Source organism: Varanus komodoensis, unplaced genomic scaffold (genome assembly GCF_004798865.1).
Source record: "Varanus komodoensis strain SLA01 unplaced genomic scaffold, ASM479886v1 scaffold3, whole genome shotgun sequence".
Taxonomy (NCBI): Eukaryota; Metazoa; Chordata; class Lepidosauria; order Squamata; family Varanidae; genus Varanus; species Varanus komodoensis.
In genome coordinates, this window is record NW_025335761.1 from 32,511,128 (window position 1) to 32,583,216 (window position 72,089).

Here is a 72,089-nt window from a genome sequence, read left to right on the forward strand (position 1 = left end):
TGCAACCGAAAATATCAGCATCGTTTTGCTTAAAGCTCTTACTGCCATAACCAAGGTTTAGGAAAGGCATTGGAACCTTTCAGAATGTGAAGAAAAGTGCACAAAAGCTGGGAAACTACCAGCTATGCTGAATTCAGATGCTCTGCTCTACCAACCAGCCAGCCACCAGCTGAAGCCAATAATGCATGGCTGTTAGCACAGGTATTTTTTTGTGAGTGTGGCATTCATTGTGTTCCTGCCCATGAAGGCTTCCAGTGGCACACTTAGACGGCAGACCTGCAGCCTCTGGAAGATCTGTTAGGACAAATATGTCCCCCTTCAAGGGCAGAAAAAGGTGCTCCACCTTCAGAGGGGGAGATTGAGCTCAGCTCTGCCTCCCAAGGCCCTGAGACTGCCGCTGTAACATCTGGAATAGTAAACAGGGCAGGTCAGGGGGGAGGCGTGGGAAGAGTGACATCTCCGTGTCTCTGACACGGGGATAAATTACCCTGGAGCTGGTGCAACTAATCCTCAGCCCAGAACTGAAAAGAAGGGATAGGATCGATGCTCCTCCCTCACATCCATCCTGAGTGATGCACTGAACATGAGTCAGCTGTGTGGTATTTATTTATTTAAAACATTTGTATGCCGCCTATTGTGCCATAGCGCCTTTATGCAGCTCACAATCAGAATTAAAAACCATTATAAAATTGGTTTTTCACTAAAAACAACAGCAACAATAAAAATACAGATAAGGCTCTGTGGTTTTGGATATTAATTTTTTTTTTAAGGTAGGTCTTTGCCTGGCATTGAAATGAATATAAGGACAGTGCCAGGCGAATCTGACCACAACATAGTAATTAAGAGTATTTTCTTCAGATTGCATTAATCAGATCATGGTTGCCAAGTCATGGCAAGAAGTAACACTACCATGGCATGCCCGATTCTGGGAGCTGCACTTTAACAAGGACATACATAGACTAGAACAGGCTCAGGGGAAGGTAAATCACTAGATCCTTGCTGTGGAAAATGGGCCCTGTGAGGAGCTGGGTATGTTTAGGCAGAAGAAGAGAAGACTCGGTTGAGGGAGGAGCATGAAAGTCCACATGGATGTTCTGTCTCTGCTGTCCCCCTGGCAGGGCAGGATCAGAGCAGGCAGAATTAAGTGACAGAAAAGTAGATCGAGGTTGAACATTAGGGGAACCATCTGGATGGTGAGAACACTTGAATAATGGATCCAATTTGTTAGTAGGGTGGGGGAGTTCCCGCTTGCTGGCAGTGGTGCAGCTACGGCTGGGCATCAAAGCCAAAGTCCAGCACTACTGAGCCTCCTCCACTGCAATGACCAGCTTCAGTGTAGCAGATACAGGAACAAGTTCTGTTTAACTTCTGTAGACTTGATTTCTGTAGTCATGAACAGGGGATTAGATTAGATGGCCTAGAAGACACCTTCAAATTCTCCCACACTAGAGACATTCAAAAAGAAACTGGGCAGCCATCTGAGTGGGATGGTGTAACTTGGTGCCCTGCAACATCAGGGTGTTGGATCCAATGGCCTTCATGACTCCTTCCAACTGTACTATTCCATGATTCTACAATATTCCAGGGATGTACAGTTGTTGATGATTCTGTTTCGTGGATGGTCAACCATCTTTGTTCCATTGTTTGATCATTCACAGAATCAGTTTCTTCTCCATTTCCTGAACTTCCATTTGCATTGGAAAGTGCTCACTTCTGCAAATGAGGTGGTCTGAAGCACACAAAGCCCCCCAAAATGTGCATTTTCCTGTTTTAGCCTAAAGGGGAACTGTTCATTTTTTATTGTTGTTGTTTTCCATATTTTTGTACAAGTAAATTCACACACTGTTCTGAAATGTAAAAAAATAAAACAAAATTGCCCACAAGCCCATATCACTCAGAAAAAGCAAGGGTGCTACAAAATTCATGGGTTAGATCCATAAAACGTCAATCTCATTTGAATCCATTGTCGATATATATACTGCTTTTTGAGGGAAACTTGTTTCATGCTCTTATTTGTATGAAATACTTTTGCTTTCAAAATAGTTCCATAAGTAGAAGGCATCTTTGACATCACCTCTATGAAGTAAGAATTCGCTACCTGAGGGTGTATGTGCCAACGAGCAACATGACAGGTGATACAAAACCTGAACTAAGCCCGCCACATCTCAACATGGCTCTTCGTTTAGCAATGGAGTGCCATGGTTTGCATAGATAGGGTAGAATGAGTTACTCACCATTCCTTATGTTCTGCAACAGATTATTACTGGGGGGTTTTAGCACACCCTCCGGCTTTCCTTGTTATTAAATATAGAATGTTTATGTAGCTTGTAGAAAAACAGCCAAGCTTTTTAATCTAAAAGCTTCACTTTTCCTGAAGTGAATTTTAGAAATTTTAAACATTTTAGGAATGTCTCTTTCAGCTGAGACACTTAAGAGCGCCCTGTTGCTGTCACTGTTCAAAGATTCCCAGACTCTACTGTATAAGTAGTTCATTTGTACAACATCGTTGCACTTTGCCAGAGATGAGAGCTCAGCAGGAGACTTGTCAGTGCGGCGAACAAGTGCACTGCTCTTTTAAAGCAGAGATGTGATACCCAACTTCTTGTACAGCTCTCAGAGCAGCCAAGAAAAATAAACAAAGACTTGGAGTAATCAGCTAAAATGGCCTATTTCTTTATAGCCAGCACAGCTCGACAATGAAAACATTAAGCCACCATTGGTACATTCACCAGGAGTGTAAAAGAGCCCAGGGCAGGAGTGGTGTGAATCCTTTCCTTCCACCATGCTGAAAACATCCATGCCAGCCACACTAACAGCTGATGGCAGAGAAGCCCAGTTCGCAGGATTCTTTCCTGCTCTTTCGAATGGTGATCACACAAAAAGAATGGTTTTCCACCAGACCCGTGGAAATTCATGTGCAGACTAAAGCTCACACGGCAACCTACCTGCTTTTGGAAAAGATCTTGGCACCACATGCTGCACTTTTCCATAACATTACTTCAGCCTCCCCCAATTTGGTGCCTCCCAGGGATTTGGTCCTCAAACTCCATCAGACCCAGTCAGCATGACCAATGTCCAAAACTTCTGGAGGGCACCAGTTTGAAGTAAGTTGTAAGACTGACCTGGCTAAGCACATACACCGTGAAGTTGCTTTGAGGAGGGTTGCACACTGCAATTCTCAGCTTCTTAAGCTGGACCACTGCCCAAAGTTGATTTAAGGCACTCCATGAGCCTCAAGTGGCAGAGATGGATCAAGAAGAACCCCCAAGCTATGATCCTGCTATTCTCAGCACAGAGAAAATTGTACTGAACTTATTTAAGGTTTTTGTATGCCATCCCAATTACTAAAAAAGTCTCTGGGTGGCTTACAAAGAGCAAACCAAAAAACAGAACCCAGGGCAACAACCCGCCCCCACAAAACAAAAACAAAAACTTACCTACTCTGTAACTGTTAAAAATGAGGAGCCTATCAGAAAAAAAAAATGGAGCATGCCAATTTCCATTTCTCTGTTTTGCATTCTACTGATCTTAAATTCAATTTATCCTGAAGTTTGATAATGTTTAAGCTTACATGTTTGTGTGCATTTCTCCTAATTCACGTGTTCCTACATGCAATTTGTTTACAATACAATAAATTCCCATCCCTGTTTGATATACACATTTCGGGATATTTGATAACTTGAGAATTCCTTTGCAAAATTCAGAGAAGTGCAAATTTTGAAGGATGACAGTTTTGATTTATGGAATGGTTTAGATTGGTTTGGTGAAACTGGGTCAGTTTCCAATACAGTTTGCATGTTATCATAGAATCTTAAACTAGTATAGTTGGAAGGGGCCATGAAGGCCATCGAGTCCAACCCCCTACAGTTGCAGGACACCATGTTACACCATCCCACTCAGATGGCTGTCCAGTTTCTTTTTGAATGTCTCTGGTGTGGGAGAGCCCACCACCTCTCTAGGCAGCTGGTTCCACTGTTGTATTGCTCTGACAGTGAGGAAGCTTTTCCTGATGTCCAGCCTGAATCTGGGTTGTCACAGCTTGAATTGATTTTTCCGTGTCCTGCACTCTGGTATTAATGAGAAGAGATCTTGACCTTCCTCTTTGTGACAGCCTTTGAGGTACTTATAGGGGAGTATCATGTCCCTGCTCAGTCTTCTCTTCTCAAGGCTGAACATGCCCAGGGTGATGGCCAGAAAGCACAGACTTTGCTTTAGACATGCATGCTTTAAGCAAAATCATCACTTTTTGGCCAACACTGAAGCAACTTTGGCAGCAGTGAGTATGGGCGGCTGGCGTGGGAGACACAAAAGGCCGGAGGGGCAGATGTGGTCTGTAGGCTGTGTGCTGCTGCCCACTCCTGGTGTACATGAATGCACAGCATGATTAATAGATGCCCATCTCATTCCTGTCGTTCCTGGATGTTTGTCATGATCTCTTTGTTGTTGTTGCTTCGTTCTTATTTTAACATCAGATGTTGACTTACAAAACTGCTTTGGCTGCCTTCCTAAGACTGAGTCATTTCCTATATTTGAAAAATGATAGTCAAACATTTTAATATCAACCCTTCTCTGGAAATTTCTTTGCCATGGGATATTGACAGATTATTTATGGAGCTCTAAAACACTCTGCCAAGGACTTTTTCTTCTATTAAATGGCAACTCAAAAAGTAAGCCTTTGCTGAACACAATGAGACAAGCACACAAGGGTTAAATTCTGACTTCAGCTGCAGTCACAGAAAGAGACTGAAAACTGGAGCGGTGAGGCTGCAGAGTGAGGTGCTGGCCTCCTCCATCCAGGGGCTGCCTCCAGAACTACAGCAGGGGCTCTGGAGAGCCCCACTGGCTGCTTTCCTGCTGTGGCACTTGTGCAGCCGGAACGTGACTGGCAGTGCCCCCCCCCTTCTTCCCTCACTGTGCATGGCCAGAAGAAACAGCTGGGGGGGGGGGGCGGTCCTGTGAGTTTTTGCAAGATTTGCACAAACTCACACAAGAGCTCCCCAGCTTCTTACTGTGCTACATAGAGCTGAAATGGCAGCCGCAGCAAACGGAAAGGTAAGGTGGGATGCAGGCTGGATGAGGATTGCCGCCATGATGCAGCAGTGGATCTTCTCTCTCCTTAGGTGGCGTCAGGCCTCTTCCCTGAACTAGTTTTACTTCGTACAGCAGGAAACTTAAAATTTCCCACCAGTGACCCTCCCAAGTCATTGTGTGAAACCTGAGCTGATGAATACCTCGCAGGCTCTGCTTCTGACCGTGCTTCTGCTGCTGCCCGCCCGGGGAAGTTCGCTGGGGTGGTGCAAAGGGGAGCACCCTCCAGGCAAAGGGAAGGCTCAGCTGCACTGGTACCTCAGGCTGTGACATTCATCTTGAACGCTGATCTTGTCTGTTTCCCGGGGCGGGGGCAGTTCAGCATGATTGGACATAATAGTTTTCTGTTGGTTCCTATGCTGATATCCCAGCTAGTGCAACAAAGACTGCATCTAGACATCTAGCCTATGCATTCAACAAATTCAATTCAAGCCAGTTTTATTGTGTATAATCCTTGGTCATCATGATATAGCAAGGAGAAAATATTACAAAATCAAAAAGTGAAAGATTAAACATAGATTAAAGAAAAGAGCAGATATTTCATGACTAAGGTATTTAAATCAGTGTTAACTTCATAATACTGATTTCCATCTTCTATAAAAAAAAAAAAATCTGTGAATGTAATGACCTAGAGATACAGGCAATAAAATTGGCTCAAACTAATTGATTTCTTTACATCCCATAAATTTAATAATTCTCTCTCACATGAATCCATGTGAATTGTGGCCTATAGGTTTGCTCATATTTTGAGGTATATCCTGACATAACCATATCTGGGTTAATTGGGACAATTTTGCAGTAACAGATACACTAAACTTACAAACTGCTACTAGTGGTGTTACGAATTTGATATTGATCTTCGTTCTAAATGAAATCAGAAACTTTATGTAGGGAAATCTATTTTATCTTAAATATCAAACTATCTGAGCTGTTGTAGCACAAATGTCTATTCACATGGCTCATATAAGGCCTGAAATGAATGATGACTTTTCCAGGTCTTATATGAGCCATGTGTTTCTGTGGATCAGGAATGGGCAGAAAATTGATTCCAGATGTTTGTGACTTCAGCTCCCACCTCTGGTGATGCTGGCAGGAGCTTCTGGAAGCTGAAATTCAAAACATTCTGTCTGCCCCTAGCAGAGATGTCTTGAGTACTGGATAGTGCAAGCAGGACTATTTTGGCCCTGGCACCTCCAACATACGCTCTGTCAGTGAGTTCTGGCCCTTCCCTTCTGATTGCAACTCTTCATGCTCTATGGGACAGTCACCCTCTAGACTCTGCCAACTTGCAACATACCCCCTTGGATCCTGCCTCCTAACTAAGCTCAGCCACTATTTTGCTCACCATCACTGGTAGCAATCCAGTTTCCAAATGCTCAGATGAAGCATTGATCAACCTGATGATGGGAAATAGGTCATTATCTATTGAGATCCAAAGCTGTGTTCACATACATACATGGGGATCTGGAAAAGCAGTTTAATCTGAGAACAGAGGGAAGGGTAGATCAGATAGCCTCTACTTTTCCTGTGGCTTCTCCTTTTCACAGAGGAATTTGGCAGGGTTGTGTCAGCATGCCAGGAATAGGGAGGATTTGGGGCAATTCATTTGCCAAAAGAGGAAATACATTACCCAAGAAGAGGACAAAAGAGGACATCAATTTGCATAAAATGCACATGTACTAATTTATGTGTATAAATGCAAATATAGAAATAGCTATTGTTATGTAAATAGAAATACAGTATATTTCACCACAGTGTAGAAGATCTGTTTAGCCTAGCATCCAGGTGCTTGCTGTTTATGAACAGTGGTTCTTATGGTTCTTTACCTATAAACTAAAATTAAGCTGGGCAGTGCTTCAGATAAAGAACAGCTTCAAATGCAGGGTGGCTCTCTGACAGTACTTCAGATAGAGGACTGTCAAATTCAAATTCTTTATTACAATCAGAGACCAGCATAATGGAGGACTGTCTTTAGTAAAAGGCGACACAAAGCTACCTTAACCAGGACAAGTTGCTGCCGCTGAGGTCTTTGCTCATTAGCAATTCCAGGCACAGGAGTTTTGTCAGGGAAAAAAGGTTGGCATGTTATTAGAAGGGGTACTTTATATTTCCTGTCCTTCAGAAGAAAGTGGCCATTAAATGTTGCCTTGGACTGCTACAACCCACAGAATGCAAAGCGTGAGGCAGAGACCTCATACTGCAGGAGATGTACGCGTTGTATGCAAGAAGACAGCCACTGAGATCACCTTCTGATAGAATTGTGTTGAAAAGAATATGTATGCAGCTGGCTCATTTCCTAGTGTCCTTTTGTTGACTTGAACCCACGGTTTCAAAAAGCAGTATCTAGAAATGTTGATGAAGTTTGGGAGCCGGTTTTGGCACCTAATGCAGGTGAAAAGCCACGTATTGATTACTTACAGAAAGTTAAAATAAAAGCAGTTTCTTTCCCCATTTCTACACATTGCAGCTTTTGGCCTATCCACTCATAGCTAAAAAGCATTCTTTCCTGATAATCAAGCTTCAGCTGCCTGAATTGCAGGCCGGGCCTCTCATCTTGAGCTCTGCTGAAGAGCTTCTTTAATTAACCATTATACCACAGATGTTATTGATTTTTTTTTCCAAATCTGGTTGAAACATCATTGTGCTGGATCATCGCCAAGGCTAAGGCCTCAATTTTTTGTGTGCTGCTTTTTACTCCTTCTGCATACCTTATTAGTCTCTATGTCTGTTAAGTGCAAGCCATAGTATTAACTCAGAAAATATGAAATTGATTTTTAGCCTTGCAGCCCTGATCGAAGGGTTTCTAATTTGGAATCTGAAAACCTTGAGCTGTTCAGAGGCCGTCGGACTACATGCTTTGTAGAAGTCGGATCATGGACTCTTCCTGTTTGTTTCATGGTCTGCAGGATAAAATTTCTTGCAAATAAGAATAGCCTGTACAGACAATGCACTATGGCACATTTCTGCAACATGGCTAACAAGCTGAACCTCAGCCCTCACAAGACTGAGGTGCTGTTGGTGGGTGGCTCCTCTGACTGGATGGAGGTGTACAACATGTTCCAGATGGGATTGCACTCCCCATGAAAGGGAGAAACCTACACTCCAGTAATGTCTAAGCTGGACTGCTGCAATGCACACTGCATGGTGCTCTCCTTGAAGATGGTTCAGAAGTTGCAGCCTGAGCCAGAATAATAACTGGGAAGTGTTGGTCCAACCATGTAAGACCAGTTCTGCCCTGCTTGCATTGGCTGCCTGTATGCTTCTGGGCCTAATCCAAGATGCTGGCTTTAACCTATAAAGCCTTTCATGGCTCAGAACCACAGTGCCTGTCATAGCTCTTCGCTAAACTACAGTCCACCTGGACACTACGTTCAACCTCCGGGGCCTTCCTCTGAGTGCTGAGCGAGGCTCAGAGGATACTGGCAAGTGGGAGAACTTCTCGGTGGTGGCCCCCATGGAATGGCCTGCCCACTGTGGCTGGTCTGTCACCAACCTTGCCATCTTTGTGATGCCAGGTTAAGAGGGCCCTTTAAGCCAAGGCTTTTAATGATATACTTGGTTATCCAGGGGCTCGAAGGGATTGCACATCTTAAGCATTGCTCTTTTACAGCACCATGCTTCACTAGGCGTCTTAGACAGTTCTTAATGTTTCTTAGACAAGATTTTGTGGTGTTTAACCGTATTTTATTGTTATGTACTGTTGTTATGTACTGTTATGTACTGTTGTTCATGCAAGTTAATATTTATATCATACCTTTCTATTAAAATAATAAGCAATGTAACTTGCAATAAAGGTAATATAAAAGTTGACAATAAAATTATGTATTGTTAAAAAAGCAAAACCAACATTCCATGCTGTAGTTCAATTTTCTGGTTTTGAGCAGATTTCCAATGAAAATTATTTACCAATTTAAGTATTAGTGGGAAGGTGTTGGAGGTTTTTTAAATTTTATCAATTTAAATCAGCTTTAGAATCCAAGTGGTTTTAAAATTAAAATCATTAGTTTTATCAAGTGATTTATCACTGTGTATCAAACGATGTTTAAAACCGTTCAAGGAGGGACTGCAGTAACAGAACATATGAGCAGCATGCAGGTGGTCCCCAGTTCAACACTTGGCATCTCCAAGGAGGGTGACGAAGAAATCTTGCCTGGAACACCAAAGAGATGCAGGCAGTGCTGACAATACTAGACTTGATGGACCTGATTCTGCATGCAGGAGCTTCCTCTGTTGAAATAGGCATATCAAAGCCACAGAACGAACAAGTTACAAAACATCTGAGTATTTCAGTCACAATCATACTGCATTGTGGGCCTTTTGTGGCTGGTTAAACCATCACCATCACGACACATCCAAAGCCAGCACTTAAAGCCACTTTCGTTAGCAGTACAATGGAATTCCCATGTATGTAGATGTCACCCCACACACACACACCTCCACAATGCGGGACAATCATGCCCTGTTTAAAGACTGGCTCTCTTTTACTTGGTGCGCAGGCATAGAAGCTGTTTATTCAGCAGCACCTAAATGACATGGGTGCAGAATGGAAGACGCCTTTGAACCTCTACCACTTCTGCGAAGAAAGTGAGCCAAGAGCAGTAGGGGAGGGTTAATTGCAGAAAAATTGGCCAGGTTGAGGCAACTCACCCACAGAAGCAGGGAAACTTGCAATCTCTCAGCCAAACAACTGTCTGATTAGTTCCCCAGTGTAGAAGAAATGATCAGGGCCGTGCTCATTCATGGGAAAGTCAGTCCTGCAAGATGATGCTAAATGTGTGGTGGGAACACCAGCATAATTCACCCTTGCAGCAGACCAGAAATGGCTCATTTAGGAACACGATCCTCCAAAGAATCTGAGGCACAATCCTATCAAAGCATATTCAACAGAAACTGCATCTCTGATTGCCTGCCTTGCTCAGCTAGCTCAGACTCTGAGCCAAGATAAGGTGGCAAGCAGCAGAAGCCTGAATGTAATGTGCATCTTTGCTGAAAGGCAACTGCTGCAAACATGTTGCAAAAGCAATGTGATTTAACTGCACTGGGATGAGACATTCTGCCTTTTCAGTTCTTCCATTTTTGTTTTAATCTTGGTACCTACTTTATTCTGCTTTAAACTTTCAGGTTTGTATTATGGTTTCCTATGGTATTGCATTTTATAGTTTTCTTATATACTACCCAGAAAACTTCAGCTAACAGGTGGCATAGAAATGTAACTTGGAAGTAAAGCATGGCTGAAGAAGAGCCCTGTAAGCAACAGGAGTAAAAGGGGATAAAGATGAAGATGGGAAAGCCAATCAGGCCAAGGCAAAAGACAAGGAAGGGAGCAACAGCAAGTGCTTGGAAGAACAGACTTTGGGAAGCAGAATGAAAACAATGGCCATTCAGCAAAGGTAGTAGTCAGGAGAAGGAGATTATGCTTGGGCCAAGAGACCTGTGATGAATCATGCATAAGGAGAATGGGGCAAGGCAATGGAGCATTGAATCTGTCAATGGAAAAGTAGAGTGTGATCACAAAGCAAGTATCACCAAGCAAAGGACACAAATGGACACGAAATTTTCTTAAAACTGAAGTGTGGTTATTAAAACACATTTAGAACAAGTTACAATAAAATACAGCTTACCATAGTGGAGACACTGAAGAGGTGACCTGCATGTCCACACAGGTGTTCAGTGCTGATGAGCAGCTTCAAAACACCTTCCTCTTCTCCCTTAGGGAAACTCTCTTTATCCTTCAACAAGATCTGGGCTGGAAAGCCCTTCAGACAGAGGACTGTGCTTTGTCAAGAAGGTCACCTGGGCATTCTAGGAAGAAGAAGGGATGGTGGAGTGAGCAGGCCTTTTTGTTTCCAGATAGTGATGTCATCATGGTAGTAACTGGGGCAGCTGTTCAGTGCCCGCTCAGCAAAATGAGCAAGAAGGGCCCAAATGCAGCAGGGCAAGGCTACCACATTTTGAAGCAAGTCTGTTAGTGAACAGGTAATAATAAAGATTAAAAGACCATTAACTAAAGTGCTTTTTCCCAGAAGGGGGAGATATGCCAACATGTCAATGCAGGAAAAGAATACCCATTCTTTAGCATTCTTAGGTCCAATTTAGTTTAAAATTAATTAATATTCATTTGTTCATTTACAATGGTGTTAGCTCACTGGGTTACTAGTTTTGTAGGTGCTTGAAAATGCAGGCATATTAGTCATAGTATCATTCTAATTGTCAACTCAGCTGCTATTAGACACTGCAAAGAGTGGACGTCTGTGCATCAACAGTGAGGTTACAGCATACCTGTGGAAACCCCAGGGTTTTTTTGTGGGGGGGCCAGAAAAAGCCCATAGGAAGGAACCTCAAAAACAGCCAAAGGAAGCATACACATATGCAGTGGTTATAGAATTATAACTATAAAAGTGGTTATAGTCTCTGTTGTGTGCCTGGGTGGAGGTGGGATGTGTGTATGTGTGATGAGGTATCCTGAAAGAACCCATGCCTGGCTGCTTGGTTAGTTAGAATATCGAATAAGTCTAGTCCACACTACAATGTTTTGTTGCAGGTCCCACCTGTAACGCTCTCAAATTCCAAACATTGACCCCAGGATGCACTGATGAACTGAATTTAATTTTTAAACCTGCTGAATCAACAGTTCATTTGAGCAGCGGGAAGCATGGATGCAGCCAACCTTGCAAGTCTGACATCACGAATCTAAAGACAGTTAGTTGCCTGGATGTAAGTCCAACTGATTGCTACACAAATGCACGGTTATGTTATGTTCTTTTTTCTGGAAAAAGTACATGTAAGATTGCAGGTTTTATTACGATAACATCCTCTCTCTGCACTCCAGTTCAGATATGTTTGTGCACAGGTGTTTAATTCAAGGACTGAGGCTGCGATCCTGCGCAGACTGACTGGGGAGTAAGCCCCATTGAACTTAGCAGAACCTTCTTCTAAGTACCGTGCATAGGATTACACTGATGATCACCGTGAATCTTAACATTTCTGATCAGATTCCTGTGAGTTTAGCAATATGTCATTTCAACATAATTTGAGGGTTTAAAAATATGGCAATAGTGCCTCTCGACCTTTAGGGGGGAAATCACATGGAGAAAACAGTGCAGAAAAATGTTTATTTACTCTACTCAATCCCTGTTCCTTCCTAGACCCAGTCGTTCTTACAACAGGGAACTCGTGCATGTCGCTTTCATTCTTCAAACAAGAGCCAGACAGGGCTACTTGAGCGGAAGAAACAATGACCTCCAGTCTATCCTATGCTTGAGTGATAAACAACAACGAAGCCCTCTTGACAAACTCTGACATGAAGAGTGGAATCTTGCTGCTCAATATGTCTGCCGAACATAAGTTAGAAAAAGAAAAGATCATCTTGTAAACAATTAATTAATGTTTGCCATGAATTATCATTTTTTACTTCCTCCTCGAGAGGCTCAAAGGGAATAAAAAACGCATTTTTGCAGGTGGTGGCATTCAAACGAAGGGCAATCAAATGTTTGAGAGCAGGGCGCAGCGCTTTGAGTCTCTAACAGTGAATGATGCTAGGATTAGAGCGCAGCAGGGGGTTGAGGGCTTCAGGTGTGAAGCTTAATGTTTGTGATCAGCAAAAAAAAAAGTCTTGAATTTATCTAAACTGCTCTTCTGCTAACAGTACTTCTAGCACATAAATGTTCTGAAAGTGGCAAGTGTTCTCATTGCTCTTCTAAGGCAAACATGATCTGCATTTGAAAGGCGCATCCCTCTTGCCTAATTTAGAATGTGCATCACAAAGAGTTAGATGATGACCCCAAAACAGATCTCTCCCTCTCTCTCCCGCTCTCCCCACCCCTCTGTACAGGCATATAATTCATAATAGTTCGTATTGGGTAGATGATAGATACAGACAGATATATAAATAGATATTGTTATACGATCAGAGCTGAACACTTCCAAGTCTCGGTATGCTACTCTTCCCTGATTTCTACAGAGCACACTTATGTACTTCCCACTTTCTGCAGTTACCAGAAATAACTGATTATAATCTGGGATCTTTTGACTTTACATGTTATTCATGAGTCTTCATTTTAACAACTCAGGTCCTGCTCATGGAACATTTGCACCATTTCGAACTCATTTAATGTCCCCGGTGCATATGTGTACCCACACTTCTCCATTTTTTACTTAGTTAATTAATAAGAAATTCTTAGTTGAGAAGTGTAGCAGAACATTTCTAAATATATGATATGCTCTACACATTTACTACTAATATTTGAATGTCCTGCCAGCCAAGAAGGACAAGAGATTCCCCATTCATTCCAATGGAGGGACAGCTCTGTGCATACATCCTTTTGTGCAAGTGGAAGTGCTCCCATCATTGAAGTTAATGGTAGTCTCCACTTTGTATGCAGACCAGAAAATATATTATTGGGCTCTTGATCAAGAACTTTGGCTGTAATCCATGAAACAATTAGACCAGAGTACTTGCACACTCTTCAGTCTAATTTAAGTGTAAGAGAACTGGCCTGTTAGATGGAACAAGCAGGGAAATGAAAAGCATACATTTCAGCCCTCTGCTGGATGATAACCAGGGAAAAATATTGTGAGGACTCTGGACTCTTAATGTTGTAGCATTACTCAGGAATTTCACTTGCTTCAGCTGCAGTACATTGAAATAAATTGCACTGATTTTATTTGGATTGAAATTCATATTGATGTATTTGTGGTGATAGCCTGAATGCATTTGGAAATGGGTACTGCCCTGCTAACCTAAACCTTTATCCACATGGTTCAACCATTCATAGTACCATTAAAACATCCTTGAGTGCCAATTTATCTTGTTTTGTAGTGCTATGCAGAGGTAGTTCTTCATTTGTGCCGTATTTAAACTCATACACTCTAGCAAGGTAGGAGACTTACCATCAAGCAGCAGTCCTAAGCTTCTAGCAATGTTTGGACTGTTTGTCATGGTCTGATAGGACCTAATGAGCCAGACTTCATGGTAACTGACTGTGATACTAACCATGTGGATTTCTGTGCATTGTGTCAACTGGAAATCAGGGTTCTTGCTTTTCTAAGAAGGAAATGATATTTGCATGCTGCTCTTCAGGTAATTTCTTTGCAAGTCATTATATCTGACAGCAGTGGAATTTACATTAGAAGGGCATAAAGTGCTACACCCACTTACCTGAGAGTGAGCTTTATTGACCTCAGTGGGTCTTGTCTTTGAGTGCAATTCCATACATTTTCAGACAGTGAAATGTCCTACAACTCCCAGCATTCCATCTTCATCCATGATGTTGGAGAAGGCTAGGAGTTGTAGAACTTTTTTCTACCTATATAGGATAGCATTACTTAGCATTGCAGCCAAAGGTAATTTCTTAGATGTTCAAACTCTCAACAGTTCTCTAAGGACAAATCATTGAAAATATTAAGGATGCTTGAGCAATCTGATCTTTGCAAATTCCTATATGAAATGACTTGATTCAGACCTTTCGGTCTAATGTGTAGAGGAAAATTTATCAATTCTCTGGTTTTTTCACTTCTACAAACATTGTTTTTATTTATTCCATGTCTGTACTGCCAAATAGCCAAAGCTTCCTGGACAGTTCACAAAAAATCAAAACATCACAGAATAGAATAGAATACTTTTAAAAGTGACCAAAACACAGTTCTCAATAGTCAGTTTTAAACATAACAAAATATGCCCCGAAATACCAATTTGAAGGAACCTGCATATTTAAACATGTATTCAACTACTTATTTACATATTTTGAAAAGATTGTTTAAGCAGTTGATAAATAAGATAAAGTAAAGAATAGAATCACTGGGGAAAATGCAAAAGTCATGTGGTGTGGAAATAAACACAGAATCATACTAGTTTGCCCTTCCATAGTAAACATGTATCATTGAATGCTTTTACACACTGGGATCTCAGTCATGAACAGAACGCTCTCCTGCATGTCCTCTCAGAAGGAAGCCCCATGGGGCTCCCCTTCCAGGTACCTGTAGGATTACAGCCTTAAAATGCTTTAGTAATTATATCCGGTCCAGTAATGTCTGGATGCTCAATGCGACATTTTCACTATTTCCAGAAGTAGAACAGCTATCTATCTAGCAACAAATGGAAGGGCTCTGTCCTCTCTTCTCTGATGTTCCAGTTGCTAATACTCCTTTCTCTCCTCCGATAATGGGGCCCATTCAGTAGAAGACCCCACAATGATTTGGTTTCCTCTGAGAATGGCAGGCAGCTTTCTCCACAAGCCGCCATCCTGTGGCCATGCTGCAGCCCAAGAGAGACACCGTGCTGGGCCCTGGGACTTGCCCTTGCCAGTCAGCTGCTGTTTGAACTCAGTCCTGACTGCAAAATCAAAAGTGGGCCCAAGGAAAGTGGTAAACAGTGTGCACTGAGGCTTCTGAAGGCAGCTGATGCCTCATTTGGGGTGACATGTTGTGGCTGATGAGTGTGGATGATGTGGGGTTTTCGATAAGTGCCTCATCAGTATCCTCATCATGATCGTGTTGCTCAGCCACGGTGTGTGCCCTGACTTGATTGTAATTGCTTGAATCTGCTCCTGCTGCTCAGGAGCGCTCAGTAATATGCAATAAAACAGCAAGAAGCGAATGTTAACCATCTGAGTTCTGACACGGCTGCTTGGCAGCTCAGGCGCTCCAGGGAGAGAGAGCGATGGTTGGGTAGGTCTCACCTACGTACATTGTTAGAAGCCTCTCTCTGCAGTGCCTGCACTGTATGCATATAACGTGCATGCATTTGAAAATATTGAATGCATTCACACAGCCCCAAGCATTTAAAAAGGCTGAAAACAGCATCAAGGTTCTTTCCTGGGAGCTTTCTGTGTCAAGTCAAGCCAGATTCTTAGAACAGTTATCTTCAAATCGATTGCATTTTCTTAAGTTTGCCTGTTCAACTATTAGTTACCATACAACTGCCTCAGGATGCAATAGACTATGGGTTAAATCCAGTGTGGGTTCCATTTCGAGTAAACCCATTGAAATGAATGGGACTTTCGTTAGGTTTGACTAACTTCAGATCTGGGCAAATAGTGGTTAGAGGGCTGAACTCAGGATGAGTAGGTTCTTGTTCCTCCTCAGCCATGAATCTCCCTGGGCATCTTTGGTCCAATCATTGATGCTCAGTCTAACTTCATAGTGAAGGGAGTCTTATTGGCTAATGTGGAGAGATAGAAATCAATCAATCAATCAGTCAAACAATCAAACAAACAAGATAAAATACAGGGTGAGGAGCATATAAGCCAGTCATGCAAGGGCAAGCAAGGTGGGATATAAATGTAATAATAAATAACTTAAGCCCCATTCATTTCTATGGAGCGACACTAAGTAGTACAGAACTTTGAAGGAGTTGAATTTTAAAGGAGCTTCCCATTTTGCTGAAGGCTATCACCAAGTTGGGTTCAGCACCGTCAACAGCACCTTAAAAGATCCGAGGCAAGCCCAGGTGGATACACGGCTTCCCTGCCCTTGGAATCAGCATGGGCAGTCCCCGTGGTCCTGAACCCACTCGCCCTCTGTGCTCGCTATTCAGGGTGGGTGGTGGGTAGCAGGGATCAGCCATGCAACATATGGATAATGTCACAGGTGTAGTACAAAGAAGGCTCTTTCCCTTCGCACCATTGTGAGCAATGATGCCCAAGGAAGACCTTCTGAAGATGACAGTGGCAATTGGGGTGAAACTTAGGAGAAATGGGTTGCCTTCAGATAAACAGATCCTCTTCAGGGCTTTAAGGGCTGATACCAATGCACAACACTCTCATTTCTGGCTCTAATTCTGTTTGCTGCTTCATTATCTTGGCATTTGTTAGTTGGTTTTAGCATTATTGAAAATATACTTGAATGCCCCTGTTAGGGCCAAAATGTTCTTACAAATAAATACATATACACTTCCTTAGCATCCACATTGGGATCTATCTAGGTACCTGACAGAAGGTCAGTTTTTGTCACCTGATACCAATAATTTGCTTGAAGGGCCAGGTCCCTGGATGCAGCCCTGTCTCCTCCACAGTGCGGGTTCATGTGTGTACTTTAATTTATTTATCTATGTCTGCAAGTCTGCTCCATGGTGCCAGCCATAACCTATAAACCCTTATGCAGCCAGGGACCACAATACCTGACCAAGCATCTTTCCCAGCCTGAACTTAGCAGGCACTGTGATCTGCATCATGCTCCTTCCACTGAATGCTTCCCCTGATGACCTTCCCAGGAGTGGCTCCCGGATTATGGAATGCTGGCTGGAGGGTGCTAACACTGTCATCTTTCTGCTGCCAGGATAAGACTGTCTTCCAGTCCCAGGTATTTAGCTAGATATTTTATCTCTAATATAGATATATATTTACCTTTTATTGTGATGTGGACTTCTTTCCCTCTCCCTCTCCCTCTCCCTCTCCCTCTCCCTCTCCCTCTTCCTTTTAGTGAGACATTTTTGCCCGGCAGCTTCTGCAGTTGGGAAAAAATGAGAAGGGAGACAAGTCCAAAACCAAAACCAAGATATGTATTGTTAGGTATGTATATGTATATGTATATGTATTGTTAGGTATTTAAAACATCAGACCTCTTTGGATGTTTTAATGTAAAATGATACAAATCTTTCTACAGATCAGGGCCATTCCATGGGGGTGGGGGTGGGGGTAGGGGAAGAGGCCTATTCCACATGCCACAAATTCTGCATATAGAAGCCTGAATGCTGGATTCAAGCCAATAATGGTGCCACTTGGGAGACCAGGCTGCTTTGAGGACTAGGTAGGTATTTCTGTCAAAACCTGGCAGAGCTGCTGAGTAAGTGAAATAAAAGTAGGACAACATGTCACTCTCAGAATCACCAAGATTTTTATTTTTTTTAGATTAGGTTCATTGCATTCTGCTTTTGCATGAATTTCAGATACATTTTAATAACTTAGGCATTGATATCCCCAGCATCATCCACCCCACTGTTTTAAAGTATGCATTTTTGATACCTATTGACAATATTTATTTATTTTTATTTATTTTATTAAAACATTTATATGCCGCCCCATTCGCCGAAGCCTCGGGGTGGCTTACAACATAATAAAAATTACAATAATAACAATATAAAATATAAAATAACAATATAAAATAAATAACAATATAAAAGAAGCCCGTTCGAGAGTATTTTGGAAATGTATGCCCTCTTTTGCTTTTGGGGGAAGTTATTATCCCTATTCAGGTGTTCCAAACCTACACAGGGAAAATGCCTAAGAAGGACAAGCGCTTCAGCTCCATCCGTCATCCTTGTCCCATCCATTGCCTGTTGTGCATAGAGGCTGGCTGTACGAGAGGAAACCCTCATGTATCCCAGGAGGCTCCCTATGTGCGATAGGACATGATTTTTTCAGCATTTTGGGTCAACTGGAGGACCTCCCCAGCCTTCCTCCAGACCATCACCATCCATGAACAGAGGGCAACAGATGCAGTGAGGGATTGAAATGAGGCTGGGGCACTGCTCCTCTTCAGTTTCAGGATGTCTCAGAAAAGTATGGCTTTCTGTCTGTTGATTGCTTTTAGGTCCACATTTGGGTCTTGGTGATGTACATTAAAGAAAACCATTAAAAAAGCAGCTTAATGGATTGATTTTCTCTTCCATCCCTAGCAGCAGTATCTTGGAGTAGCAGTCAGCCATTCTGCTTTCAAGGGATCTTTCTGACAGTGGGTTGGATCCCATGAATGGAAGACTTCTGATCCAGTCAAGGAATTCTGCAGGCAGAATCGATATGGCAGTGATCTTCAGGGATCTCCCATCCCCCAACAGTCCAACAGTCCTCCAGCCCCCAAAACTGTTTCCCAACACTGGGGAATTGAACCAGTGGGGCAGATGATTTTGGGGACAACCAAACGTATCCTCTTCTGCCCACAGGGGTGTTCTGAGTAGAATAGCACTTGGGAAATGTCCGCACTGGTGGGAAAGAAGCTGAACTCATTTGCAGAGGAAATCCAGTACACTACATAGGATCTTGGAAGCATGGTTGAGGACACACATTATGTTCATGTATGGCAGTAACACCAGGACTAGTAGGCCTTTCAGTGTCCCATGTCATCTAAGAAAGTGATCCAGAACACACGCTATTGCTTGCGAACAGCAGTTCTCTTGCTGGAGTCTCCTCGTAACTATAGACACTCTATATCCAATATAAAAATATTCCACAGTTTAGCAAATATGTACCTTTGAGAACATTTGCAAGTTTATAAAGAGAGCACATTGGATAAGTTCATGGCTGAAATTCTGAACCCACAATTGAATGCACATATATCATACCTATAAAATGGACCTGTTGGATTTCTTCCAAGTAAATATGTTTTTTTTTTAAACCAAGTTAAAGGTTGAATTATTGTTTCTTACTATCTTGTTTGTTACTATCTTGTATAATGTAGATTTAGAATTGGTTGTTAATGAAATAGTTTCTTAATTCTGACAGAGGTACCCAGTGAGGGGAAATAAATCAGCAGAAGTTTGGTCAGATATTTGAGGAACAAAAACTGCCTTCTCTCTGAGCCCAATTTAAAAGTAGAGGCCAAAAAAAAAAAAAAAAAGGCAGCCACATCATGTTTCACAGCTATATCTAAATTTGAACTAAACCTCCATCAATACAGACTATCTATCTAAAGCAAAGGGAGAGGGGGTAATAGAAAGCAGGGTAAGGAAACTGGAAAAGTATCTCCAGGAGGACAAAGCGGATGCAAAATTAAATTCTTGATGTGAAAAGTGGAACAATGAGGCTTTCTGTCTGAGATACCTTTAGAGAGGAATTCAATTTCTCTGCTTTCTTTCTCTCTTGCTTTATTTTTTATAGAGCGCTACTGAAAAAGCCTGAAAGCCTTTTATTATTTCTTATTTTCTTTTTCTTTTTAATATGTGGTATAAGTTCTATTTTTTATTACTATTTTCCTTCCAATGTTAAAGCAGTTCCCATTTTTCTGTTTGTTTCGGACACCTACCTGCAACCAACAATGCCTCCCATTGAATCAGTTCTTTCATCTATTCAGCTTCTTTTATTCCCTTCATCTCATCTCACCCTTCACCAGCTTACCTCTCATTAACCCTCAGGGTTCCAAACACATTGTATCTCTCTTAAAGATACATATTTTTTATTCAGGCATAAGCCATTTCTGCTTGGTGGATTCAGTTTCCATAATTCTCTAACACAATAGTTAAGTGCACAGTACAGACTCTTTGCATTGCAATGAACAATAAGCCAAGATACTAATTTATACTGCCACATTGTATACTGCTCAATTGTATACCCCTTTTTCCTTCAGGTTAGGTAGTGCAAAGAAAACCTTTTCTTCTTCCAGCATAAAATATATTTGAGTCCATGTGTAGAAATATGCTCACCAATCAGTTTTGGCTGGCATACAAAACCCATTGTTTTCAGTATGTCACCATGGAGAGTGATACAGCTAAAGGTGAAAAATACCATTATGCAATCATTTTAAATTCCAAGAATTGGATTCATGCATTTTTATGTTTGCTCTAGGGAAACCTTGATTTTCTAAAAGTGTCCCTGCTTGCGTAAACTTCAAACTTTAATTTATTAATTAGATAGTTCATACCTTTAAAATTCACTTTAAAAGCATCCTTAGTGAAGTAGGGTATGCATTTTTAGAGTTACTTCTTAAAGATGCTGCAAGTATTAAATGGGCACCGTCTTAGAAGAGGGTTTTCCTTTCATCTCACACTTGAAAAGGTGTCTCTTCCAAAATGGCAGTTGCTATGGCATACATCAGTACTATCAAGTGTGACTTTTTCTTCAAAATTACTGCATTAAGAAGATCCAAACTTATGTAAATTTAAATGGCTGATGAATCTGTGGATGAGTAAACTCACCCCCTCTAATGGCCATCCTGGTTGGTGAATGCCAACATACAAGAAACCAAAATCATGCATTGTGAAATGAGCAGCATGTTCAAGAGAACTCGGAGAGTTCCAGAAATACAGTATAACCTCTAAAGCTGCAGAACCTCAGCTGGACGCCACTTCCGTGTGCGTGTGTGCAGATGGAAAGACCCCCGGCTTCCAAAGTGGCTTGCCATGAGATGGAGACTCATGCGCACCATATGCCCTAAATGAGGCACGGTAGGAGCAATCTTTGCTTCTGCCGCACCTTGCACCGTTATTTTTATCTAGATAGCTATTTTCATCCGTCTAGCTAAAGCAGTAGGGAGGGATGGGGAAGGAGGCTGGGACACTGATAGGAACTGCTCTAAGTGCTCAGCCCCAGCACCCTCCTGTCCCTGCCCTGGCACACCCCCTTTGCTCCGCTCCCAGGTGCATTTGTGGCCTTGGGGAAGGGGGCTAGCTGTGAGGGGCATGGGATGGAGCTTAAACTCCAGAGTCTGATCCCCAAGACAGCAGGATCTGAAAGCTGCAAGTCTGGACAGCCATGTGCCTCTGCTAAGTCTTATTTGTTTCATTCTTTAGAATTGGACTTAGTTGTCATTAACTTTTGCTGGATTGTCTTCCATATTCAGCTCTTACAGACTCACCTCTCAGTGGGCTTTCTTTCTAACATTTGCAAACTGCAAAAACGAAAGGAAAATACTATATATATCAAAATCAATATATTAGAAACCATGTAACAGTAAAACTAAATTGATTAGGAATAGACACAGAATATGTAATATATATTCATTATGTGTGTGTATAAAGTTCTAGAAATATATTATCAACAAGCAGGTAACTCATTAAAACTAGATCAAGTTGCTTGGAAGTCCTTCAAAGAAGCTCAATTTAAACATCAGAGAAGAACACACAAGAGCTATTCATGGCTGCACTTCAGGGGCCCTTCCAGTGTGGTATAATAAAGACCTTGCCTACTTCCATTCCTGCACAATCCATAGCTCTTCACATACCGATAAATTGTACTGCAGAGATACACCTAAGACAGCATCTTTGACAAACAGTTATCCTTGTAAAGTGATATTAATGATCAGGGATGCACATCAGATCTGACAAATGCCTGAAGTCCAAGCCCAAGACAACAGTGTTGTTTCTGGTGCTTCTTGAGGTGAAGTTAGCTTCCCTCTAACTGATTAGGACTGAAGCTGGATCCCAATTCCTGCTATGGAAATGAAGACAGTCTCTGTCCCAGAACAGCATCTTTGGGTTTTGTTTCCCTGTCAGTGCCAATGGGAGAACAGGAAGATGGCTCCACCATCTAATCATAGGGCATGTTTTACCAGGACTTTCCAATCACTTTGCTTTGGAGGAGGGATTGATGGTTATGAACATAAGGTGCCCCTTGTTCTGTAACAAGCAAACAGGAAGGGAGAGAGGTTCTGTGTTGGCTTTGGGGGCTGGGTGTGGGGCTTCAGGTTCCGTTTTCTGATGATTTCCAAAACCTTTTCTGCCCCCTTTTTATTATTGAATTGGCCCTTCCTTCTCTCAGAATTTTTGCTGCAGTGAAAAATCTTTCTTTTCAAAACCAGCTTTCTTTTCCATTTTCAAAAAAGGCTTTAAATGGTTTTGAGTCATTATAACTTCCAACTACTTCATATAAACTTCTGAAACTGCATACAAATTGCCAAAATAAAACAAGGAGAGAACAAAGGGGAAAGAAATAACTGCATGATGTCTGGAGGCTGTGTACAGTCATAAGAACAAACAACAACAAAGGAACAACAGCAAGCATACAATAAAAGTATTAAAGCATACAGAATTAAACATTAAAACATTAAAAAATGTTAAATTAAAAAAAATTAAAAACATTAAAAAATGTTTAATTAAAAAACATTAAAAAATACTGAGGTGGCAGCAGTAAAATGAATAACCAAGCAACGGATCAATTGCTTGCTAAAAGAGGAAGATCTAAAGGAGGAGGTCTGGCATCTAAATATATATAATGTGACTCCATCTATGCAATGAAGAATAATGGCTTGTCAAAATACCTTTACTCTAGAGAACTGATCTACTGTTGTTTGTCCCATTTAAAAGAGAAAGACAGAAATGTAATTTCACAGACAATACTCTGGGTGTACCTCTCTAGTAATAACACAAGCAGCATAATCCTATAGATGTATATTCAAAAATAGGTTCCATTGAATTCAATGCATTTGATCCAAGATAAGTGGGATGCCCTGTTGAGTTCAATGAAGCTGATTTTTGAGTGGAAATCTAAAGAAATGTAGCAGAAAGAAGTGTTTAAAAGTGCAATCTTTTCCTAAATGCAGCTTCCATATATCGGGGCTCCATGGACCCATTAGACAATAGCAGTTCTGCATTATGGCTGCAACTCACATTCCTATTAGTTATGAAAATATTGTTCTTCACTGGGGCATAACCTCACACACCTTGATTAAGAGTTCTTTATGTGTTTATTCCATTTTTAGCCTGCCCAGTAAGAAAAAGTTCTTTGGTAAGATTACATAAAAGGTAGAGATGGTACACATTCTAAAAAGTGATAAATATTTTATAGGATTAATTTGGAATTATTTGGAAGAATGGCAAGATTAGATTCTTTTGGAAACTTCCCCTACCCATCCTCCTTTTGCTTGTTAATGTCTTGGCAAATCAGAGATTTGGGCATTAAAAACATGAAATGACAGTCTGTCCAGTGGCGAAAGCCTTATCCTTAACTATTGATTCTGCTTCAACAGATTAGGAACCTGTCCTGTCCTGAGTCAGATCATTGGTCTGTCTATCCCAGTAACATCGAACTTGTAGTGATTCCCCAGGGGATCAAGCCCTGCATGAAGATATTGGAGACTGAATCTCAGACCATCCACATGCAAATAAAGCAGGTGTGCTATCCCTCAGCTACAGGTAATGGATGAAATCCAGATATGTCCATCAACAGCATCTGCCAGCATTGTGGGTTCACACTTGCCAATCCAGGCTGTTCCTGGCAACCGAAAAATATCAATGCAGGAGCAGAGCAAAATTTGGGAGCATGCAGGGACCTGTACTAGAGAGAAGAAAACATGCAAGACCTGTTGTATGATGAGAAGTCTGCTTGTGCAGCACTAGATTTCACCCATATCTTCACTATTGACATCTGGTACATCACAATTGCAGAAAAATTATAAAAATGCCCTTTGCACGCATGTCTGTGTGTGTGCACGCGCGCGCGCACACGCACACACACACATCAAGACTGGGGCTTCCCTTGCTATGGCTAAAGTACCTCCCACAGTAGAAACCAAGGGAGTAACATCTTTTATGCCAGCTGTGGAATGACTGCTGTGGCTTGTACCAATCTATTCTCCAGGTGCCTTAAAGAACTGCCAGTCAACTTCTGTTTGGTTGGAAAATGCAATCTGCGAAGGCTCAGAGCAAAGCCTTTTTCAGGCCTCCCGCTTTGAAACTTCCTCCCCTAACAGCAGTCCAGCTAACCCTGGCATACTAGGCTTTAGGGAGGTTTTGTTTGTTTGTTTTGCTTTGATTTGATTTGATTTTTTGAAGGAGGATTTTAAAAAGAAAATAAAAGGCAAGTTTTTGGATGAAATATTTTGCATTGTCCTGATTACTGAACTGAAATAGTTCCAGTATATTATATAGATTTTATGTAGATTTTAATGTATAATCTCTAAGGGTCCTATATTTGTTCCGATTTTTGTAAGAGACTTTAGGAAGTCAATTCTAAAGCTCTTGTTGGTTTTGATAGATACCAATTGCACATGCTGTTGATCATATTATTTTATAGGAATGCAATTTGTATCCCTGCATGTAAGAAACAAAAACCTATGGCTTGTCATGGCATTGTGGTTTTATTGCCCTAATTAGCACTCATCAGCCTGGGATCATTTCATTTCTGGTTTATGTCTGCTGTTTACAGAAGTTTAGCTTTATGTTGCAGGAGGCTTAATTGTCTCATCAGTTTTACATGAGCTCATTTCTAAGAATCATGCTTGGGTCTATAACACCATACATCTTCAGTAAGTGTGCATTTACTAAGCACGTACATCTTCAAACTTCCATGAAGGGGGAAAAAAGACTTATACTTTACAGCAGGTCTTGAATGCACATTTACTGTGAAATAAGTGAATAATAATACTAGGTTATTTTGGAAAGTGTTCTTTTATGCAATTGCTGCATTTAATACAATCACAAAATGGCAGCCCAACAGGTGGTCTTTTCATAGTGTTAAGTCACTACAATTGGAACAAAAAGGACACCAGAATCTAATGTTCTTCAGAATTTAAAAAGCTGTTCACTTCCTTTTGTGAATTTTCAGATTTAGCCATGTTCATTATTGTTGAGCCACCAATGCAAGACATTCTTTTTTGACATTTTGCCATAAATAGACACTGACTGAGGCTGACTAGCCAGCTAGCTGTTTTGTCACAGGCTAGCGGAAACGAGCCCATTTAACAATGAGTAGGCACTCTTGGTTCTTCAATGGCCAAGGAAAGCACCCGTTTTGACATGCAGCAAATCTAGCAAAGTCCAGGATAACAAAAGAATATTTGACAAAGGATGAAGTTTCTTTTCCAATATTCCACCCCTCCCTCTCCAAAGGCAAGTATTTCATTCTGGCCTAATGAAGTTGCAAAGACAATTTGGTGTCACATTGACAGCTCTTGAAGCTCAGAAAATATACGTGGGCATTGTGACTTGAAGCATTCAACCAGCCTTCTTTGGGAAGGCCCATTATTTAAACAGCAATTATGAACTTCGTAATGCGGTGGGGGAGGGAAGGTGCAATTGCGTACTTGCTTGTTCAGATGTTAGAAGTGGAAAAAGCGCCCTGCTGCGGTGATCTCATGGCCCAATCCTATGCAGGCTTACTTAGAAGCCAATCTCACTATGGACCTTGGGCCTTGCGCACAGGAACGTTTATGCAGGATTACCGTGGCCTCAGGCCCATAAATAATAATAGATATCCTTACCATCATAAACCCTTTGACAGACTCACATTTACTAATTTAAATAATAAAATCAATAGCTCTATATATCTTGAATGGATCTGCTTACCAAGTGGAAATACCAGGCATACGATAGGGGGGTGGCAATTAGGCAAAGGGCCTTTTCCACTGATGCTCCCCGTCTCTGGAACTCCTTCCTTAGGAAAATTCATCTGGTGCCATCTTTATTTTCTTTTTGGTACCAGGCGAAGACATACCTTAAAAAAATTAATACTTCACCCTTATGAGTGCCATGGCCATTTTATATTGCCATTGTATTGAAGTTTTTAATCTTTTAAGTATTTTAATAAGTTTTCATGTGTTCTCATGTATATATTTGTTTAATATGTTTTAAGCCACCTAAGAAGTCCTTTTGGCAGTTACAGGAAGCCTATTAATATGTGAGTGAATTAGTGAGCAAACAAACAAACAGGGAGACATAAGGAGCTTTTTCAGTTAGAGAAAAATTGATTTAGCCCAGCCACTTTTACAAAAGCTTTTCAAATTCCCAGCAACAGTTTTGCTGTCCTTCTACCCAGGAAAACTTCAGTGCTATTTAATTTTTGAATTGATTTAGTATTTGTATGCCACCCTTCTGCAAACAAGTTTCTGCACACAACAGTTGCTGGATTAAATTGCATTTGAATCTAAACAACCCAGGCGACTGTCACAAAACAGTTCAAGTAATATTAACAACACTTCAGCAACGTAGCAATAGAATTGACACAGTAATGACAATACAGGGGTTAGCTAGCATAATAGCCACATGTACAAATATCAGAAGCATTATTACCGTGTACATCATTTGCTGAGGAACACAAGCAGGAAGGTGCTATTGCATCATGTCCTTTTTGTGGACTTCCTGCAGGGAGGTGATCAGCCGTTGTGTGACTAATGGCTACAGTGCTGGATGAAGCAGATCCTTGGTCATACCAACATGGCTCTTCTTATGTTCATATGTTCTCCAGGAGCCACGGCCAGCCCAATGCACTGGGCTGGCTAATGTAAAGGACAGTATCGTGTCCATCTCCCATTCCATGTACGGAAATCAGCTGGGTTGGCTACTGAGACTTTCAGTAGCGCTGGTAACGGGGACAGCTTCCTTCACTGAATGTGCAGAGAGCTGCTAACCAAGGAGAGAACAGGCACACAACTCTCTCTTTCAACACCTTGCTGTCCTCTCCTAGAATCTGCCCTCTGAAATGACTACTTAATGTTGCCTAATGCCTGACCTGGGCTACAGCCTCGGGGTGGACAAGTTGTGGCCCTCTAGATGTTTTGGCTTACAGCTGTCATTATGCCTCACCACAGGCTAGGGATGATGGGAGTTATAGGCCAAAGCATCTGGAGGTCCACAAGCTGGTCATCCCTGCTGTAGACTTTCTGCTCTGAGGATTTCCAGGTACCTTGCCATACTACCTCAAGGATTTATTGCAGTGTGAATATAAACACAAGATAAGAGAAGGTACATAAGAGGCTGATGCAACAGTAAACACTGTTTGTATGGAACTCAAGGTCTTTAGTTTGGACAGGGCCAAGATGCCACATGCTGGCCCTCAGAGCCACCATATTTTCCTCTGAGGGAACTTCAGACAGAAAGAGAGAGAGATGGTCACACCTGCCATTGGAGATGTAAGCTGAAGAACTGCACCACTAGTCCTCTGTTCCCAAGGAACTTTGGTCTTGTGCTTCTAAGATATCTGACCCCATCTGAGCTTTGATCCAGACAGAAAACTACTTTTGTAATTAAGGGCGCTTTCAAAAGCAATTTGTGGTATGTGTGTGTGTTGTGGGGGGATTTGAAACCTCTGTGCTGCAGTTTGCGAACATAGTTTTAACCTGCACAGTTAAACCCAAGACCGGATAGAGTTTTGAGGAAGCCTTTGGCGAAGTGCCTTCTAGTGAGCCTATTCCTGTCTCTGAGCCCCTGGCCACTGGCTCACTTCACAGCAGAGCCAGCCTAATTTCCCACAGTGCCATGGAGTGCTGCAATCTTGCACCCACTGTGGGAAATTTAAAGTGGGTCTACCTAGCTACTGATGAAGCCCAGAACAGACATTTAGTCTGGCGGGCCTTTCCAGTACAGTGGGGCCCTCCATGGCATGCCAGGCCTGGTCAGGTAGAATCCCTGCCTGTCAGAACTATGGAGTAACAGAAGGACCCCAGAGCAAAATTTTGGAAGGTGACCCTTTGATCATGCCATGGCTTCTCGAGAAGATGCGCCTATACATTTATTAGTAGAAACACCACATGTAGCACCTCCTGGGTTTGGGTGTATGGGTAATTATCCTCCAATTTTTAATAAACTTAGCCATAGAACCACTGCTTAAGGACAATATTGACTTTATGAAATTATTCCACTCATACAACAATCGAACTCATGATTTATTTATTTATTTATTTATTTATATCCTGCCTTTTTCCTACAAAGGTCTCAAGGCAGCTTACATCATTCTCCTCCTCCATCTTATCCCGACCACAACAACCTGTGAGGTAGGTTGGGCTGAGAGTCTGTGACTGGCCCAAAGTCACCCAGTTGGCTCCAAGGCTGAGCGGGGACTAGAACCCAGATCATCTGAGTCCCAGTCCCATGCTCTTAACCACTACACCACACTGGCTCTCCAATGTTTCATTTATGCATTTTCTAAGCCATAAAGTAAACTATATCTTTGCCTAATTCAAGAAATATACATATAGCAATATGAACTGTGGGGGAAGGTATATTGTTCTATAATAACTGTGGAGGGGGATATTGCTGTATAGTTTGTAATCTGCTTTAGAGGGCCTTTTGGCTGATTTAGCAGATAATGAGTCCATAAATAAATAAATGAAGAAAAATTATTCAGTTTGGGAAATGCATTGTGGTTGAACAGAAACTCGGACCTATAATTTTACTACGTGTTTGTTACAATCACAGGGAAAGGATGCTGGTGATAGTGGTGGCAACAACAGAATGCTTAATCACAGGTCTGAAGGAATACAGTGATGTATCCATAGCACTCCATACAATTAGGAGGGGACTTCATTTAAGAAGATGCAGGATTAGACAAAGGATTCATCCAGTTTAAAAGGGGCCCTGGTTATCAGTAGGAATGCAAATCTAATTCTGGTGATGCACAATTGTAAGAAGCTATTGCTAGGACAGAAGATGGATGAACCGAATGGTTTGCTATAGACAAAGGTGTATTTTGTCTCCCTTTCTGTCCAATTTGTACATAGAACATAGAAGGAAAGATGGATTAGGATCAGGGCAGGAGAAAAAAAATTCATGGAAGACCTTATGCCATGGCTTTTAAAGATATACTTGGTTATCCAAGGGCTTGTGGATTTTACCTATCCTAGACATATTTCAAGGTCATTCTACACTGCATACTTCAGCTGTTTTAAATGTTTAATCTTTCTTTCACAGTATTTTTGCTGTACTTTATTGTCTTGTTTTTATGTACTGTTGTAAACCAGTACAGAAAGCTTCAGCTATAGGGTGTTAGAATTAAAATTAATAATAAGAATTTAAGATATGCAGGTGATACCATAGTACTAGCAGAAATTACTATTGGATTGAAACAACTCCTAATGAGTGTGAAAGAAGAAAATATAAAAGGAGGTCTGCAGCTGAATATTAAGAAAACAAAAATCAGGTCTACAGACCAATTACACAGCTTTACTGTCAACAATGAAGAAACTGAAAATTCGAAAGATTTTATATACCTCAGCTCAGTCTTCAATTCAAATGGGTACTGCAGCCAAGAAATTAGAAGACTGAGAGTTGGAACTGAAGAACCTAGAAAAGATCATCAAGTGTAAGGATATTTCACTGGAGACCAAGGCCAACAACATGAACACTCTTGTACCTCTGATCCCTGTATATGTGAGTGAAAACTGGTCAGTGAAGAAACCTGACAGAAAAAAAACCATGTATTCAAAACATGGTGACAGACTTTGTGGACACCAAGGGCTGACAGAAAGATGAACAAGTGGGCCCTAGATCAAATCAATCCAGAACTTTCCCTGGAAGCAACAATGACAAAACTGAAGTTACGTACTATGGGCACATGATGAGAAAGCAAGACTCCTTAGAGAAGACAGCCATGCTGGGGAAAGTTGAAAGCAGAAAAAGAAGACCAAATATGAGATGGATTGACTTCATAGAGGAAGTTTTTTGAGCAGGTCTGTCAAAGAGAGCACATTTTGAAGGACCTGCATTCGCAAAGTCACCATAACTCAGAGATGACTTGATGATACATAACAACAGTAACAACAATTAGAAATGTACATGCAAATCTGCATTTAAAGTCATAGTCAGTCAGTCAGTCCAGTGGAGCTTGGAAAGGATATCAGTGCCATTAAGGATCCCAACCCACTCCTTCATCCACACTGGCTACCCAGAACAAGTTGAATATGGAGTTCTCAAGAAAGGAGCTCCACACAGGGAATGTTCCCATGGATGGAAAGGAGAAGGCTATATTCACCAGTTCCTCTTTCCTTTTGCTGCTCTCGCTGGCCACTGAAAGGCTTTTCTAGACAATTGAAGACCCTCCTAAACTTGTGGGAGGTGGTTTGAGGTACTGACAGGGGAAGAGAGAAATCAGTGAAAATTGACATCCTTCCTTCCAGTGAGAGGCCACTGGATGTCTACCCCTTCTGCAAATAGAAGGAGTGTTCTCATTTATGGACAGGACTCTGTGGATTCAATCCATTTACTGCATTTGACTGGATCATATATTTCTGGGATAGGCAACTTTGCTTGGTCCAGGAAGGCTTTATCACCTCTCTGGATTCTACTGCCATTAACAGCACCAGATGGATTTGTGGGGCAGCACTGGTTACTGCATCCCTCCCTAAACACCATCTGTCAGTGCTGTTTTGGATACCAACTTGAATTTCAGCATCATGGCCACAGTGTGTGGGGAGCCCCCCTCCCAGGAGCAGCAGGAACCATATGCTGCCTGATATATTTCCCATGAAGTTCAAACTTGAAGTTGAATTACAGCAGCAAAGATGGAGGCTTGAAAAAACCTACAAGCACACCATCGATTTGGCCAAGGATTTATTCCACAGTAGCATTCTAAAATAAAATAAAATGTATTTATGAATGTTACAAAGGCTAAGGTGGTCAGGACTCCTCTGGCTATGGTCATTCTAACAGATCTGGAGAGCAGATTTGGGTAGGTCTCCTGACTAAGCAAAAAAAAAAAAAAAAGCAAAGAAAAGGAGAAAATAATACTCCCTTCTCTACACAACTACAGAGAGAGAGAGAGAGAGAGAGAGAGAGAGAGAGAGAGAGAGATGGGGGAATGAATTTGAACCATTATTCACATTTTGTAAACCATTCTTAGAGCATTAGCTAATTGAACAGTATAGAAATGCTATAAGAAAATAAGTAAATCGAGGGAATCCAAGACATGGCTTCCTTGGTAGCTTTCTATAACAGAAATGGGAGATTTCAAGGATTGGGGAGCAGGAGAATCTGAGCAGGGAATTCAAAGTAAAATCCTGAAATGAATGACAAAGCTCTTGACCCTAGCATGCCAGAGTTTCACCCATTGTTACCTGCATGCACAGAGGAGAGTAAAACTCTCATTTAGAGAAGAAATGAGTTAGTTACAGATGATTTAGCCTAGCTCCTAGTTTAAGATGCCATAATGACAGAGAACATATTGGGGAATGAGTAAAGAGGGCATAAAGAAGAACAACAATTAACAGACAACTATATTGATAAATAATTTACTTGTCTTCATTGTGGATTTTCTTTTCAAATCTATTTTAATCTCCCAACCAAATGAATCGTTCATGCCATTGTTATGTTCCCCTCCATTTGGCACTGAATAAAAATCAGTACAATAATAGTATAAGCAGCATGCAAATAGTGATCAACAGTAGACCATCTGTATTGGACAGAAATCTCTGCTTCAATTAGGTGGTCATAAAAAGCAAAACAGATGTGGGTGAATCAGCAGGAGGGGAAGAAAAAGAAACGGACTGAATGCTGATGTTTGTTGTTCACATCCAGACCTTTTCAATAACTGGAGATGGGTAAATTACACTAATTAACCTTTAAAAATTAGATGATTTCTAAATAATAGGTCTTAAACAATGTCTGTTCCTTTCATTGTGGCTATAAGTGTTTTGTCCATGACAAAGCACAGTTTCATTTGAAGATTGACAGAGGTGATTACCTAACTCCCGCTGTCTTCCCTTGCCAATTATTTTATGCCATGCCCACACCCACTTCTTCAGAGAGGACAACTCAGGTAATGAGGAAGTGAGATCCAGATATTCTGCGTGTGTCTTCCACTGAGAGATGAAAAAAGATTCCTTTTCCATACAGGGGTGTTGTTAAATACTGTTGGAATGGAGCAAACCTCACTAGCAAAGGATACATTGCATTTACGCAGCAAGGAATAGGATCCTGTTTTGCAGTTACTGTACAATTTGTAGAAATAAACTTTAAGGAGTCAGAGTCAATCATGCAGTTTTAATTAGTACCCTGAGCAAGCAATTTCTTTCTGAGCTCCCCCTCATCCAGCTTGATGATCTCGTGAATCCCCAGACCATATGCCATGGTTATGCTTTTTTTCAAAAGAATGCCTTCCATGATGCAATCTAACCATATTGCATTGGCTGGATTGATCACACGTCTTTAACAATATGTCCAGATTTAGCAACTACTCTTCTGCCCATGGTTCTGCTGAACAAGCACAAGGAACCAGCATTTGACAATTAGATAACATCTCCTCAGAAGGATCCCCAGTTGGAAGCTTGTTCTGGGTATCTAGGAGCTTATCAGGATGCTGAAGTAAAAGCGGTTAATATGCTTTCAACTTGGAAAATGGGTCTGCTTGTGCAGGCATTTTTGGATATTCAGAATTTTTCACAAGCAGGGTCATTGATATTTCCAGAAGGACACCGATATCCTACATTCCTTATCTGCTGGCCACATGATCTGTTCCTCGATTCTCTAAGGCTTGCCTTTTGATATTCAGAGCAGAGCTATGTAGCAACAGCAACCTTTGTGTTTTTCTTATATGCATTTAAATCTCCCCGTGTCATATATAGAAGTGTATATAGCATTGTTTATGTGGTTTTTGAGGCTGTAGAATCACTTTTTCATTTTTACTTTTAATGTTGATTTTAATGTACTGTACATACTTTTATAAGGAGGCAAAATGAACTACGTACAGTGGCTCATTGCTTTATGTGAACCAGGATAACATACGATTTGACTGAATTTATTAGAATAGTGAGAGTTGAAAAACACTTTTACAAATTACACATTGTGACAGTAGAGTGTTGGGTAAGGTCTTATGCCATGACAATCCTCCTTGACCATACACTGCAGCGTGTTGGTCATTGTGTGAACAATCCACGGTGTGTTTAACACATGACTGGGGCTTTATGGGTTGCTTGTCCACTCCTTCCCACTCCTTCCTTGGTTCTCCTGTGGGTACACCATGAGAAAACATGGCAGGAATGACTTGTCCACTTGCCCAACCCACTCCCACATATATGAATCATTTTAGGCTTCCTGTGACATGTTGCCCCTTTACCTTTTTTCCTCCCAGGTATCTTAAAGTCTGCCTTGACAATCCCCATTTGGACTGCTACTAAACAGTCCCTTCAAAGTTCCCAAGAGGCACCTTGAAGAGGTTGTCTGTGGTTGCAGACCTGTTTTTTTTAATATTATTTTGGGAACCCCAATTGTGTGCAAATGTATCCAAATATAATGTGCAATAATATGAAAAAAATTAATATATGCAAATTTCAGATCCCTATAAATGTGTTTCCTCATCTTTAAAAAAAAAATAGCATAGGTGCAAGTTATCAGAGTCATATGTCACATGAAAGCGGATAGTTTCCTACTTGTCAATTTTTAAACATCTATTTCAAATTATGCTTGTCGATCCGACTACCTCCTTAGTTTTTATTCCGGATTATTTGCTTAGCATTTAGGAGTGCAAACTCCTCAGTGGTGGTGCAATTCCTTAATTAAAACCAAACAAAGAGATCACTTATGATTTATTAAGGGAAAAAATCTATTACTGCTCCAAACAGTGCTAGACAGAATACTGAATGCTTCAAGCTTTCTGAACCACTCATATTTCCTGCTGATGTGAGGGCTGTTCAGAAAGGCACTTCACTTTTTGGTTTATTTATTAAAATTCTGCACTTGGCTAGAAGAAATTAGCCTCCTAGAGATGAACCACTCCCTTCAGAGAAGCATGTACAAGCAAAGGCAGACATTCCAGAGTAAGACAATAACATATGCCCAATCTATGCCTCCTCACATTTGAAAATATTAAAAATTATATTCATTTTTTTAAAATGGTATCTTTTTTTAAATGGTATCAAGCTTTGATATTTAAAAAGGAGTTCTCATGGAATGACTAGTGCAAGTAACTGCTCATGTATGTGGTTGCACCGGGGTTATTGGGAAGTTACACAAATGTGAACAAAGGGATTGTACAATATGAGTAAATAAGGGCCAAATCAGGGTGACTGATTTTTACACTTACATACAGGTGACTTTCATGCCAAGCAAGAGAGCTGACTTTACTTATATCTGTGAAATGTTCTGTCCTGTAGTTCAGGATGTGAAATTCTACCTTGTTCTTGCTATTCTGTTACGGAGATCAGAACTACCCCTTCCATTTTCAGGCATCAAAGCAGCCACTTGAAGAGGGAATAAGTAATTATCCTTTTCTTTCCCATCCTCCTTTTGCCATGAGCATTGAGTGACTTGTGTGGATTCAAACAGAGAATACCATTGTATCCAGAGTGAAGAACTTTCTCATTCAGTCTGGTTCAGAAAGATACCTCTGGGAGACCTGTTTATACGTAATAACAAGAAAGTCTGTAGTTTGTAAAAGTCTTAAAATGGAGTACAGGTGGTGTGCTGACCTAATTAACTAGCTGAAAAACTTTCTGCGTATTAACTGCAGAAATGATTGGCAGATATATGTCATTTGAGTTATATGAATACCAGAGGGATCTTAACCTACACCAAGCACTATCAGTGAGGTGGGGTGCAGTCCCTTGCTGGCAGAAAGGAGTTTTGGAAGCATTGGTGAATGAGTCTACCCTGAGACTCCTATTTTCTCCCAGGGAAAGCTGGGAGGCGGCAAAAATCTACTGCTGGCATGCCATGGCTGGCAGGTGACAAAGATGGCTTTGAATCTACTGGAACCAAAGCCCTTCCAAATAGATCAGATTGGCCCCCTCAGGTGTCCCTGCAAACCCTTTCATGGCTTGGTTCCTTGGTATCTAAAGGGCTGCTACTTCCCATATGTCTCTGCCCTTGACCAGATATCATCACTGGAGGCCTTAACCAAAGTGCTCCCACATACTGAATTTCAGTAGGTATCTATTCATGTGTGGGTGTTTTTGGGGTGCCTCAGTGTTAGAGGATTCCAAATTGTGGAATCCCTGCCCTGGAGAGATCCTCCTGGCACCAGCATAGCTGACTTTCTCATGCCAAATACCTTTTCATTTCCCAGTTTAAACATCTTCTTACTTTAGTTCATATTATGTGAACTGCTGCATTTGAACACCATTTCCTGTATTGTTAACTATCCAGTCATTTCTTTTAAATGCTGGATTTCCAGTGTTGCTTTTAAAGTAATATATTTAGTGTGTTTTGTTATTGGCTTTATCACTGATTGTATCCATTGGGGATAGATTCCAAGCCCCCTGGTGGATGCATGGAACCACAGATAGTAGCTTATACTATAGAGTCAGTCCTCCACATTTGTGGGGGTTAGAGTTGCAGGTCCACCAGGAAAGTGGAAAAATCATGATTATCTCTACCCCCCACCAAACTTACTTTGGACCATACTGGTAGCTGCATTACAATTACCTCTTTTGCAATCTGAATAACCTTTAGTTTAAAATAAGACCCGATGTGCCAAAGTGCAGCCTGCTCCAAGAGAGCTTGTCCTGCATCGTGTTGCAAGCCTCACACATGGCCGCATGCCCGGTCCTGAGTCCAGCACCCACCCCATCCTTGAGGAGGGGCAGCACACCATTCTGGGACAGGCACACCTGTGGCCAGGAAGGAGTGTGTTCCCAGTACAGCTGCCTGTGGAGTTGAAGGCAGTAGGCCGCAATAACGGCAAAACTCCAAAAGCAAACCAAAAAAAATCCCATTTTTCAGACCACAGTCAACTGTGGTTAAGTGAAACAGCAGATATGGAGCTTTTCCTGTATGTCATCCTGAAAGCACCATCTATACTGTAACTCTAACAAAAACAACAACAACATACAGCAAACCTGGTGTAGCCCCACTCCCACCCCATTTCAATGGGTCTGATCATTTTTTCTATAAATTTTATTTTTTGCACTTGAACATTAATTTATTCACTGTGTTTTTTTAATGGTTGATTTGTCTGCTATTACTCAACTGAACTCACAAAGCAGTAAACAGATTAAACAATACCATGAACGCAGGAAAACATACAAGACAACATATAAAATCAGCAAAATGTCCTTAGTGGTAGGGAAGAGAATGCAAGTCAAAGAAAACTCCATTGTATTTGGAAATTTAAAGCCTGCTCCATCTGATACAGCTCATTTAGATGGGCTAAGCTCTTAAATTTGGCCTATCATAAGCAGTAATCAGTTACAGAAATATGGTACAGGAACAGAATCTGCTTGCTCGATAAACTGTTGAATCAATCTAGCCTCCAAAGAAGGTGGTCCTTAGAAGAGAGATTCCTTTGGGGGCTTTTGTTTTTGTTTTGGCTTTCTTTAGAACTCACCCAACCTTAAAACTTTGTCCATAAATGATGCGAAAAGCATCTGAAAGCAAAAGGGATGTAGTTGCTCTTGCCAAGCAAGTCTCTGGTAGCTGGACTTTACACATGGCTGGATTTGGATGAACAACTGCCCCCTGCACCAGGGGAAAACACACACTTTAACAGCCCATGCATTTTCAGGGTGGTTTGTTGGAAAAACAAACTCGCATGAACTAACTGAGCTGTGTTTGGAGAACAGGAAAGCCAACAATGGCTTGCTGCCCTTGGTGAATTGTCATGTTGTGTAAACCAGGTCATTGTGCACTTAACTATGTTGAGGATACTAAATTAGGGTTTCCACCTCTTTTTCTGGCAGGCTCCTACATTGCACTTCACTGCTTACTTCTAATTCCAGATGATTTACAAATACATTAAAAAGCACTGATCCTAATACAGAATGTTGTGGGACCCCACTGGTTACACACTGCCATTGGGGAATAATGTTTATTTTTCTTGCTTTCTGTTTTAACCAGCTTGAACCACAAGAGCCCCCCTGCCCTTTATTCCATGGCTGCTAAATTTGCTCAGGAGGCTTTGATGAGGGACTTTGTCAAAGGCCATTTGGAAATCCAAAGAAACAACGCCTGTAAGATTGCCGCTGTCCATGTGCTTATCGAGGCTCTAATAGGTTAGTGAGCAGGACTTAACTTTGAGGTAGCTATACTAATTCTTTTTCATCAGGGCTTGTCCCCCTATGTGTTTGCTAATTCTATATTTAATAATACTTTCAGCCAATTTACCAATGTTAAGATAACCCATTTGTAATTCTTCAGATCCCTACAATCCTCAAATAACCCATAGGCTGCTGTAAAGTTATTTGATGGCTGAATATTCAGCATGGCTGCCAACACACACAGCAGCCCACTGCAACTTTCACAAGCTGTCATGGTCTGTAGTGATCATGTAAACAGAGTTATTCAGAGATAATCTTCTATTCTCTATCAGGAGAATATCCCTGATAGATATTCCATGACCTGTCCCATCAGTTACTACAAGTCTTTATTTTTCTGCGTATTCATTTCCTTTATTTAACAAAGTTATATGAATTATATGAAGAACTGCATTTCACATGACAGTCTTTCAACAGAATTATATTCCAAGAGACATTCTTCTGATCTATGTCACATAGAGAATGTAAAGTTCATTTGATGCAGCAAAGCAAAAGGATTCCTTTTTTTTTTAATTAACGGTTCTACAAATCTTCCTTTCCAACAGAAGGGAAGAGATATTTACAATGTCACTTCCAAAACATTCTTCACTTTGAAGAAACAAAGAAGTTTACTCAATGTAGGTTTCTAAAATGAATTAGACAAATTCATATATTCATTGTTTAGTTTCCTTACCATAACTCCTAAACAAACAGTACTCAGACAGCCTAAAGGAGTTATGTACACATGAAAGCATGATGAAGTCACATTGCTGTACTCAAAGACGCTGATCAGGGCCTCTCTTCGTTTGTTTTTCTCAGCAATGTTTGCTTAAGTGCATTGATCTTCTCATCAAGTTCAGCCAAAGAATAGTTCTGCCATTCAGAAAAAAGAGAGTTTAACATCTTTAATTTATTGCATAAACCTTTAGCAGCACCTATTTATTTAAAATGACCATGGATCAATCCTGAGAAATGTATGAGGATGGTGTTCTTGCCCCCTTCCCCTTCTCTCATGTGCTAACTGCAGTACTTGTATAGTAGTTACTGCAAACCATGGTTACTTTCTTTTTATAGAAAGGAAACTGTGGTTTAATCTTTTAACTCTAAACTATGATATAAACCCTGGCTTTGTATTGTAGTCTGGAATTTAACATTACATCTGATTGAAAGGTGAACTGTGGTTTAAAATAGCCATAATGCAAACAGTGAAATCAGAATGTTAGGAGAGCAAAGGGGAGACTACACAAGTACGATGCTTATTCCTATCTCAATAAATCATGATTAAGCTGGGGGGTGGGAGGTTATATCCAAGCTGACCCTATGAATACACTGGAGTAATTATAGTGGAAGTTCCATGAATTCCAATGCTAGAATAAGAAGCTTTTGATGATTATGACCAATTCAATTTACTAATACATTGTTGAACAAAGCTGCAATACTGTGCACTGGGATCCAATTAGCAACTTACAAAGTAACTCTATATACATCTATTCAGAAGGAAGTCCAAATGAATCCAGTGGGTGCAGTGCAGGACTACAATCTTGGGAGGATATTGAAAGACAGCTATTTCAGAGAGCAAAAATCCTTTTAGGACAGATTCAGATGCTGGCCGAAATCCCACAGAAATGTCACCAAAGAGCATTTCTACATGCCAGGCTCTGCAACAGCTATGCAAATGTTAAATTCTGCTTTCTGTGTGGGTTGACTAAACTGTAAGAGAAGTACACACACCAGGACATTGGTTCCAAGTGAGTAAGTTGCCACTGCTTCCCATACAAGTCATTAGGCTAAAAAGTATATTTAAATACCCCTTAGGTGCCAAGAGCTGTATTAATGAAAAAAACAGTTTTTGGATACGACTGCACTGCTGTGCAAGCATGAGAGACAAGGTGATCACCAAGCTTTAGAAACATGGCTTATCTGGACAATATAGGGATTGCTGGAAGTATGGTTTGCCCAACTGAGACTACTACACTAACTGTGCCCATTCCTAAATATCTGATTTGGCTATGGTCATGTATATCTTAATTACATCCCACATGGACTATTGGAACATACTCTACATGGAGCTGCCTTTGAAATGTGTTCAGAAACTTCAGCTGGCCCAACCCAACTCCCTTGTTGCAAAAGCTTCACTGCTTACTATATTCCCAAACATAACTTAAAGCACAGCTTATGACCTATAAAGCCCCACACAGCCCAGCTTTACCTCTCATTCTCCACTAATCCAGGTGAGGCAGTGGCTGTGCTGAACCGGTGCTTGGCCGAGGTAAGGGAATGGATGAGGGCCAATAAACTGAAACTCAACCCAGACAAGACGGAGGTCCTGTTGGTTGGCGGATCGGGTTTCGGAGAGGGTGGATTTGACCTGGTCCTGAATGGTGCAACACTCCCTCTTAGGGATAAGGTCCACAGCTTAGGAGTACTCCTCGACCCGGAGCTCTCTTTGGAAGCTCAGGTGACAGCGGTAGCGAGGAACGCCTTCCTTCAGCTTCGGCTGATTAATCAGCTGCGCCCCTACCTGGAGTACGACTGCCTGGCGACGGTGACACACGCGCTGGTGACTTCCCGCCTAGACTTCTGCAACGTGCTTTACGTGGGGCTTCCCCTGAAGACAGTCCGAACACTTCAATTGGTGCAAAATAGAGCTGCCAGGTTGCTGACAGGGACAGGGCGTTATGCTCACATGACTCCAGTCCTCCATCAGCTTCACTGGCTTCCCATTGAAGCCCGGGCCCAATTCAAGGTGTTGATTATGACCTACAAAGCCCTAAACGGCTTGGGTCCTGGCTACCTGAACGAGCGCTTACGTCCGTATATGCCCGACCGCCCTTTGAGATCTGCGGGAGAGTCCCTTCTCCGGGAACCCTCCATGAAAGAAATTAGGAGAGTAAGTACCCGGAGGAGGGCTTTCTCTGCGGTGGCGCCCAACCTATGGAATTCACTCCCCAAAGAGGTCCGCCTGGCACCGTCGTTACTGGTTTTTCGGCGCCAGGTAAAGACCTTTTTATTTAAACATCATTTCAATTGTTAAAACATATGATCTGGCCTGGGCAACTTCTTCTTCCTTCTCTTTCTCCTCCTATATTTTTATTTTATACTGATAATTTTAATTTTGTATTTGTAAATCAATGTATTTTTTTGTATTTTTATATTTAATGGTAATTTATTATGTACTATTGTATTTCAATGTATTTTATCATGTTGTAAGCCGCCCCGAGGTTTCGGCAAGGGGCGGCATAGAAATGTAATAATAATAATAATAATAATAATAATAATAATAATAATAATAATAATATCTGAAACACTGTGCTCTCTCACAAGAATCTGCCTGCTTCAAGATCTTCCAGAGAGGCCTATCCTTGTACTAGCTTAACACAAGGAGAATATGCACATCATAGTGGTGGGTGACCCAGAGATGTCTATTCCATATTAAACAAGTTAGAAATTTAGCTTTCTACCCACAAAGAAGGGGTCAGAGGAGAATAGCTCTCACTGTACACTTGCAAACATATACAACTCAAAGCCACTCACCTGGTTTTCTTGGATTTTCCTTCTCTTGCCAGACAAATTCTGTTGAAGAAAAAATACAATTAATCTAAAAGTACATTGAGTTTTTATTGTTGTTGTACCTATACTAAAAGGTAAAGTCTTCTCTAACAACAAGATTTCCCCATTACTACTGAAATATGTGGCAAGCAAGAACCCATTCATCTTATATGGACTCACATTTTCTTTGAAAGAATTTTTCAGCATTTCTGTTCTTCCCTGTGTGACCCTCCAATTCTGATGAGGCCTTACATATGCAGAAAATAGCTTCCATGCATATGTGTCTTCCACTGGCTGGAGAACAGTATGCACAAATGGGTCATCCTATTTTTGATCTGGGACTGGGTACATAGAATCCTTTAAAATTGCTTATAAAAAACAAGCAAATCCTAGCTTGCTTTTCTTCTTAATGTGCTAAATTTCTATATGTAGGGAATGTTTATAGAAAAATTATTAACGTATGCATTCCATATGCCACTGCCTACTAACCTACATTCTCAAGTCATACCATTCTAAACAGACCTGCACCATACATGTAACCTCCCCCACCCCCACGACACACACACACACACTCCAAAAGAATAGATATGCAAGAGGAAACCTCTACCGAAACAGCTTAAAGGTATAATTTCATGTATGTTTAGAAAAAGCCCCACAACTCCCATGCCTGCTGGAAAATCTTGGGAATTGTAGCACTTTTTTCCCCTGTGTAAATATGCATAAGACTGCATCCTAAAAAACTAAGCCACCTTTCCAAAACAGTACCCTATAGTTTGCTAGTGTGTACACAGAACTTATGTGTTGCCAACAGTCCAATTGTTCTTGATGGAAATCATCATGCAAAGCCATCCTATCCAAAGCAGTCTTGAAAACCCTGTGCTTGGAATAACAGTTTACTGTTCGTTCATCCCCCCCCCCCCCCCCCACACACATCTCTTTGCAGAATATGCCTTGACTTAAAGTCACTCACCACAGAGTGAAAATATTCTGGAGACATCCCTTCCAATTCAAGAATTTTATCTTCAAGCTTTTTTATCCTTTGGTAAATATCTTTTGGCACTGGTCCACCTGTATTACATTTTAAAAATAGAACAAGTTTCAGGAAACTGAGCAGAAGTAGATTTTAGCTTTAAAGGAAATTTCAGTACAGTGTTTAAAATTGATCTTCTATGCAAGATGGGAACCTGGTTCCCTTCTTTCTGTTCATTAAAACAGAATTAATAGAACAAATGGCTTCTTTTCACTGGTCAGGAACTTTGGTGCCTTTTTTTACAGTTGCTGGTTAAGGCTTCTTCCCATGTCCCTTTCTTCTACTTCAAAATTGCGTAGCTGCACTGCACTGAAAGTGAAGCATGATCAGCAGGGCAGAGAAGTGGCATTGATTTAGATTTACAGACAACCTATCCCCAGGAGCCAAGGTGGGAAACAGTAGCTCTCGTCTTGACAAGAATCTTGTGGATTAAATATTTGATAGATCTACTTTTTCAAAGATTCTGTACCAAGGCTTATAGTGACCTTGCTTGGCTGCCCATCAAAGCAATTTAAGAACTTTATGTCTCCATAAACTATGCCCAGGCTGCTCAGATGATTCTTCAAGAGATGAAGAAAAATAATGAGTCTGCCAAACAAAGACAAAAGCAAGGGTCTCACAATCATTTTTCCATGAGGGAAATGACCACTCCTAGTGACGAACCTCAAGAAGTCAGTCTCTTTTTAAGATTGGAGCAGGAGGATGTTACTTGCCATGCAGAGTATTTAATGATGCCGCTGACAACTGTTTATACCTGGTCCTAGGCTGCCATATGGGTGCACTGCTCTATTTTATCATTTGGCCTAAACAGAATGTCAGTGAATATTGTCACAGAGATTTCCAAGATCACTCCAAAAAGAGACTTCCAAGCAAAGGATGGAAGAAACAGAGAGAGGAGTGCAATGCCTGGCACTTATGAATTACACTTTGCAGAATTAACTACTCTAATTCATTGCTCCTTTTTCATCCCAGTCAACTTTTGGAATCCAAAAGCAAACCATATGACATGAGAGATGCTTTGAAATAACACTTTGAATGTACACTTTTGCTGGTTTCTGCTACATGAGAAGCATTACCTGTTTGTAACCTTAAATGAGCTTCAATGTTTTGTAGTCTCTCTTCTACAGCCTGATTCCCACAATCCTGAGGAAGGGTACTTGCTTGATGACTGGCCCCATGAGCAATTTGGTTTCTAGTCTGAGGCCCGTATGTATTGACAACTCGAGAAACTAGGATTTTTAGAAGTAAAAAAAATTATATATATATATATATATTTACACACATGAGAGAAACAACATGAACATCTGCCTTAGAGCAAAAATTCATGCACTTTCAAAGTTCCACTACATTCAATGTGAGTAACAGTCACTGGTCACAGTTCACAGTTCGTAGCATCGCTGCCTTAGTTACAGTATATAATGCTAGCAAATCGCAGCCTCTGTTTGTACCTAGCATAAAGTGCAATGTATCATATTCAACTGCAGCAGTGGCTGAACTGTTAAGTTTACTTTGTATTCTTCACACTCACTCTTGCCTACTAACATAAGTACTCCTGTTCTTTGCAGAACTCATGGTGAGAGAAATAAACAGGACTATCCAATGCTCCTTTGCTTTATTCTTGTCAGGTGTACTGATAAGATTCTACGCTAGCTGAATGCTCCTCGCCTTATAAATTGCATGGCAGAACACACTTTCAGGTGGCAAATTACTAACTATTAAGCACTAAATGCTTTTGGGCTCTGTGTAGATTCTCAAAGAATCTGCAATGCTCTGCTTAATAGCTGTGACTCACCTGTGGTTCACACCAAAGAACAGGAGTCCCAGACTCCCACAGTAAACAATAAACAAAGGGCAGGGAGCAGCTTTCATGCAACTCTCCTGACAACCATTCTCATTAGGATACCATTTCATGCTGTGTCTATTCATTAATTTTTTTAAAGACAAAAAGCAGCAAGTCACCAGTTTGTTGATTTAATTAAAGGCTTTATACCACAGCTTTCCTCAACAACTTCAGCATTTTAAGTGGCGAGCATTATAAGTTAAGCTCTAACTTAACTACTTTAAAAAGTCTCACAAAAATAAATGCATTAAATAAAGCAGCCATAACACACTAAGACAGCAAAAAGAGAGAGATGCAAGAATATGAATAATCATCAAAGTAATGCAACCATAGCAAGTAAAATCATCAAAAAGGGAACAACTATTTATAGCTGAACAAAGGATGATTTTTAACTATACTATGGATGGTTATTAGGATGAGGAAAAGACAGAAGCAGAAAGCAACTCTCACCCCCAAAGCATAATCCCAAGGATGTTTGTTTCAAATAAGGTCCTATTGAGTTCAATGGATTTCCTTCCTAATAGGTATGCTTGGTTTACAACTAATGCAGCTGAACAAGCTGCCTGCCATTGGCTTTGAAAACCAACTGAAGCTGCAATCCAACACAAGCACTTATGGGAAAATCTCACCCAATACTTGGGTTCCGATTATCTGAAGGACCACTTCTAGCCATATGAATCTGCCTGTGCCTCAAGATTGTCTGCAGAGGTCTGGCTTGCTGGCCTGACACTAAGAGAAATGAAATGTTGGGCACTAGGGAAGCTCTGTCAATGGTATCTCCTGACCTGTGAAATTTTCTCCCAAGCTGGACCCATCTGCGGCTACCCTTATGAGAGCTTTAAAAAAATACCTGCTCTCTGAGATTTATCTAAATGTCTGGAATGGTATTGGCTGCTGTTAAAGGTTTGACATTGTATTCTATTTTAACTAGCTTATTTGAAAACTGTTTATAATTTTACAGTGCCTTTATATATTGAATTTTATTGTTTTACCATGTAAGCAACCTTTGGAAGACCACTGCTTTGAAAGGTGGCTCAAAAATATATTAAATAAACAAACAGGCCAGCAGGAACTTGCTTTTGAATAAATATGCACTGATGTCTCAACTAAACAAATTAAGTTTAGATCAAGAAGTTATTTAACAAAACTGACAGTGTGCTCTCAGTCAGATGAATGTTAAAGATGTTTTAGGAGACAAAAATTCCTCATTAAATACAATAATAACTGTACTTACCTTTCACGTGACTTTTAAATCCTGGGTAGGGTGTGAATACTGCATCAGTCCTTGCACAGCTGTTTTCTAAGGAAGTTTTAAATAAGTGATCATTAGTGCAGTCAGGTAAGAAGCCCATAATTCACTCCAAAGACTTGACAAAGCAGGTTGGTGACCTTAGCCTAGAATTTAGGTACCAGAGAGTTACAAATAATCAACTCTTTCATTCAGAAGTGCAAATGCATTGCAAAGTTGAAGCAATTCTTCTGAGTCATTTTTATAGCTTGAAAACCTACAAATATCCACACACATTTTACATTTTACATTTAAAAAGTACATGGGATAAGGATAAAATTAATAATGATATGTCACATTACCTCAGAGCTCCATAACAGAATTCCTAAATGTGTGGAACTTGTGGCTGTTTTGGCTCTTCTGTGTCAGGAAGGGATTAAATTCAACTGGGGCAATCCTAGCTCTCAGAGCAGAGCCTGGAGATCAGAATTTCTGCTCCTTCCTATGCCTTGTCAGTTTTTACTGGCAGGGCAAAAGACAAGAATGAAGTAGGGCTTTTATCCCGGGGAAAGGAAAAACCACTCCCTCCTTTTGATGGCAACAGGAGAGATGCATTTAGATATGTGCTTCTGTAAGCCTAAGTATTTTTCTGGGTTTGATGCTGGGAGGGTTTAGGATGCCCTGCCTCAGATCTGCTACCAGTTCTCGCTAGCCCAACACCATGTCCCCTAACTCCCTGTTTTTGACCTTAGAGAAGAAGCCATTAAGGAACTGCCATGGTGAACTAGGAAGAGCCCTAAGGAGGGTTCAGAATTTTTAAAAATATCTTCCAAGGTCATATCTTCTACTAAGGCCTCAGAATGGGTTTCTAAAGAAACCTAGGGTTTCTGGGTTGCTGCCTAGGGAAGATAAGCATGCTCTCCTATCTTTCTTTGAAAAATGGGTATTTTCTGGACCATGAAGTATTGAATGAGAAAATTAAATGAGATATGACCATTTTTCACTCATTCGTTCATTATTTATTTATTGGCAGAGACTTTACCAAATTTGAGTAGATTGTGTTTTATAGAGTGACTCAAGATAGTATGCAAACAAGGACGAGCATAAGTGAGATTTTATTAGGCAGGGAAGACGTATTTGATCTTCTTAAAAACTCATGAGAAATGAATTTAGAGAAGGTTATAGACAAGGAAGAATGGGGGAAAATATGGGATAAGAGAATATTTAAAAGTGTGTCAATTAGAATTAAGGACAATTTTTATAAATTAGCATAAAATGGTACCTGAAGCTGGTAAAATTATTCTATATTGATAATAAATATTCTAATTTATGTTGGAGATACAGGCAAAAATGGCTACTTATTTCCGTATGAGATGGGACTGTGAACATAAAGAAATTTTGGATAATGGTTTTTAAGGAAATTAGTAAGGTATTGAACTCAAAAATGGAAGCAGATCTTGAAACAGCATTACTGTTAATATTTTATGACAAGAAATGGAAATAACATTAAAGAATTAACAAATCTGATAACAGCAAAATTGATAATAGCAAACAACTGGAATGAGAAATGGGATCTCTAGTTAACTGAATGGTATAAAAAATTGGAATATAGCTGTTAATGATAAGTTTACATGTGAGATTAAGGTGAAAGGACTGAAAAATAAGAATGATTTTAATGATATATGGGGATCATTTGTTGAACATGTATTAATAAAAATAAAAGGTGTTTTAAAGCTTTGGTTGATTCAATACAATTTTGGATGGAAGAGGGTATTTCAAAAAGAACAGAAATTTAGAAGTAGTAATAAGAATGAAGAAAAAAAAATGAAGGAATAAATATTATGTAGTCCCAGTGGAGGGTGCACTAGTTGTGTTTACATATGGTTTCTTTTTTGCATTTTATGTTTTTTTTACTTATTCTTTATGACTCATTTTATATTTGTATTGTTGTTTTATAATAGTTTTTAAAAACTCATGTTTTTACAAGTTAACTGCCACCAAAAAAGTTCTAACTTTCTCAATATTTTCTCAGTACCATGTTTTCAAGACAGAAATATTTGTTGAGTAAAAACTTAAAATGTTTAAGCTGTAATATTACAGTATGGACATGAGAGCATGTATTTATATAAGAAATCAAGCATTCTGTATCCATTAATTGAAGGGAAAATCAGCTTAAAATGATGCACAGGTGATATAAAACACCAGTTAAATTGAGACAAATGTACATAATACAAGAAGATATACATTGAAAATGCCAACAGTTGTGCTGATGACTTTCCTAACTATAGGTCTGGAGCAAAAATGGTCTATTTTGGGCAAGATCCTTTGGTGTAATCAAGGAAATGGCAGGACAAGTGAACAATATATTACTTAGGTATCCCGCTAAGTTATATAAGCAAGGAAGATAGGAATCCAGAGAACTAGTGACTTATATATTAATTAGGGGAAGAGCTTAAATTAGGTGGGAGTGGTGAATGGTTGATTGTGTGGTACACAGTATCTCAAAGGCAGGTCTGGTTTCAGGTTAAATTAGGCCTGGGTCATTTTGATGAATGACCTTTGTTGAAGGAGGGTTAAAAGAATGTGACTCTGATTTTTTGCAGTATGTCAGTGGTGTTTGATAATGTGGAGCACAGTATCCTTCCAAACTGGATCTATGGGTTTGGCTCCAGAGAACAACATTGGGAGACAATGCTTTACCTCCTGGTGGTTGACCTGTGGAGTGCCACAAGTATTATTCTATTCTGGATTTTGTTTAACATATATATTTAGCTGTTGAGAGCAGTGCTGATGACACTTAGCTTTATTTCTTTGCAGCATCTGCAGTGGAAGAGGCCAGGCATATTCTAAAACCAGGGCCTACATGTATTTGTGGGCTAGATAAGATCTAATAAATTGAAGATGAATCACGACAAGGCAAAAACACTATGATGGGTGGTTCTCAAAACTGGGAAGTGGGTTGTTTGCATGTTCTGAATAGAGTTGCATTCTGAAGATGTTATGTGATCTGGGGGAACTCCTAGATTGCCACTAGAAGCCTAGATCATCTTACCAGCTTCAATGTTAGCTACAATGGTCCATGCACTACTGTGGTCCATGGGACTGTCCTTCCACCTGCTTTAGAAGCTGCAGCTAATACGGAATGTGACAGTTACAGTACTCAGTGAGACACTGGCTATAGGCAGTATGAAAAGAAGTATACTGCCTGTGTTTTAACTACTGAGCCATGTTCAAGGTTCTAGTACTGATAAATTGTTAGATGCGAAGACGTGTCCGACCCATCGCGACCCCATGGACAACATTCCTCCAGGCCTTCCTGTCCTCCACCATCCTCCGGAGTCCACTTAAGCTCACACCAACTGCTTCAGTGACTCCATCTAGCCACCTCATTCTCTGCTGTCCCCTTCTTCTTTTGCTGTCTATTGTTCCCAGCATTAGACTCTTCTTCGGGGAGTCCTTTCTTCTCATTAGGTGGCCAAAGTATCTGAGTTTCATCTTCACTATCTGGCCTTCTAAAGAGCAGCCAGGGTTGATCTCCTCTTGGACTGACTGGTTAGATCACCAGTCCAAGGGACTCGCAGGAGTCTCCTCTAGCACCACAATTCAAAGGACTCAATTCTTCGGCCTTCCTTATGGTCCAGCTTTCACAGCCATACATTGCAACTGGGAAAACCAGAGCCTTGACTAGACGCACTTTTGTTGGCAGGGTGATGTCTCTGCTTTTTAGTATGCTGTCTAGATATGCCATAGCTTTCCTCCCCAGGAGCAACCAGCTTTTAATTTTTTGGCTGCAGTCCCCACCTGCAGTGATCTTGGAGCCCAGGAAAATAAAATCTGTCACTCCCTCCATTTCTTCCCCATCTATTTGCCAGGAAGTGAGAGGACCGGATGCCATGATCTTAGTTTGCTTAATGTTGAGTTTCAAGCCAACTTTTGTGCTCTCCTCCTTCACCTGCATCAAGAGGCTCTTTAGTTTCATTTCACTTTCTGCCATTAGAGTGGTATCATCTGCATATCTGAGGTTGTTGATATTTCTCCCAGCAATCTTAATTCCAACTGGTGATTCATCTAGCCCCGCCTTTCTCATGATGTGCTCTGCATATAAGTTAAATAGGCAGGGCAAAGTATACAGCCTTACCGAACTCCTTTCCCAATTTTGAACCAATCAGTGGTTCTGTGTTCAGTTCTCACTGTTGCTTCTTGACCTGCATATAGGTTTCTCAAGAGACAAATAAGATGGTCTGGTACTCCCATCTCTTTAAGAACTTGCCACAATTTGTTGTGGTCCACACAATCAAAGGCCTTTAGCATAGTCAATGAAGTAGAAGATGTTTTTCTGGAACTCCCTAGCTTTCTCCATGATCCAGCGTATGTTGGCAATTTGATCTCTAGTTCCTCTCCCTCTTCGAAATCCTGCCTGTACTTCTGGTAGTACTTGGCCCACAAACCGCTGGAGCCTAGCTTGTAGGATTTTGAGCATCGCTTTGCTAGCATGTGAAATGAGTGCAATGGTGCGGTAGCTTGAACATTCTTTGGCATTGCCCTCCTTTGGGATTGGAATGTAAACTGACCTTTTCCAATCCTGTGGCCACTGTTGAGTTTTCCAAGTTTGCTGGCATATTGAGTGTAGCACTTTTACTGCATTCTCTTTTAAGATTTTGAATAGCTCAGCTGGAATACTGTCACCTCCACTAGCTTTGTTGTTGCTCAGACTTCCTAAGGCCCATTTGACTTCACATTCCAGGATGTCTGGCTTGAGGTCAGTGACCACCCTATCGTGGTTATCAGGGACATTAAGCTCTTTCTTGTATAGTTCTATGTAATCTTTCCACCAAAGTATTGATATACAAAGTCTTAAATAACTTAGGGCCAAGATAATGAGCCAACAGTCTTCCTTTATATATACCCAACCCACCACTGAGACCATTGGGTAGTGATGCATAAGCAAGATTTCCCAGTGCTGGCACCCAATCTTTAGAATGCTTTTCTATGTATGGTTCGACAGGCAGAAGTAGCAGCAAGTTTTAAGCATATCTTTTCATACAGGCTTTCTCTGACCTACCCTGATGTTCCTAACAAGTTATAGTACTATAATGTTGTTAATAATTATTTATTTTCTCAATGGCCATTATATTATCATGCAGTATTTTAATGTGAGCTGTGTAGGAATTTCATTTTTTAAGCAATATATACACATTTTAATAAATAAAAATAAAAGATAAACTAGATCACTTTTTGGGCTTCACACATTTCCCCAAACAAATTAATTTTTTTGTTTGCAAATTAATTTTTCCAGAAAATCCCCAAATTCAGACTTTTCTGGGAAACCTAGATCATTAGAAGAAGTTTTGTTTAAAAGCTAATTCCAAGTCAACCAAAAAGAGTTTTCCTGAGGAAACATGTAGGCAAAAATAAGACTGAACAACACTGGTTTTATGACAGGTGATTTTGTTATAGCTTTAGCCATTTATGTAGTGTACGCATAGCTATGTGAGATGTTCACACGAGAATATCTTTAGGTACCTCTTGCTTCTAGAATTTCTCTTTATTATTTCACTTGTATATTTCTGCATCTAAGCAGAAAAAAAATATTTTTTTCTTTTAAAATTCGGATCTTTACACATTCCTTCCTCATACAGGCCGATCTATTTAGCAGCAATGTTTCAACTCAAGTCTTGTTGGTTTGCCTAATTTGTTAAAATATCCTGCAATTTCCCTTATTTGTTACAATTCATGTGAAGGTAATGCAAAGGTTGGGTACCAGTTACAGCTTCAGAACTAGGCCAAAGGAAAGCCCCATATAAACCTCATTACATGAGGTTTCCAGAGCTTGATGGACAGTCACTTGTTTAAGCAATCTTTTCTTTTTCTTGATCAGGTACACAATCATTTAACTAAAACAAACACCAGAGTTCTAGGATCAGCACCAATGCATATTGGCTTGAACTGCAACTTTTAATCCAAACAATGCCAAATTAAATTTTACTTCAAGAGTAAAATTACCTCTTTACCTCTTAGGAGTTTTAAAGTAATCATTGAGTGCAAGAATGCATTATAAAAACATTCCCTTTTGTGGTATCTCTGGATTATAGTTATTTGTGCCAAATGCAATTAATAAGAGATAAGCTACTAAAAAGAAGCAGAACTGTGCATTTGGATTTACAGTATAGGCCCTTATATCTGTTGCAAGGAAGGATATACTATAGACATGCAATTCCTTCCATCCATATTCAATAGTGAAATCTTGTATATGTCTACTCAGAAGTAATGCATATAGGACAGCAACCTGAGACACATTCTTACTCAAGTAGTACTATCTACAAAATTAGTGACACTGCTGTATTCCACTGCAGTCCATGAGAATATATCAGAGTGTAGAATATACTAGAATATACTCTTGGAAGGAAGTTTCTTTGGAATTATGGTGACTTCTCTGAAATTGAAGATTCTTATGCATACTACAAAAGAGAAATTGTTTACATTTTGCATAACTAATAACTTTTACATTATTAACTTTGCTTTTTAAGAACTTTATAACAGCTTGTTCAAAAATAAGGGCAGAGGGGAGAAGAATCACACTTAAATGGGTAAGCAAATTAAAGCTCAACTGGATAGCTACCTTGATTACAATCAATAACATTGCAAAATTCTCTGACGTTGTTTTCATTGATCTCGGCTTGTTTCCTTTCAATGAAGGCTGATATTCGTCTTTCAATCTGCAGGTAACAGAGCAACTTATATTTAGATTTCATTACTGCCATTCAAAATGAAAGAATGGTCTAGACTAGAGGGGGAAAATGACCCAAGAATCACTTACCTCAGCTTTCCCAGCTTTTATCTGGACTACTTCTGGGTCAAAATCAACATGAGCCTCTTTCAGATTTGCAGAACCAAAGGCTATGTGTTTTACTTCCACCTGCACATCTTTATCTATTACATTTGAATTAGTCTCACACTTTCTCTCTTTTGTCTTATCGGAATCATCAATGGGTACAGTGCTTTCTTCTTTAATCAAAGACTGAAGCTTTTCTATAAACGGCTAGGCAAAATGGAAAGAGAGAGAGCTGACTTCAAATTGAAAAAACACTTTTTAAAAACTAGAATTTCTAAAACAAGCAACTATAAGGACCATATGCTATCATCTTTATGTACACCATCCAAATCAAACTAGAATTAAAATATGGCATCTCCCAAGTGTCACTGCCCTTTTGATCAGTGCCTTTTACTAATCTACGTATTAAAAAAACCCTCTAGAGGGTCCAGACTATCTGAGCAAATCTGTCTGTTACTCATCTGTTTTGTACCAAATTAATACAGAAGTCTTTGGCATCAATGCCACTTAATTTACACGTCATTCAAACGCTTACTCTGAACATTAAGGCTTAAGTATTTTTTTCTCCTTAATACAAGAGCCAAGACACTCATTCTGTTAAAGCTCTTTCTTTAACACTACATCAGTGGCAGCATCTCCACTTGAAACTGCAGCTACCCCAAATGCATGAAAGAATACAAACACTGGGCTCTAGAATCATGCATCGTCCAATGCAACCAATATTTAGAGAAGCCAAATAAATCCTCCTTATTTTCTCATCTTCCTCACCATAAAACTTATTTAATACCTTTAATTTTTACATACAAACTAGAAAATAACAAAAACAAGCTCATAAATTCATCTTTTCTTATATTGGGAAAAACCTGCATTAAAAAAGATCAAATGACCCAGAAAGGAGTACTCACGCACAAATCAAGCATTATAAATTTGTAACTATATCAACTGTTCTAACACAGTTCATTCTGCTTACCATGAAGATACAAAGTGTAGGCTTTACATTACTCCTATTCATAGAAATATTTCAGTTGGTACCATTTTATCTTTCTAAGGAAAAATCGGTGACTTCAAACCACAAGAAACCATTACACCAAAGTCATTTTGTGCAAACTGCTCCCCATTTTTTTTACATTTAATATATGCATTACTTAAAATGATGACATGATCAGTTTTAAATGCATACTGCACAAGAACACAAACTGAACCAAAAGCATTCTCATTTTTCCAGTGCAGCTTGCACAGGAGAGGCTGTTGACAGATTACATTGTTTTTCAATAAGAGAACAAAACTGATTATAGGCAAATTCTTATTAAGTACTATGCAGAGGTCACAAGACTTCTGCTAGGATCCAGAAACAAGGAATGGCATAAGTATTGGGACAACATTAAATAATGGCAAGAGAAAATAATGTAACACAGCAACTTGTTAGTTGACAAGATAAAACATTTAACTGTCTATGAAGTTACTTTTCAAAATGTGCTAGAAATATGGTTAATTGCAGACACACACACCAGGATGTATCATGCTGGGATAATGCCACTTCTTGATCCACTGAAAGCACTTCAGAAACCGCAAAACTCACCCAACGCATGGAGTCATTATCATAGCATGACACACACCTGCCGTGTTATTGCTTAATTATAACCCACCACAGATGGAAATGTACTGCATTTACAGTAGAAGTGTAGAAATCAATGGGAATGCATTTGCACAATCTACTCACCCGTGGTAGTTTGCAATGCTATTCCCAGACCTCTTCTAATAACTGTTTTAAAGGAACAGCTTTAAGCCCTTTAAGAAGCAAAGCAGAATCTCATATACACCATTTCCTTATACAGAAATCCTAATATCAGAGTTGAGGTTTTTGCATTTAAGGCTAAGTTTGAGTGACTGGGTTTCAAAAAAGGACCCAATAAGAAACACTTACCTGTAAAAGTGAAATATGCTGCTGCAGAGCAGTCAAGAGCAACCTGGGCTGCATTGATGAGGCACCTTGAAGCTTGCTCCAATCATAGTTGATTTTCACAACATCTTCTCCAAGATTAAGCTTCAAAAGCCAAACAAACCATGTTACAAGAGGGTCCCCATGCAAAAGCCTTGCCAATCATATAAAAAGCAACAAGTTACATTTCCCTTCAGTCAAACATAAGAGCTTGCTGGATCAGACCAATGGGGCCATTTGATCCAACAGTCTGCTTACATAGTGACCAACCAGATTCCTTTGGAAAACCCACAAACAGACTTTAAAGGAAATAACCATCTCTGGCTGTTGATTCTCAGACAGTGATATTCAGTGACATACTGCTTCCAACTCTGGGAAATTTGTATAGGCAATTTTACTAGTTATGAACTTTTAGATAAGTTAGTTGGCCTTCTGGATAAGTTAGAACCCATAGTCAGATATTATAGTAGTGAATTCTATAAATTAAGGATTCGCTCCCACACATGAATACATTCAGAGAAACTGCAATTTTGCCACTCATTTGGTAGTCAACTGTACTTATTTCAGTCAGATTTACTTCAAACAAATAGTAGTTCAGATTTTTCTACTAGCAATTATTGTCATTTTGATTCTATGAACCTACCATCTCATCATAGCCATGACTAGTTTGAATCTGTACCTGGACTGCAACATATTCACCTGTATCAGCTTATAAATCAGTTTCAATTCATTCATTTAATCTGTAGGCCACCCAACAGTCAAAGCACTCTCACAGGTTTGCAAAGATTAAACCTTAAAAACATATTTTAGAAACCATATACATATACAGTACATATAGACACACAGATACCTAAAAATAACCAACAAAACATTCAAGTTTATTAAAAACCTCATCATTCGTTACCAAATGCTTCAGAGATCTTAATCTGGTGTTGAAAAGATAAGAATGTTGGGTCCAGGTGGGCCTTCATCAAGCTGATCATTAGATAATGGGGAGTGGGGGCACCACTAAGAAGGACTGCCCCTTTACTGCCACCTTCTGAGCCTCCCTCAAAAGAGGCACAAGGACTAAGATGATGAACACAGTGGGAGAAATGCTCCAACAGGTACTGCAGGGCTGTATAGGTCAAAACCAACACCTTGAATTGGGTTTGGAAACATACAAGGCAATCAGGCCAGAGTCAGTTTTATATACTCAGACCTTCTGGTCCTTGTTAGCAGTCTGGCTGCAGCATTTTGCACAAGTTTCAGCTTCTGGACCATCTTCCAAGGTAGCCAAAGCACAGACAATTGAAGCCTGGTGGTCCACCAGTCAGCTGAATTCAAACTTAATTGAAGGTATTCCATGCCACCGAAACAACCTGAACTTCAAGTGACAAGGACCACTCCAGGAGAACTCCAGGCTACCAAACTGCTCTTTCAGGGATTGTACCTCTGTCCAGAACAGGCTGAGCACCTGCCATCTGATAAGAACAACCACCCACTAATAGCATCATAGCCTTGTCTGGATTGAATTTCAGTTGCCAAAATCTGGCCTGAAACAGAACAATAATATTAGTATAAGGATATTTGGATAATAGTTTTGGTTTTGGGGTTATTACTAATAATAAAGTAATACAAGCTAATGTTGTTCAAAAGAGCAAATTATCTGTTTGATAGATACAGCTCCCATGTAAACTGTTTGAAGTGTGATGGTTTGGCATCTTGAACAAATACTACAGTTTATCACTGGAAAATATACTGGTTACACAGCCTGTAATAAAAGGTATAATTCACCTGAAAACCTATTTTCTATGCATTCTATTGGAAAACAAATCAAAATTCTGCAAGAAAAAAGATGCACTTGTGCAAATCTAATTCACCCTATTTTCCACAGCAGATTTTTCTTTTGAATTATGCCTAATCTTTGCTGTAGAAGTATGGTCAAGAATAAATGAAAAATAATTATATATTATAAAAATCAGAATTCTTTTAACTCAGCAATATCCCAGGCATGTTTATTCAGAAATTAGTTCTGCTGACTTCAATAAGATTCTGATCCACACATATAGTAAAGGGATGTCAGAAAATCTTGAGGTGATACAGTGGACTTTGGGCTCTAGGTGTCAGGGATTTCAATTTTGAGTGTTCCCCATGTTAAAAAGAATTTGCACATTTTAAAAACCTAACAAGTAAGGGAGAAAGTTTCCAGATTTCTACTTCTACACATAAAGGTCCTCTACCTGCAGCCTTGAATGGTCCAGTCTACTTGTGACTTTCCTTTATGCCCTAATACTTTATAATGAATATGATAAACCTAATAATAACCTTTGCAATGTCATGCTTCAATACAGTGCTTGATTCCAAACTTGCTTTCTGTATGCACAGATATAAATCCTAGCTGCTACTGGAAAATTGCATTCCAAGCCTGATTCAAATGAATGAAGGGGAAGAGAACTCCCATATCCCACCCCTGTTTGGCCTTGCTTCCTGCAGTATTGCACTATGAGCATTCAAATTAAGTGTCCCTTTCCCATTAATCAGGGTGCCTTGGACAGTATGATTACTAAGTTTTCCTAGAAGATGCGAAAGGAGTTGAGTTACACAGCTACTGCTTTCATGATTCAGTGTTAATGGTGGGTATTCTCTGTTTAAACAACGTTTGTATTTATTTTATCCCTAAAATGAATAAAAGTATTGAGCAGTTTGTTTTCAATTTTAATTAAGATACCATGCATTTTATCTTTTTAAATGCAATATTTTAATTTGTTTCCTTTTCCAGACTTTACTTTTAGATTGGAATTCTATGTAAACTAATTCCTACTGAATGACCAGTCCTGAAAGTTAGATAATATTTTAACAATAATGCTTTAGAGATGGAGGCTGATATATGTCCAGGGCCATAGAAATGAATACCCATGTCCACATTTACAAAATTCAAATCCAATCATTTATCTATTGGGGGAAACATCACTTCAAGCATTCATTTCTATCAATTTCATTTCCATCCACTAGATGTACTTTGGCAAAGACATATCATGGCACTGTTTATTGACTGTGAGTAATTCTCTTTCTTCCTTAATGTTCCTTGATGAAACCACTTTTTGAAACTATAGCTATTGAATCTTTTAATTACCTGGAATTGCAACAAATCCTTTCCAACATGTGAAGTATTCCTGCAGCATCCTCTCCAACTTTTCAACTCACTTTTAAAATTTGGATACTAGAAATGATACTACACTCCACCAACCATCTTATCAGCACTATAGCTAAAAGCAAAGCATCTATCTACTCCTGGATCAATATGTGCTTATGCTTAATTGAAATACATGTAAAGCCTCAAGGATAGAAGAGATTTTGAGGATGGGTGGGTCTGTTTGTCACACACATCACCTGGCTTAATAGTACAGGCTTTTTGAAGATTATCTAAACCTTAAAACAAGAGATCCTTATCTCTTCCAAGGGCAGACTAGAAAATTTCTAACTTACATGTGCGGATATATGTATGCATGCACAAATCTGAAGCCACCAGTGAACACAGTATTGCAAGATATTGAGTTTCACATTTATTTCTCTTTTCCAATGTGAGACTCAGTTCTTCACCTATTTATTCAGTAGTTTAATTTCTATACCACAAAATAACCAAAGCTCTCGGAGCAATTTACAGTAGTTCCTATAGAAGACCATGACACAATGAAAACAACATTCCTGACAGATTAGTATTACATGATTCACGATAACAGAGGACTATTTTAAAGAAAAAAGAAAATAAGGTTGAGTCCCAGATCACACAGGTTAACAAATTTGTGAATTTACATTGCACACTGGTCGCTATTATGTTTAAATGAACAAGGACAAGGTAATAAGCACATGGCCGAAAACTACAGCAACACAGAAACAAAACATGAAAGCGCACTTCCCAAAGGGCAGATCCCAAAGCCAAAATATGTTACTTGAAATCCTACAGACTTAAGTTCCATTGTGTCTATTCCATATAATGTGTCTGTTCCAAGACTAAAGACTAAAACTGAATACAACCTTACGCCTACAAACAAGCCGTGTAGCACCAATTTTCACTAAAAACTATGGGAACCGCTTTCAAGTAGAGGATTTAGAGTTGAGGTAGGAAGATTATCAATCCCTGGAAGTGCTGAGATATGCTCTGATTGAATCAAAGCTCTATAACGGGGTCAAAGCGTAAGTAAACCGCCCCTTTTAACCTCGTCGCGCCCTACTCTCTGCCAGCCTCTCACGCCTCATGTTTTCAGAGCGGCAATCGTTCGTCCCTTCTTGCATCCCGTTCGCCCAACAAGCGCGACTACGGCTGTCCTCTGCCCACTAACCTGCCCCAGCAACTTGGGCAGCAAGCATAGGCAGCCTCTCAGGATTTCTCGGACCAGCTCTTCAGAGGAGGCTCCCGGCGGGGAGGAGGCCTCGGGTGGACTCGAGCCAGCCTGCCCCTCCGAGGAGGCCATGACAGCCGCCCGAACCAACCACTGCTAGTGACAGTGGGGGCCATGCCTCTCTTCCTCCGCCCCTCGCACCTCGTCGCGCGCGGATGACGGAGTGAGCCCCTCCGCTCGTGAGGGTTCGAGACTTCGTCCTTTCCCCCGCCCACCCGCGTGACTGACAAGTGAAGCCGCCACTCCGCTATAAGGGGAAGAGCGGAGTGGTGCAGCTTCTGAGGCTCGCCGCCTTTTTCGGCCTGCAGAAAGGGGCGAGGTGGCTTCGCTTTCCCACTGGCTCCCGGTGGGGCGGACTAGCGCAGCTGCGCTGCGGGTTTCCAAGCGCGGCTGCGCGCGTAGCGGTCGCATCTGCGAAACGAGAGGATGAAGTGCATTGAGGCGTGTCTCCAAAATTTCGCGCTCGTAGCACAGCATATTTGTTGCTTTTTGCCTGAGTGCAGTCAACGTTGTTGTTATTTGGTTGACCCCTAGAATAATATGACTGGTGATGGTGATAACAACAGTGGGAGCCGTGCCGAGCCATGGGAAAAAAGTAAAAATCCATACTGGGAAATAGTTTTATTAGGACCAAACCGGTTATGTTTGACGATGTTGATAATGTTAATTGTATTCAGGCAATTAATATAACTTCTAGTTTGACCTTCAGCTCTTTGAGTAACTTCCATGAAAAGTAAAAGTTTAGGCTCAATGGCTCAACACAAAAGTGGTTTGTTGCCCACAATCAGTTAAGTTGTAGTGGTTGTAAGATTCCACTCGTGGAGCGCCACTGCAGCTTCCGCAGAGCATATGAAGACTTGTCCAGAACTGGGTTCAGGGTGGAAGTGTTTTTGGCGGGGGAGACAAGATGGGTCTAAGTACAGCCACTCTTGGGCTATCCCTTTCCCAGCTTGAAGGTAAAGGGGGCGAACCAAAGTACAGTGGTACCTCTGGTCATGAACGCCTTGGCTCAAGAAGAAATCGGGTCACAAACAATAATTACTGAAAAATTTTTACTTGGGTCGCGAACACCACTTTGGGTGGCAACCAAGATCACAGCCATCTCCCCCTCCCAGCGCCCATGGGGAGATGGCCACGATCGCAGTTCCATTCGTGCAGGGAAGGCGTCTGTGATCAGAGGCATGCGGCTGCACTCAGGACGGGTGCAGCAAAGCAGAGCTGCGAATCCGCTTGTCATTTGTGGAGTCACGTACCTCTGATCACGGATCGCAGTTGCTTTTGTGTAGGGAAGGTGTCTGATCAGAGGCACGCAGCTGCAGGAAAGACAGAAGCAGCAAAGCAGAGTGGTGGGGGAGATGGCTGAGATTCTGCCTGTCTTTCCTGCAGGAGCACGTCTCTGATCAGGCACACCTTCCCTACACGAAAGCAACTGCCATCGCGGCCGTCTCCCCACCCCCAGCGCACCATTTGCGCCCCTCTCTACCACAGTGCGCCCACGATCACACCCATCTCTCCCCCCCACCCCCCAGTGTGCCGGGATGATGGATGCGTGCAGGGATGACAGGCGTGATCTCGGTCATGCTGGGGGTGGAGAGATGGCCGCGCTTGTGCTTGTGGGGAGGGGGGGGGGAGATGACTGCGATCTTTGTTGTCACTTTGCTTCACATTTTTCTGATTTAAAAAATGGTTACAGAACGGATTAACCTTATTTACATTGAACCTTATGGGGAAATTTGACTTGGCTCACGACCAGAGTCCTGGAACAGATTACGTTCATGAGCCAAGGTACCACTGTACTAGCCAAATTTCAATTTAAAACCTTTACTGCCAGTACTAAGTGTTAGAATTGGCATTTGGGATTTCTAGAATTGGAGAGCGGGGAAAGACTACAACACCAAGTGCATAAAACAGGGAATGATCACTGGTTGAGGGAATGAGGTGCTGGTAGGAGAAGGAGGTATAGCTTTCTGGAAAAATCTCCACAGATGGAGGCCTTCTAGCACTACCAATCCAAAGATATTGTCCAGCTTTTCTGTCTTTTTTTTCCTTACCAGTTTTTTTTTTCTCCTGGCAAGAAAGATGGAAAAGGCAATGGCAAAACACAGGATTGCAAATGGAAGGCACTAGACACTATCATTTGAATGCTCAGCAAAATTCCATGAATGAGGAAGGATGACTGCACAATTAAAGCCTCATATGGAAACAATCTTGGGCCAGAACTTCATATTGTCAAGATCCCATCATACTGTTGCTATAGCCACATCCTGCATTTCTTACTCTGAGCACATGCAGCAAGACTTGTTGCTGGATAGCCACAGTGTCCGTGCTGTTTTCACTCCTGAGCTCTATTAGTGGGTGTTGCTCACTTGAGGACCATTGGTGTCAGGAAGATTTGCAAAGGAGATGTGCGCAGAGAAATGTCCCTTCTGGTCCCCCTTGTTCTGTTTTTGGCTCAGTTAGCTACATGCCAGGCATGAAGGAACAAAAAGGAATAATTTAAAAAAAAAATCCTCCTGCTCTTCCCAAAAAATCAGGGAGAAGGACATGTTTGCTGATGTCCTTCCAGGTGTGAGACCAGCACCTCCTTTCCCTCCACCCAAAAGTAAGCAAGTAGAGCGCTCTCCCCTGGGACTTCCCCATGAGTTAGCACCATTGAAGTTATTGTGATTTATTGGTGAGCAAGGCCATTGAAGATAATGTGATTTGCTTCTGAGAGACATGCATTTCAGTTAGTAGTTTTTCAAGCAAGAGGGCAAAGAAGACAAACAGGAAAGCACCTCAAACTATTTTTTCGGAGAGGAGGAGAGGCAAGGGAACATTGTAAGCCAGAGGGAGAAACTGAGGGGGCGAGGGAGGCAGGGAAGCAGCTTATGGATCTCCATGCTGCTGCCCTGTTTTGCTGAGCCCTGGTGGAACTCTTCCTCTACCCTTCCCTCGGGAAGGCAAGGACAGTGTGAGGTGAGCATACAGAGGATGGCATGCACCACAGCTGAAGAGCAAGGAGGAGGAGAATTGGAATAAAGTTCGTCATGAAAATTCCAGAACCGAAGAAGAGGGACAACACAATAGAGATGGAAAATGAGCTGCACTGTATGCCACAGGAGTTACTCAGGCTCACAGCCCTGCAGTAAAAGCTTGGTGTAGCTCTGACCCTGGTTTCATGTTGGATCTCAGCCCTAGGCTGAGGCTTTCTTGTCACTAGTGCTAGGAATCCAGTGATGGATCTCAGACTGCTTTGAAGTGGCATTTATGATCTGGCCATGGTACTTTTAACATTCCTTATTTAGGCCATGGAGAACAGTAATTGTTCAGTGACTGTAATTACTTCACTTGCTTTCAGATGAAGATACTTGTCATTCAAAAGATATGTAGTGCTTTCTTAAAATAAGGGCACTAGAATTTTTTTCTTGTCTTGGCTTATTGTTTGTCGGCTGCACATATTTATTTGCAGCATGTACAGTAATTTATCAGATGAGTTAGCTTTTGGTCCTTCTGAGTGAAGGCCTTATCAATAAAAGAAATAAAAATAAAAACAAATCTCTGTTTAGCAAGATAGCTGGAAGAAATATTTAGAGGAAGCATTTTATTCTATGTTCTCAAAATGTCCCAAAACTAGGGTTGCAGAACTATGCAGATTTTCATTAATTTTATTTTATTAGATTTTAATTTTCATTTCAGACAAATACTGTCTCCCAAAGCCTCTTCTATAAAAAAGAGGCAAAGAGAAGCCATCCCTTTAGGCTTACCAAAAAAACAAAAAAGATACATAAGAGAACTGAAGTGGAAAGAAGCTCAAAACTGGAATCCATGCAATATTTTTGCATGGATTATATTTCTATCCCACCTTTTTTCCTGCAAGAAATCCAAGATGGCTTACATAATACGTCTTCATCTGGAAACAAGTATTTATATCCAGTTGGAATCCAGTATTTATATCAATGGGGCCACTCAACCCTGTTTCTAAGGCCACTCTTGCAACTTTGGCGATCCAAAGGCATGATTCTTTCCACACAGGCTGTGAGGGTGGGTGGATCCTATGAAGTTGGTGGCACAGCTACGTAGTTGGTGTGCTTTTCTGATCTCATAGATGGATTTCTGAAGATTCCTATTGCCATCTGAACTCTTATCTAGTAGCCATAGGATTTTGCTATAAAAAACTCAAGTATGAAACTGCTGGTTTGACAATGATACGTAATGTGTCCCCAAGTTCAGCTTCTGTACCAGAAGATGAGAATGGCTAGTATAGCACTATTTTTTTAAAAAAAGGGATCAGGGGGAATGTGCAGAACTGGAGGTTGGGTAGCTTAATTTTTTTCCAGGTAAAACTAATGAAAGCGTAAGTAAATACGAATTTCATAAGCATGTAGAAGGTCAGGGCCTGCTTTAAAAAAAAGACTCAATGTGGCTTCCACAAAGCTGGATCCTGTCACACTAACCTAGAATTCTTTGCATGTCAAGAACATGTGAATGGGATTATCTAGTAGATGTGGCTTACTTGGACTTTCAAAAGTCTTTTGGCAGAGTTCTTCACAAAAGATTCCCAAGCAAACTTGGCAATCATGGAGATAGAGAGGAGGTCCTCTCATCGATCACTATCAAGTTAAAGTACAGAAAGTAGGCACAAATGGTAAATTCTCAAAATGAAGAGATGTAAAGAGTGGGATCCCAAAAGGATCTGTATTAGCTCCAGTGCTTTTCAACTTATTCATGATCTGTAATTAGGAGTAAGAGCTGAGTAGCCAAATTTGCTGATGACACCTAATTATATAGAGTGGTTAAAACAAAAAGGGATTGTAAGGAAATCCAAGAAGTAATGAGATCAGAATGGCAAAAGTTGCTCAATATTAGCAAGTCTGAATGCATCTTGGAGTAAAAAATCCCAACCTCAAGTAGAAAGAGAGAGATTTGAGCTAACAATAACTGACCGAAAATAGATCTTGATGTTGTAGTGAACAGTTCAATGAAAATGTTGACCCAATGTGAAGCAACTGTGAAAAAGGCAAATTCCATGTTGGGATTAATTAGAAAAGGAATTGAAAATAAAGCTGCTAAGATAAGACTTACCTTGTATGAATCTGTAGTGCTACTATACCTAGAATATTATGTAAAGTTGTGGTCACTGCACCCAAAAAGGATATTGTAGAGTCGGAAAAAGTGAGGAAAAGGGCAAAGGATCATTTATGATGAATGAATGCATCCTTTTGGATTGTTTAATTTAGAAGAAAGGCAAATAAGGTGAGATATGATAGAGGTGTACAAATGGTGCAGGAAAGTACATAGAGAGATATTCTTTCCCAAAAGGATGCTCCCCCTGACTTCTGGAACCTGAGGGTGACTGGTAGTTGAAATTGGAGCACTGGTTTGTGTTTCTGTTTTATTTTTATTTTTGCATGGAGTGGGAAAGCATGGTCAGCCCTCTGCAGCTCTCCTTTGATGGATGGGCTACAGTGGTCTCTTTCTTGCTATTATTTTATTTTATTTATTTATTTAAAGGACTTATATGCTGCCCCATCACATGAGCCTTGGGGCGGCTTACAATCATTAAAATTGCATATAAAATACAAACAATTCATACATAAATACAAAAAAAAAAAAAAAGAATAGAATAGTGGATCCAGCCTGGTCAAATAAACCATTAACAGTTAAAATAGCATTTAAATAAAAAGGTCTTGGCCTGGCGACGAAAAACAAATAAGGACGGCGCCAGATGGACCTCTCTGGGGAGCACATTCCATAGGTTGGGTGCCACCGCAGAGAAAGCCCTCCTCTGAGTACTCACCGTCCGAATGTCCTTCACAGAGGGTTCCCGGAGAAGGGCCTCTCCCACTGGTCTCAAGGGCGGGCGGGCATATATGGACATAGGCGCTCCTTTAGGTAACCAGGGCCTAAGCTATTCAGGGCTTTGTAGGTGATAACCAGCACCTTGAATTGAGCCCGGACTTCGATGGGGAGCAGTGAAGCTGGTAGAGAACTGGGGTTATGTGAGAGTAACGCCCAGTCCTCGTCAGCAGCAACCTGGCTGCTCTGTTTTGCACCATCTGAAGTATCCAGACTGTCTTCAAGGGCAGCCCCACGTAGAGCGCGTTATAGTAGTCCAATCGGGAAGTAACCAATGCATGTGTCACTGTTGCTAGGCAGTTGATAACCAACACCTTGAATTGGGCCTGGACTTCAATGGGGAGCCAGTGGAGCTGACGGAGGACTGGGGTTATATGAAAACAACGCCCAGTCCCCGTCAGCAGCTGGCAGCTCTATTTTGCACCAATTGAAGTATCTGGACTGTCTTCAAGGGCAGCCCCACATAGAGCGCGTTACAGAAGTCTTATTGGGAAGTGGCAAATGCATGTGTCCAATTATGAGAGAGGCAGGGTAAAAACTTGCAGTGGTCCCTGGCCAATGGAGAAAACACAGCATGCTTTCTTCTCTGCAGTCTCAGGTCTGTTTTCCAAGACATCAAGCAACTTACTTACCCAGACAATCATATTTAGGATCAGGGTATAACATGTCCATTGCAATATTTATGCTAATCTGTTGATAATATTGTTCTACCGTGGTGTGCAGGGCTTGATCACTGATTTAGCTATCCCATCTTTGACTTTTCTATTACCACAGAAGGGGTTCAAAACACAGGGAATTTCAGAAGCAATTTACAATATGGTATAAAAGGCTATACCATATTGTTGGAGGGACAAAGACCTGCTACATACCTATAAATTCTTCCACTTGCTAAATTCTTCCTAGGTTGCAGCTGTTTGTCAAGATCCAAAGAGCTACTTGAGCACATACAGTGTGGTTTGGTGAACATTTTTCGGTGACTCCATGCCGCATCACAAACTGATTTAAAACTCCCTACAATTACTTAATTACCATTGTCCAGACTTTCCAGTGAAGGTTTCCAAACTGCAAAGCATGCAGTGTTCTTAGTTCAATTTAGGAGGAATGGAGAAGTAAATCAAATGCTCACATAGCCAAAATATCCACACAATCATTTTTTATATGACCGAAGTCAATCTGAGTTTACATTTTCAGTTGATCGGCTTCCATGATACTCATCATGTGACTGATTCAGAATATTTATTTTATTTATGTATTTATTTTTGTGAGTTGAACTAGGAAGCTGTGACCCGCAATCCAGGCTTACACTGAATGATTCATAGAGGTCATGTGATGAGAATTCAACATGTTTAAAAGGGTTGTGTGAATTAAACACTGGGAGAGCCCAGTGTTGCTGAAATTTTAAAAATGAAATAAATCCTTGAACTTATGACTGGCTTTGTGAATGTTATACTGCTTTTATAGCTGAACAGTTCAATTTGAAGTTTCCTTTGTATCTGTTCTATTTTTATGCATGCAGCCCAAAAGATGGGCATCTGACAGGCCATAATAGACTGCTCCTTTCCCAGGTATTGCCTGCTTGTTTCCTTTATCTGTGAATAGGAAATGGCTTAAAGGCACCTGTGTTATGAAGGTCCCAGGGGCAGCTGGCTGGCTAGTGAATGCTTGATTATGTGTTAACATGCTTTGTCAGATATTGGCAGAATCTGTTCTCTTCTTTTGCCTTTTCAGCAAGGGTGCCATTGACAGACTGACTACCCATTTATAGAAATGTTGTCCATCAAACTGTGAGGAAGGACAATGGTGTTTTTCTGTGGCCAGTGACTGTGGGAAACTTTTCTTTGGCTATTCAGGCAATTTTTGTAGCTTGCTCTGAAGAGGAGAGACTGATGAGTGCAAAAAGTACAATTAAGCAAAGCCAGACTTCAATTGAAGGCTGTAGTGTAGTCTGCTGTTCTCAGTTTTTTATGGGTGGGGGGGTGGATCTATGGTTTTTCACTTTGCTGTGTGGCATTCAGCGGGGGGCTATTACAATCCTAATTTTTTTTCCTGGACCACCTAATTCTAAGTAAAAATTAAATGTAATGAGAGCCACTTGGAGTTCTGAATATTTTAAAGCATAATTCCCACAGAAGGGAAAGGGAAAGGGATTTGACCTAAACTGCAATGAGCATCAGTTGGCTAATTATAGCTGCATTTATATTACAGCAGGTGTCAGATGCAGTCATCTCAATAAAGTCCACATAATACTCAGGAGGGAAAAATAACAAAAGCTTTTCTTTGAATGTGGGTGCTAATTTCTGCTAGGTGTCATATGAGCGCTGATACTTCTCCTTAGCAATAACAAGGACTTCACAGCACTCAGAAATGCATTTTGCCCGTGCGTGAATTGACACTGTAACACATTTGCTAGTCAGACTTGGCAGATGTCAGTAGATAATATTAACATTGCAGAGGTTATATTTAATGCAGAGAGTCTTATGTAAATACTTTTAGATGATGGCTCTAGGTTGGAGAAGGTGTCCGTATTCCAGCTCACTTAACAAGATCTAAAGAGATGGTAGCAGAAGACCTTCCTTTCCTTCAGTTCTTCCTCTGTTTACAGAAGATCATTTTAGATGGCCCACGCCTCAGGCAGATGCCACAAATTCTGTGAGAGGCCTGTCAAATACTTGTGAATACAATTCACACTAACTCTTCCAAGTTATTGATCAGTTCTAGCTTGGCAAAAGGAAGGAGAACAGCTGGTCTATGCCTTAAATCCACTGCCGCTTTGGGGCATCTGCCCCCAACATTTCAGCAGATGGGTTGGTTCAAGCTGGCATGGGCATGGGGTGGCAACACTACTCAGAAATTAGTAAAATGAACAATATTGAAAGTGATGTGAGCAGGAGAGAGAATCCTTGCATGAAGTGTTGGTTTATGGCGTGAGGCCCCATGCACTGTTTTTTAGCCACACCTACACAGCATCACCTTGTCTTTCTTGGGGAGTGTCTCTTGAAGAAATGAGCAAGTGCATTTCCTTAACCACCAACCAAATGCAGCTGACCTCCACTTAGCTGGAAAGAAAAAGTGGGGCTTCCATGGCAATCCTCTTGAGGGGGATCCTTTGAGAAATATCTCTGTTCATTACAAGTATATTCCATCTTTATCCCATTTTCTGATGTAGCTTAGGCTGAGAGATGGCCACTGGTACTAGATTATCCAAGGAGCTTCATGGCTGAGTGAGACGTTTAATCTGGGACTCTTCATCCCTAGCCCACCACCCTAACCACCATGCTGGCCCTTATCTTCCTTGACAACGAAGAAACACAGCCTCCAGTACAGATATTTTCAATTTCAGCTTATACTGGATGATATTCTTATTTCTCTGTGTACATTACGTATCATGAACAGGTTACTCCCTTCTTTCCCTTTCTTCCAGCACTCAAACCAAAACCTTAAGAGCACTGTTCTTTCGTTAAAACTTAACTGGTTACAGAGCACTATAAATCAGAGAAGCATTCTCTTTGAGATCTGGAAGAAGCATCTCCCCATGCAAAGAGTTGAATCCAAACTGGAACTTCTTTCAGCAAAGAGTTCTGCCTCAGGGTAGCAGCTGCTGCTTGCAGGCAGGATGAGAGGAATGCTGGACATGTTGCAACTGGTCTGCACACTTCACCTGCCATCACCCAACTGGGTCAAGGAATTTCCCCCACATCCTGGCCCATGCCATTTCTGAAAAGTGTCTCTCCCTTTCCATGGTGGGGTGGTTCTCATACTCTGCCTGAGAAACCTCACTAGATCACCTTGCCCAGTCACCAGGCAAGACCTCCCTGTCATCCTCCTCCTTAGAATCAGACAAAACTACCTGAACAGACTGTAATGTGAAGAGACAGGCCCACTCTCTGCATCATGCTGGAGTCTGTGTTGGACCATACACTTTCAACACAAGATATATAAAATGTCACTGCCATATAATATCCTATACACTGTGCCATTTTCTACTTAAAACCAGTCAAATCCAGAAGGTTCAGTGGCTCTTCTGGAAACTGCTCAGATTCCAATTTGGATAAATTTCCAAGACTGAGGAATACTTGAAAGAGTTATGAGAAAACCACTAAGAATTTTTCCTGTATGTTTCCATTGTTTGGAAAGCATGCTAAAATGATACAGGCTGGAACGGCAACAAAATGTGTATCCTCATCACCTAGCAAGAGTGTCCAATTCAGGGATCGAATCAGCCAGCTATGCCTCCTCATGTTTTCTGACTTCCTTCCCTAGCATTTACATTCAAGATTCTTTGATGACTAAGCATACACAATTGCCACAAGGCTAGTTTTTTGCTTTAAAAAGAACTTTTCTACTCATGCAAATTGTGGGGTTTCCCTAATCATGCTGTTACTTCCCTCTTGCTTCCCACAAACTACATTTTGTTTCCAGTCTTCCCCACACTTGAGTTTTTAATGTTTGGTAAGGGCAGTATTAGGTAGTCCCCAACACTTGCATGTCAAAGGAGAGATAGTCAGTATGCAAAGGAGACGTTTGGGTAGGCACATGTTACCTGGAAAAACACCCCTATATGTTACAGGATGGCACTCAATGTGGATAAGTGCAAGGTTTTGCACCTGGGACACAGGAATGGGTGTCAAAGGTACAGGATGGGGGACAAGTGGCTGGAGAGCAGCACTTGTGAAAGGGATCTCAGGGTACTTGTCAACAGCAGGCTGAACATGAGCCAGCAGTGTGATGCGGTGATTAAGAAGGCAAACGCCACTCTTGCCAGAACCATGGTTTCCAGATCTAGGGAGGTGTTGATACCACTCTACATGACTCTGGTGTGCCCACAACTGAAATACTGTATCCAGTTCTGGGCTCCACATTATAGGAGAGACACAGCTAGGTTAGAATTGATTCAGCACAAAGTCACAAGAATGGTAGCCAGGTTGGGAGAGATGACGTATGAGGAGAGATTGAGGGAACTGGGTCTTTTCAGCATGGAGAAGAGATTCCAAGGGGATCTTTTAACGACGTATAAGTATGTGAGGGGATGTCATGTTGAGGAGGGCCGTGACCTGCTCTTCCCTGCAGTGGAGAGCAGAACATGTTCCAATGGGGCAAAGCTCAAGGAGCCAGGCTTCAGGTTGGATGTCAGGAAGTACTTCCTGAAGGTTTAGGACCCCTAGGATATGGAATCGGCTTCCAAGGGAGGTAGCGGAAGCCCCATCTTTGAGGGTGTTCAAGGAAAAACTTGGGCAACCACATTTTGGGGATTACATGAGCAGAACTGGCTCGAGCCGGGGGTCATACTAGATGGCCCAGGAGGTCCCTTCTGACTCACTTTGTTTCTATGTTACCCCCAGTTTGTGGATCCTTCTTTCCTCACTGTGCCGCATTGGCTCCACTGTTACCAATAATGGGATCCGCAGCAACAGAATATGAAGCTGAGATTGTGATGGTGTCACAAGTCCAAGAGGAGGCAGAAAGCATTGCTCTCACTCCAAATGGACTTTGTGGAGATTCTGTGCAGCCAGTATCAGTATGAGGCAATGACTGAAAAGAAAAATAACTTTTTGGCTCAGGTGTATAGTCTTCCTAATAAATATGACATATTCTGATAGAAAACAAGGTAAAGGGCATTCTTCAAGGGATTCGGATTCCAAGCTGCTTATGACCAGACTACAAATGTGGAAAACTTGTGATCAGAGTACCCAATATTCTTTCATTTTAAACAGCTGTAGGAAACTATTAATTTTTTGAGAAAGCAGTGCTGGAGAAGGGGCTGTCAGCTTTTCCGGTGGTACTGTTCCCCTGACTGAAGTGCCCCCTCATCTAGCTACTTGAAGGAGACAGAGAAGGGGACAACATCCCTGGTAGTATACCTTCCATTTCTCACCAGCATGAACAAGAACATTTAGAATGGTGTTGGCTGAGGAAATAGCAATGGATAATGGACAAGTATTAAATTTCTTTACCCACATTGAACAAATCAGTAGCCCCTTTTGCTCCGAAGCAAATAAAAATGTGTTGGGAGATCCTCATATGCCACATTGTTTGGGAGGTCTTCTAGAAATGTGTCCCGAAGACTAAGGGCAGCTAGTGCAGACTTGTGGGAATGCATGTAACACAGTATTGGTGACTTAACATCAAATGCATTAGTTGCAACAACAGGGCAGAAACTGGTGGCAGATTGATACAGCCCACTTAATAGCAACCTACAAGGCTACAAGCTACAAAGAGGCTCACTAGGCTTGTGTGGCCTTATTGCCAGGTAAGAGTAATAGTCTTATTTTTTGCCAGATTACTTAGAAGTAAATCTCACATAATTCACTGGGGCTTACTGTTAAGCACAGAATCATAGCCTTAGTAAAAATGGCCTCTCTCTGCTACTGCAGCCTATGATGAATCCAGCAAGATGCCAAAGTTACACATCTCTGTGACCAGGACAGTATGAACACCATGCTAAGCTACTATATTTTTACCATTTTTCTGTGTGGCCAAAATTAGCTGAGGTTGCCTATCATAAAGCAATTCACAGACCAATCTCAGCTCTGTTCCAGGGCAAGCAGGTGACTGGGCAGTTTTGTGTTTTGCAATCAGTGTATTAGGTTCCTCAATTACCTAGAGTGTTGATGTTTTAAGGTTCTGCACCCAGCTCAATCGATTGCCTACCAATGACAGAAGTGCTGCTGAAGTCAATGCGAGTATTGCCTCTTTCAGCTGCACATTTGCTACTTTTCTGGTATTAGAGTCAGCACAGTTGCCAGGAGGGTTTCAAAGCTGAAAGAAAACGTATTTGCTGAATGTGTGGCTTCCTGATGAAAGTGAGCAATTTCATGATCTTTACACTTTTCAGGTTTTTTTCCTTCCCATGTCATGTTAAGAATGAGCAATTCCTGTGGCTCGATTTGGAGGACTGTGGAAAAATGACTGTACGGGGTCCAATGAACACCTCTCACTGTTGTGGAGAATTCCACGTGCTTGAATCACCTGTCCTTAAGGAAGAAGTCTCCCCAGCCCCCATGATGATGGAAAGCTGCCAATCCAGTATAAATGTGTAATGAAATTAATATAACATTTGTTTAAGGAGCTAAATTATCATACCTTCCTGAACCATGTCATACACTAGCATGGGGACTTTCCATAAAACTACACCCACATATATATTTTCAATCTATACTATGTTTAACATGCAATATAATGTCTGGTTTTTTATTAGGACACCTCCTAATTTTGGACAAGAAAAGTTTTTATGCTGGACATGCATGGAGAGACTTTGCTGGCAACACCCACGTGAGCATCAGGGAGCTAACTGAGGCAAATAAATTTGTAGGCTGAAATAATATTATGTATTATGATCTTAAAATCAATCACTATAATACTTTGGTGAATATTTTTAACAACAAATGTTGCCTTTCCTTTTTCTGATTTGAGCCATAATTTCAAGGTTATTCCCGTGATAGCATGGAAGCCCTTCTACTTCCCCCCACTTGCATTCATACTGTATTCCAAGTACCTACACTCTATAGGTTATGTTAAAGGACAGTTAAGAACCAGAATTCATTGCTGAACAAATTATATCTGCCTACATAATACACAGTAATTTTCATTAGGTGAATAGTGTAAGAGGCACAAGCTCAGACTGGCCTTGACCAAGAGCACAATCATGTACAATCATGCACTTTGTTTTAAAAGCTATCATATGTATAGTAAACTTGGAGTTTATGGTGTATTTATGTATTGCAAACATAACCCTCTATTTGATTTCTGTTGAGCTTTCTCCAAGGCACCTTCAGCTGAAAACTATGTTGTAGGCATGGAACTCTCTTACAGAGAATAGAACAGAGACTCCTATCTCTTTCTCCCCATTAATGGTTAAATACCACTTTTCCCTCCCTGCCAAAAATCCAAGCAGTAAGAAATAACTCAGGGATACAAATTCTGTCCCAAATGAAGCCTATTATGAAGGGAGTCATGTTTTCACTGTCTCTTATCAATAAGGTTTCTAACATACATGCCAGTATCCCATTTTTAAAATTGTAAATAAAATAAAAATCAGGAGGGCATAGAGCTGGAGGATACCAAAAGA

General features: G+C 40.8%; 1 protein-coding gene across 3 annotated transcripts; it reads right to left on the minus strand.

Annotated features, from left to right (window-relative positions):
* Positions 1-36,291: 36,291 nt before the first annotated feature.
* On the minus strand, positions 36,292-58,325 carry LOC123026737 (MAP3K12 binding inhibitory protein 1). 3 transcript variants are annotated; one of them, XR_006415370.1, is made up of 10 exons: positions 58,127-58,325; positions 53,790-53,909; positions 51,851-52,072; positions 51,653-51,749; positions 45,040-45,105; positions 43,042-43,194; positions 41,906-42,003; positions 40,921-40,959; positions 38,855-39,096; positions 38,198-38,259 (listed from the first exon to the last, which is right to left on the minus strand). XR_006415370.1 is itself a non-coding variant. In XM_044436669.1 (9 exons), exons 1-9 carry the CDS (start codon positions 58,256-58,258, stop codon positions 39,031-39,033), a joined length of 993 nt encoding a protein of 330 aa, XP_044292604.1. In that variant the 5' UTR covers positions 58,259-58,325; the 3' UTR covers positions 36,292-39,030. The 3 variants fall into 3 exon arrangements, 2 of the variants coding, with proteins under 2 accessions (XP_044292604.1, XP_044292603.1); XM_044436669.1 differs by having other exon boundaries at positions 36,292-39,096; XM_044436668.1 differs by lacking the exon at positions 38,855-39,096 and having other exon boundaries at positions 36,292-38,259; positions 58,127-58,324.
* Positions 58,326-72,089: the final 13,764 nt, after the last annotated feature.

Bases quoted from the DNA above. Each gene is read 5' to 3' on its own strand.
- LOC123026737 (XM_044436668.1), bottom strand. From the start codon at position 58,258: ATGGCCTCCTCGGAGGGGCAGGCTGGCTCGAGTCCACCCGAGGCCTCC. The intron at 53,910-58,126 runs GTTAGTGGGCAG...TGGCTTTTGAAG, and splicing joins TGCCCAAGTTGCTGGGGCAG to CTTAATCTTGGAGAAGATGT. The intron at 51,750-51,850 runs GTAAGTGATTCT...TGTTACCTGCAG, and splicing joins TAAAAGCTGGGAAAGCTGAG to ATTGAAAGACGAATATCAGC.